Source organism: Budorcas taxicolor, chromosome 1, assembly GCF_023091745.1.
Source record: "Budorcas taxicolor isolate Tak-1 chromosome 1, Takin1.1, whole genome shotgun sequence".
Taxonomy (NCBI): Eukaryota; Metazoa; Chordata; class Mammalia; order Artiodactyla; family Bovidae; genus Budorcas; species Budorcas taxicolor.
In genome coordinates this window covers 131,205,476-131,268,504 of record NC_068910.1, presented here as the reverse complement: position 1 = coordinate 131,268,504, position 63,029 = coordinate 131,205,476, and the positions used below count along the sequence as shown (strand labels likewise).

General features: G+C 42.6%; 1 protein-coding gene across 1 annotated transcript; it reads right to left on the bottom strand.

Annotated features, from left to right (window-relative positions):
* Positions 1 to 3,357: 3,357 nt before the first annotated feature.
* On the bottom strand, positions 3,358 to 31,849 carry CASR (calcium sensing receptor). The gene is made up of 6 exons (XM_052648194.1): positions 31,662 to 31,849; positions 28,913 to 29,219; positions 23,894 to 24,778; positions 10,819 to 11,049; positions 6,800 to 6,923; positions 3,358 to 4,880 (listed from the first exon to the last, which is right to left on the bottom strand). The coding sequence occupies exons 1-6, from the start codon at positions 31,847 to 31,849 to the stop codon at positions 3,358 to 3,360; spliced, it is 3,258 nt and encodes a 1,085-aa protein (XP_052504154.1).
* Positions 31,850 to 63,029: the final 31,180 nt, after the last annotated feature.

Sequence of the window (63,029 nt, the reverse complement as noted above, 5' to 3'; positions counted from 1 at the left end):
TGTCTTTTCATCTAGACTGACAATTGTAATTTCCACAAGTCTTTTATTTTTATTTTTACTTTATTTTGCTTTACAATACTGTATTGGTTTTGCCATACATTGACATGAATCAGCCACGGGTGTACATGAGTTCCCAATCCTGAACCCCCCTCCCACCTCCCACCCCATATCATCTCTCTGGATCATCCCCGTGCACCAGCCCCAAGCATCCTGTATCCTGTATCGAACATAGACTGGCGATTCGTTTCTTACCTGATAGTATACATGTTTCAATGCCATTCTCCCAAATCATCCCACCCTCTCCCTCTCCCACAGAGTCTAAAAGTCCGCTCTACACATCTGTGTCTCTTTTGCTGTCTCACATAGAGGGTTATCATTACCATCTTTCTAAATTCCATATATATGCGTTAGTATACTGTATTGGTGTTTTTTTTTTCTGGCTTACTTCACTCTGTATAATCGGCTCCAGTTTCATCCACCTCATTAGAACTGATTCAAATATATTCTTTTTAATGGCTGAGTAATACTCCATTGTGTATATGTACCACAGCTTTCTTATCCATTCATCTGCTGATGGACATCTAGGTTGTTTCCATGTCCTGGCTATTATAAACAGTGCTGTGATGAACATTGGGGTACATGTGTCTCTTTCAATTCTGGTTTCCTCGGTGTGTATGCCCAGCAGTGGGATTGCTGGGTCATAAGGCAGTCCTATTTACAATTTTTAAAGGAATCTCCACACTGTTCTCCATAGTGGCTGTACTAGTTTGCATTCCCACCAACAGTGTAAGAGGGTTCCCTTTTCTCCACACCCTCTCCAGCATTTATTGCTTGTAGACTTTTGGATCACAGCCATTTTGACTGGTGTGAAGTGGTACCTCATTGTGGTTTTGATTTGCATTTCTCTGCTAATGAGTGATGTTGAGCATCTTTTCATGTGTTTGTTAGCCATCTGCATGTCTTCTTTGGAAAAATGTCTATTTAGTTCTTTGGCCCATTTTTTGATTGGGTCATTTATTTTTCTGGAATTGAGCTGCATAAGTTGCTTGTATATTTTTGAGATTAGTTGTTTGTCAGTTGCTTCATTTGCTATTATTTTCTGCCATTCCGAAGGCTGTCTTTTCACCTTGCTTATAGTTTCCTTTGTTGTGCAGAAGCTTTTAATTTTAATTAGATCCCATTTGTTTATTTTTGCTTTTATTTCCAGTATTCTAGGAGGTGGATCATAGAGGATCCTGCTGTGATGTATGTCGGAGAGTGTTTTGCCTACAAGTCTTTTTTTTTTTTTAACTTTCAAGTTTAATTTTTTAAATCTTTTGGCCTCATTGTGTGGCATGTGGGATCTTAGTACCTTGACCAGGTATCAAACCTGCGTCCCCTGCATTGGCAGCATGGAGTCTTTACCATCGGCTTACCAGGGAAGTCCCTTCCACATTTCATTTTCATTTTAAAAATCAAGGAAAGGTGGCCCTTTTGGAAGAAAATGGTCAGAAAGTCATCAAGAACTGCAGACTTGTGGTGTCACACAGGTTTGACTGGCTTAAAAGCAGCATTAGGAGAGATCTGAGAGTCAGCTGCCAGACTGGGATGGCCTTCCCTTGGTGCTGGACATCTTGGTTCTGACACCACAGAGGTGGGGGGAGCATGGGACCCTTGGGGGACTGATGTTTGGCTTTACCATGAGCTATGGTGTTCAGGACCCCTTGGACTGGGCCATAGATTTCTTGGGCTTATTATGGAGAAAGTTAGTGTGATCATTGGTTTGTTGTTAGAGTGTGAATGGTTAAATAAATGTGTTGTTTCTATTTTAAACAAGTGAAAAAAATTACAATATCAGTAATAATATTAACTAATATTTATTGCGTGTTTACTATGGGCTAGGCACCATGCTAAAATACTTTACATACATTTATTTCATTTAACCCACATAAGAGCTCTGAGGGAAAAGAATGATTATTACCTCCATTTTAGACACAGAGAAGCTGGGGCTGAGTGAGGTCAAGGTTCCCTGCCTATGGTCACCCAACTTGTGAGTGACAAGCCCAGCATTTGACCCCAGGCCTCTCTAGCTCCGGAACCTGACTGTTCAGCAGTATGCCGTTCAACATTCAATCTTGTAAAAAAAAAAACAAAAAAACAAACATTCAATCTTGTAACTACCCTTGGGCAGACTCCTACTGCTGGAGGGAATCTAAGTACGGCATTGGGGGGTGCCAAGAGTAATATCCCATGAGAGCTCTCTTGGAACCACATGTTCTTACCCCAGAAACTGGTCAGAGACTGGGAGCTTATTCTTCACAGGGGAAGGCATGGATCTGACTTCAGGAACCATTTGGGGTGGAGAAAGAGGGAGCTTCTGGATCCCTGGGCCCTGAAAAGGTTCATTTAGGGCTTAGCTCATTGGGGTGTGGGTGGTGGGGCAGGCAAAGAAAATGAAACTCAATAATACTGCCTTATATCAACCAGACTGGGACATTTTTTCCAGTTTATATGGTCCATGGACTATTAAAACAAAAGCATTTTCTTAAGGATAAAGCTACATATGACAATATTAATTACAGATACAGCTCATTGGATTCATGCAGTCTCTTCCCAGCAGTCTGAGGTGATTCCTGAGATCTTGGAATCTAAACATGGCATCACCATCGCACTCTGGACAAAATGAGACGTACTGTTAGAGGATGGATGCTAACCTTCTCCACGTCACACAACAGCAGCAGCAAGTAGGAAACCACATATTTAACAGTTTTCATAAATAGGAGGGGACAAATTCATCTTACAGCCCTGGACGTTTTGAGTTCTTCCCACTGTCAAGGTGTTGGGCAGCGCTGGCGACATTCTATCTTTCACACTCAACCCTAGTGGTGGCCAATATGAGGTCCTGTCACTCTGCACAGGTTTGTCTCTGGACCAGGCTGTCTGCAAAGTTCAGGGCAGGCGTTTCAACATTAAAAACAAAAATCAAACCAAAACAACAGCAACAAAAACAACAAATAAGACCCTAGGGGGAATAGGTGGGTATCTTAAAGCCGTGGTTTTATCTCTGGACTGTTGGATGGGATAGAACAGAAGAGGAGAATGGAAGCAGGGATAGGAAAGACGAACCTGACTATAGGGATCTCAGCACTGTGATACACCTAACCACAGAAGCACACCGCTCTCCTCTTTTTAATTTTAAGGGGGACATTATTTCATTCACTGTCGTTTATAGCAGTGCAACTAAGTTCCAAGCATTTGGTGGGTCTTATCCCTCCTTCCTGGAGGAAGGGAGGCAGGGGGCAGTTCCTCATCCCTGTGGAGAAGGTCATCCCGGGAAAACTGCCTGGATTCTCCCTGAGCTGGCTTTCTCCTTCCCTTTTAAGAACGCAGCATGTTTTCTGTAACAGTGCTGCCTCCACCGCTGATGACAAAGCTCCGGGAATTAGACACTACAAGTGCCGGGGACATCTCTTCGGGGTCCTCCATCTCTAGCTGGTGGTCCTCACCCACAGGGCGCTGCAGGCCTGTCTCCTGGGCGGTCCCTTCCGAGTCCGTCTCTCCGCACTGCAGCGGGAGCAACGCCTGGTGTTTGGTCAGGGCGTCATTGTTTTTCTGGGCCTCCAGGGAGGTCTGGTGCGTGGAATTCCTGTGAGCCACGGCGCTCTTCTGAGGCTCGTCAAAGCTCAGCGAGAAGGTGACGGTGCCGCTGCCGAAGATGACCTTCTGCTTGCATCGGGGCGGCTGCTGCGACTGTGGCTGCGGCTGTGGGGTCGAGGGTGGCCGCGGCTGCGGCTGCTGCGCGCTCTGCGGGCTCAGGGCCAGCGGCTGTGGCTGCTTCTGCCTCTCCGGCTGCTGCTGCGGGAAGGGGTCCTCGCTGTTGCTCTTGCTGCTGATGGAGGAGGAGGGGGTGGATCCCGTGGAGCCCCCCAGGCTGCTGGACCGCTGGCGGGAGACGTTGCTGCGGCGCAGCGTGGCTCGGGCGGCCACCTTGAAGGCGTGTGCCGCGGTGCTGCAGCGCACCTCCTCGATGGTGTTCCGGGACGGCTTGAAGAGGATGATATAGACCTTGTTGAAGAAGATGCAGGCCAGCAAGCCAAAGCTGGCCGCCAGGATGGCGATCACCTCCACCGCAGAGACGAACTTGCCGTAAGTGCTGGCGTAGGCGGGGATGAAGGAGATCCAGACGATGAAGAAGATGAGCATGCTGAAGGTGATGAACTTGGCCTCGTTGAAGTTCTCTGGCAGCTTCCGGGACTTGAAGGCGAAGAAGAAGCAGATGGCGGCCAGCAAGCAGGTGTAGCCGATGAGGAAGCCCAGCGCCATGAGCGAGCCCTCGTGGCAGGTGATGAAGATGATCTCGTCCTCCAGCTCGTGGTTGCGGTAGCTGGAGGGGGGCGCCGTATTGAGCCAAATGGCACAGATGACAATCTGCATGAAGGTGCAGAGGAAGACCAGCAGGAACTGCAGGTTGAGCCCCCACCACTTGCGGTGGAAGCTGGTCGGAATCTTGGCCTCAAACACCAGGAGGACCCGATTGGTCTTCACCAGGATGCACGAGATGCAGAGCACGAAGCTGATGCCAAAGGCCGGCTGGCGCAGGCGGCAGGTCCAGTCCTGGGGCTCCCCGATGAAGAACAGGGAGCTGGAGAAGCAGCAGAGCAGGGAGAAGAGGAGGAGGTAGGAGAGCTCCCGGTTGGTGGCCTTGACGATGGGCGTGTTGCGGAACCTGATGAAGACGCCCAGCACGAAGGCTGTGAGGAAGATGCCCAGCACAGCGAAGAGCGTGAGTGCGATCCCGAAGGGCTCGGTCCAGGACAGAAACTCGATCTCCTTGGCGATGCAGGAAGTGTGGTTCTCATTGGACCAGAAGTCATCAGGGCACTTGTCACAGGCACTTGCGTCTGTAAAATGTCGCCACGAAGGGGTCAGGACTGCGTGGCAGAGACTGAAATTTCTGAGTGTGAATGTGGTGATGAGGGAACTTTAAATTTGCTTTATTGATGAAATGTGATTTTTACATTATCAGATAATGTACTGAACCCTGACGTGCTTAATAATATACTTGATTTCATGTTTCTTTGATGGTTCTATTTTTTTCTTTTGTGCTGTACTCAGTCACGTGTGCTGTGATCAGTCATATGTGCTGTGTGTTCAGTCATATGTGTGTTCAGTCATACGTGCTGTGCTCAGGTCCCTTCAGTTGTGTCCAGCTCTTTTCGACCCTATGGACTGTAGGCCACCAGGCTCATCTATCCATGGGATTCTCCAGGCAAGAAAACTGGAGTGGGTTGCCATGCCCTCCTCCAGTTTGTATATATGGGGGCTACTTTTTGAAAACTGTTTAAATTTTATGTTGCAGTGTAGCTGATTAACAACGTTGTGATAGTTTCAGGTGTATAGCGAAGGGATTCAGTTTATACACATACGTGTATCTATTCTTTTTCAAGTTCTTTTCCCATTTAGGTTGTGGCATAATATTGAACTGACTTCCCTGTGTTCTACAGTAGATCATTGCTCATCCATTTTACATACAGCAGTGTGTACATGTCAATCCCAAACTCTAGGAGGGCTACTTGCTTCCTTTAACACTACTTGCTGATGTACAAACAATCATCCAGCAAGCACAGAATGATCAGTCTTGCCAGACAGGTGGCTGCCCTGCACACTGGGGGTCTGGCGCTGTCCACCAATTTTCACAGTGATTCACACTCAGTCTGACTTATTTTGGACATAAGGATGGGCTTTGTAGACACGCCAGATCAGCCTCTTAGATCATGGCAAAGTACTCCATGATTCTGACCTGTGCCTTCCTCATTCCAAATCAATGGCTTTCTAGTGAGAGGGGCTGCAGACTCATTTGACCAACAAGTGTTTATTAAGCCTCTGCTGTGTCTCAGTCAGCGTGCAGTTTTGGGGAGTGAAAGGAGCATGGGCTTTGCAGTCAGAGATCTGGATGGGAATCTTGGCCCTGCCATTTATTAGCTGTGTGACTTTGGTCAGGCTCCTTAACCATTCTGAGCCTCAGTTTCCTCATCGGTGAAATGGAACCAATAACTCCATCATGGTAGTGAGGATGAAATGAGTTAATAATAATGAGAAAAAAATTATATTTAGTATTTATAGAGTGCTTCCAATATGCCAATCAAATATTTCTCTATAACTTATCATGTGTTTTACCAGTTTTATCTAATTTAATCCCCCAAACTCTGTAAGATAGGTTTATTATTATTCTTACTTTATAGATGAAGAAACTGAGGCATAGGAGAAACATAAAATAGTAAGTCCAGTGCCAGGCACTCTGTAGACAATCTATCTTGACCTATTAACTCTGGAGCCTGGGACACACATCTCTGGTTCCTAAGAGGTCATTCTGTTGTTCAGCTCTATTAGCCCAGCTTTGAATTTGATGTTACACTATTGCCTACAGCATCTTCTTGCTGCTGACATCCAGTCTCTCATTTTAAATGGTGATTCCCTGATATGCTCTCTGGCACTGCTGCTGCCTTAATCAGGGAACAGACACAACTTTGTCTATTCAGGATCACTGAGCTCTAAGAAAAGAAAAACAAAATTGGAGTGCAGTATCGAAGAGAAAGATGTGCAACAGATGTGTTTGTAAACTTTTATGGTATTACAGAGATATCTAATATTCCGACTCTATCCCCCTCAGTGTGCAGCCCAGTGTGATGCTCAGACGCACCTTGTTAAATGAGAAACCGTGCTAAGCACTGTCTCAGCCCAGCCCTTCCAGGGACTTTGCTGAGCCCAGGGCCCCACAGTGAAGGGAGCTCTGCATGTCCACCAGGGGTTGCTCCTTTACCTGTCTCGTCACTGTACTCCCCATCAGGACATTCCACACACTCAAAGCAGCAGGTGGGCTCCCCCTCAATGATTCCTTTCCTGGTCCCTGCCAGGCAGTCTCGGCTGCAGTTGGAGAAAGGCACCTGAGGGCGGAGATCACAACAGAGGGGCTGCAGCTGGGGGATCAGTCTTCCAGCTCCTCTGACATGTGTCAGAGGGAGGAGCTGGGCACTAGCACCAGCTAGTGGCAGACTCGGGCCCAATCCAGGCTGAGGAAGGACCAGCCGTCTGTGTTCCTATTATCTCTGAGGGGACAAATGCCTATGGGAAAGTGCATGCACACACACACACACACACACACAAACACATCTCAGTGGAATTTAAGGAAGATTAATTGTTATGAGTCTACGCAGTAACAAAATCCTCCTTAAATAGCCTTCCCTTCCATCCTCTACAAGTCCCAGAATAATATACTCCTCTTTCCACTTACTTCCTCCCCACCACACAGTCATACCTGAGATGACCATCATCCTTGTTCACCACAAGCAAGTAATACTAAACTTTCAAGGAACAGAGCAATCTTATCTTATACAAACTCTAGCAGAGATCAGGAAAATATATATATTCTTAAAGGAGCACCTTCCAACTAATTTTTGTAAGCCCAGTATAATAACCTTGATTCTAAAACAAGACAAGGACAGTATGAAGACCCATCTCACTTATTAAGTTGTCTTCAGAAGTAGAGCTGAGTTGAGGATTTGTGTCCAAGTAATTTATAAGGAAAGTTCCCCCAAGGGAATCAGGAAGAGCATGGAGGAAGTAGGACACAGGAGGGAGGAGAAGAAGCAAGGCTATGATCCTGAGCAAAGTCCCTCCGACTTCTGCCTGATTCCCCGGGGGAGCTCTGGATTGCAGGTTAGGCCCCAACGCTGTCCTGACCTGAAAAAAAGGGCTAGAGCTTTCATACTTGCACAGCACTCAGAGCAGAAGGGAAATGTAAATTCCTAGGCTCTTCTGAGGTTCTCCTTTGCCTCTCTGAGCCTGTAGGCAAAATGGGTTCCATTAGCCTGCAGGCAGTCTCTGAAAAAGAATATGAAGTTCTGATTATTGGAAGTAAAAATGTATAGAAGTTATTGGAAATAAAAATGTATAGAAATCCTGGAGATACATGCAAAGGGTAAGGACTCTGAAAGGATCTGGAAAGAGTTCAACTACTTTCTACTGCTTGGAAACAGATGAAAGTACTAAAATAACAGACAAACTCAAAGGGCATGAAAAACAAAATACACCATGATCATGCTGAGTTCCTGCCAGGAATGTAAGCAAATTTAATATTAGAAATTCTGTGTCACTCACTGTAATTATAAATTAACACAGAAAACATGATCATCAATGGATGAAAAAATATTTGATGAAATTTAACACAAACTAGTGATAAAAAACTTAATGATGTTTGACAGAAAACAAAATTCTGTAAAGCAATGATCCTTCAATTACAAAATAAGTAAATTTTTTAAAAAATTAGAAAAAAACTTAATGAGAATAGGAAGAAATATCTTTACCTTGAAAAAACATCCCCAAATTGTTAGCATAAACATCAATCCATATGACACAATATTATTTAATTTAAAATAAATAAGGGTGCTTATTTAAAACAAGGGTGCTCAGTATCACCACTATTATTATATATTATACCAGGGTTCCTAGTTAGTGGAACAAGAAAAATATGGGCAAACATATTGGGAAGGGGTAAAAAAACTGTTACTTTTAATAATAATGCAGATAACACGCTTGTCCACATTAGAAATAATTGGAGAGTAGCCCCAGGCATTAGTTTTTCTTAAAAAACAAAAAAAAAAAAAACAAAAAAAAACTTCACCTTTTGATGTATGCTATTGGTTGATTTCTAGCTTCTTAAATGATTGTTTTTGACAATTTTGCCCAATCTACCATTGCTTTACCATTCAGAAATCCTGCTTCCATCTCAATCTTTGATCATGCCAGGTAACTGAGTACTTATTAGGTATTTACTACCTAACAGTCTATGTGTATCAGAGATAATAAATACATCATAAGAATGCAAAAAGCATACATTTCTTGAATTAGGGAGCAAGTCTTCATTTTTGTAGCCCCAGTTACAAAGCCTTGAATAACCCTTGATACATGGTAGGGTTCATACTATTTTCAAAACATCTCTTTAAGAAGATTATCCCCCTTCCTCCACTACTTGCTTGAACTGGAGACATTTTACAAAGTTAAACACATGGAAAGCAGTAAAATAATTATCATTATTTCCAGCAAAAAAGAAATAACTGGCTTGACAAGGAATTTTAAAACACTTCAACAGATGATCAGCAATAGTTTCTAACGAAAGAGGAATAGAAGTGGCAACACCAGATCTGATGATCCCTGAGACTCTCAGGACCCTGGTTTGAAGGAAGGAAAGGATAAGCTACATCTATGGACACTAATGTTTGCTATTATTATGTGCTTGTAAATTCACTGCAAACTCTACTGGATCACGATATGTATTTCATCCATTGCTGGTCCAACTTTGTTGACATTTATTTAGGATGTGACCACATCTGTGTTTATAGATTGGCCTATAATTGCTTTTTCTTGTACTGTTATTGCCTGTTTTTGAAATTAAGATTATATTAGCCTTTTAAAATGAGTTTAGTAGCTTTCCTTCTTGGCTTCTGTTACGCTGTGAGTGGCAAAAACCTCAAAATAACAAAATAACAATGGTTCAATATACACCAATTAGAGACAACTGTGTGTATCAATGGAGGTACAATATAACCTGGATGAGTCCACAACAGCAGGGAACAGATAATAAATAACATAGCTGATCAATTTAGACTGTAGTCAATTGATACTTGTGATAATTTAGACAAGAGTATAATTAGTGGACAGAGGAACATACCCTCTGGAATCCCCAAAGCTCTATTTGAAAAAGGGTCATGACATGTTTATAAGTGAGAATTCATTCTCTGAGGTAGAAACTAAAAAGACTTGCATACTGTGGATGAGATTTGCTATCTATAGGAGAACTTCTTAAAGGTAACTTATCCTTTAAATTGAGAAACCCATCAACCTAAGAAGCATTTGGTAGAAAGATGAAGTTGAATTTTTGGTCATGTCATAAAAGTGGTCCAAGATACTCAAAAGTGATAATAGAAAGTGTTAGTCCCTCAGTTGTGTCTGAATCTTTGTGACCCCATATGCTGTAGCTCGCCAGCCTCCTCTGTCCATGGGATTTTCCAGGCAAGAATACTGGAGTAGGCTGCCATGTCCTACTCCAATAATAGAAAGGCAAATGCAAAGAGGAATGTAGCAGTTCTCACCCAGGCTTTTTGGAAGAGTTTGAGAGGATGCCTCGTCTAGGGTTTGTTCCTACAGAGGATCTGGGTCCTTGGAACATACTATATTCTAGGACACAACTATCATAGAATGGTGATTTTTTCAGCCTATCACGTATCTTTTCCTTAAGTGCATATTCACTGGGAGTAACGAGCCTCTGGTTATTAATCAGGCTTCTAGATGAAGTGATACCTCATGGAAGGAGGCCATGATCGCAGTCACAAGCATCCTCCTATTTGCTACAGGTCTCCCATAGGAGGAGAATAAATTGTCCTTTTGATTTATAGGCCAGTCCTAAGCTATTTTGGATAACAGGGAGCTACCACTGTGTGAATTGTCCATGCCCTGTCTTGAGTGATGCTTGTATTTGCTTAAATATTTTGCTCTGGTTGGGGAAAGTTTTAGCCAAAGAAACTATTATTAGCCATGGAGTCAGATTTGTAAAGAATAAAATTGTTTCAATACAGTAAGCATGGGGCTCTGGTTCTGAGAATTCTCTTTTGGACAATAAACACTCGTGGATTTCACAGGGAATCCTGACAATTCAGTTAGTGAATTGATGGAAGTGGACTCGTGATTCTGGAAGTCCAGTGGCAAAGCCCAAGGCCCTCCCAAAGCCCAGCACAGTTTCTTCCCATGGTGGAGGCATCTAGTATCCTGATGGACAGCACATACCTCCCTTGAGAATCCACTCCACAGAATTTTTTCATCATTGATGAAGAGTCTCTCTCCTTTCTTGGCATAGACATTGTAATATCCAACTTCCTTAAACACTATGGAGCCGTCCTCTGGGGAGAGGTGCCAGTTGATGATGGAATAGTTCCCTGCCAGGTCTCCACATTCATCGAAAGTAACTTGCTCCCCCATATTGCTGGTAAAATTTAGGTGCCGCAGGTGTTTTAGGACCTAAAGAACAGAGATGAATATTCTTAACACAAGCCACAGGGCTGCCGCATATGGTTATGTAGGTTGCACGCTGCACAAGGACAGTAAGCTATCTTGTTCAAACAAAGTGGAAGGGCCATGACTTGAGGAAGAGGGACCTTTTTAAAATTTATACTAAGGTACTTATATGTGTTAATGGCAGCCTTGGTAAGCCATGAGCTTTATTTGGTATGCAAATTGTGTCAGATGGTTCAAAAAGTCGTTTGGGTTTTTTCATAAGATGTAACGGAAAAACCCCAATGAATTTTTTGGTCAACCCAACAACTGGGGTAGGAAACATTTTCTAGAAGTCAGAAAAGGAAAAGGAATACCATTGAACTGGCCAAGTCAAGGCTTTTACAGGCGCACCATCATCTGGTGATGCCCAGGAGGGAATGGGTTGTAAGCCAGAGCCATCCCTGGTGTCTTCTGAGACGGCCTTTGGAAAGAGTAAGTACTCTTACACCCTGCACCATCTTTCTCTCAGCTACTGCTTCTGTGGAAGTGCCCTGCTGCCAAAGTTCACAGAGAGAAGGTGGAAGGAAGAAAGAAGGCTATGAGCAGAGCCTTGGCCATCACTGTTGTAATCATGGCCAGTCCTTTACTTTTTACAGGGTGTTATGAGTCACAAAGCCCTTGTACAAAAAAGTAATGATAATAATCACCAAACCTTACTAGTCCTTTTATTACCTTTGAGGCACAATACTGCATGCTTTATATTTGTTATCTAATCTTCACAACAAATAGTACTATTAACTCTCATTTTGGGACTTCCCCAGTGGCTCAGCGGTAAAGAATCTGCCTGCAAGGCAGGAGACATTGGTTCGATCCCTGGGTGGGGAATATCCCCTGGAGGAGGAAATGGCAACCCATGCCAGTATTCTTGCCTGGGAAATCCCAGGGACAGAGGAGCCTGGGGGGCGGGGGGGAGGACTACAGTCCATAGGGTTGCAATGAGTCAGACATGACTGAGCGTGCATGCACTCCCATTTTATTGATGGAGAAACTGAGGAAACAGGAAGTAGCTAGTCCCGAGTACACAGCTAGGAAGCGCTGCTAAGCCTGCACTTGTATTGGCTCTGCTCCACCGCAGCATGGTTAGGCTCCTGCCTCTGCTTCTTGTGCACCCCTGACTTGGGTCAAGAGGAAGCAGTGGGCACTCAGCAGCTTGTCTTTCACATGGGAACTGCCCAGGGCCAGGAGGTCACTGAGGCACCGAGAGAGAGTGAAACACACACACAGTCCAGACGGTGAGAGTAGGGGTGCTCACTTACACTGTACCTCGTGACTACAGGGCTTTCTCACTCTCTGGCTCTAGTGAGTGCGTTTCCTCACCAGCAGGATGAGAGGGCTGGGCCCTAGAGACTGCAGGAATCTCCAAGTTCTAGTTTGAACATCTCTCTGTTCTATGCTGTGGTGGCCCTAGGAATACATTTAGAAGTACCTCTCCCCTTTAGCATAACTTTTAAGGTACCTGAAAAACCAGCATCTAATCTGACACCGAGAAAAGTTTGGGCCCTATTATCTGCGTGTGTGACAACGGAAGGGCAGCTTTCATCTCCTACTCCACTCTAGAGATGACACAGCTTTTTAAAAAAAAAAAAAAAAACATTTATATCTGTATTTGACTGTATTTTAAAGCCAACATTTATTGTAAGGAAAATTAAATAAAGAAAAGGAGCCACCTGAACTTGCTCATAAACAGCCCCCGGGTGAGTGTGGGGACAGAGAATGTGGCTGGCCACATGTGCACAGAGACACAGCACCTGGGCGCCTCAGTCACCTGCTGTGCGTGTGGTGACCCCTTTAGTGCTCTCATTGCTGCTCTGGCGGAAGTTGGCTGCTCTGATTTTTGTCCCAGGCTTGTGGGGGATGGGGATCCCTCACTCCCTACTGCCTGGTTCATTTGCTCTGCAACCAGAGATGCTGAGTTATCCTCAAATAATAAATAATTAAATAAAGATGGAGAATGAATCCTACGAAGGATGTTCTCCCAAACCTTCCTCAATGATCACGAATCTTACATTTTCCCTTCATTTTTACTGAGCCCTTAAAGCAGTCCTTAGAGAGGTGGTGCCTCAGACGTGCGCCTTTCCTATATTAGATATCTCCAACTCTCCTCCCTTGGTCCCCCTTGCTCTCAGGATGACTTGTACACAGTGAGGGTACATCCTTTTGTTTCTACCCAGATGTCCCGACACATCTCCTTCTCTCCAAGGAACACGCATTCCTTCTGCTCTATAAGACCAACCCCTCATGCAACACTCAGAACCTCATTCTTCCCACCTACTCTGGAACTTTTCTGACATGACCAGCTCACCCTTCTCCATTCTATAACCATGCCTCTCCTACTTCCTAGTGGGGATCATCCATGGTTTAGATAAAACATGCTTCAAACTTCTCTAGGTACCTTCCAAAGCCTTCCATACTTCCATACTTTCGTTCCATGTATCTACCACTACCTGTCAGTGCAAATGTTTTATCCTCGTCATATCCTTTCCGCATGTCATGCTAACTCTGTCTTTGCCCTGATCTGCATAAAAGGTAAGAAGAGTGAAGAGAGAGGGGACTACTTCTTATTTACACTTCCTTTCTGCCAGGCATTGTACTAATGCTTTGCACACATCATCTCATCTGACCCTCATAACACATCTATGGATAGGGACTATTACTATCTTCATTTTATAGATGAGGAAACTGAGGCATGGAGAGGTCAAGAAACTCATTGAAGTCATAAGCTAAAAAGTTCTCCAGCTGTGATTTAAACTTGTGCTTTTCTGCCACACCCTCTTGACACCAATATGAATTGTTGAGAGCATCAATGGCAAGTATTTGTCAGAAATGTTTCCTCATTACATGTATTTTTAAAAAACATCATTCTCGTTTGAAGAATACTTTAAAAGGCATATGCAACAGTAAAGACAGGTTATTTAGCATACATTTTCTTTCGCCTATGCAAGTTTCAATTCCTTGGTTCTTATTCTCCAGACAATAAGCTCCTCCTCTACTTTTCTCAGTCTACAGCTCCTCTGCAAGAAACTCTCTGGGCAACAGTGGGTGAATTGGAAGGGGAACTGGAATAAGATCATTTCACAATTAAATGATCATCTTCCATATTAATCAGACTGGACAGAAAAGTGACTCAAAGATCATCACTGTCTATAATTATTCTGTATTGCTGTTGGCATAGGCTAGTGATTTCTAGCATATCCTACCTTAAAAGAAAAGGGAACCAATCACTATCATTTAAAAAATTTTGATTAAAAAACTCATTGTAGGGGCTTCCCTGGTGGTCCAATGGCTAAGACTCTGTGCTCCCAATGCAGAGGGCCTGGGTTTGGTCCCTGGTCAGGGAACTAGATCCCATACGCTGCAACTAGAGAGTCTGCATGCCACGACTAAAAGATCCCACATGCTGCAACTAAGACCTGGTGCAGCCACATAAATAAACAATAAATAAAATAAATATTAAAAACTAAGTTATATGTCAATTAAAAACCCATTGTAAATTCAAGGTCATATTTTTATACTGTTAAAATCAATCAACAAACAAATATTTATAGAATATCTACTGTGTGATTTGAATTGGGCTGTGGTAGTACAGGATGTAGTAATAAAGTCCTCAAGGAGTTTACATATGGATTAGTGTTTTAAGATATAAGACATATTGGATGATAGAGCCAACGGTGCAAGATAAAATACACTTAATGACTAACTTATGGGAATCAACTCTGAGCACAGAGGAATTCAGGGGAGATGGACATTAAAAGGGGCTTAATGCAGGCTTGAGGCATGGTAGAAATGTGGAGTGGTAAAGAACAAAGGAAAGGAAGGTGTTAAAGACAAGGGCACAACATGGGCAAACAAAGTATTATGGGGGCAGTGAAGAGACCAACTTCTCAAAATTTGTATAAGTGTTAGACAACAAGAGGAAATACAGTTGACAGGCAAACAGCAGTCAAGGCAAAGAAACTAGATTTCATATCAAGAGGCATAGGATCAGGTAATAGCAAGTGTTGATAGGAATGAAGAGAAATTAGAATCTTCCATACACTACTGGTGGGGATGTAAAATGAAGCAGCTACTTTTGAAAATAGTCTGGCACTTTCTCAAAAAGTTAAGCATAGAGTTTCCATACAACCCAGCAATTCCACTCTTATGTATATACCCAAGAAAAATGAAAACATAAGTCCACACAATAACCATACATGAACGTTCATAACAGTAACATTCATAATAACTAAAAAGTGGAAACAGCCTAATGCTGATCAATTAGAAGAATGGATAAATAAAATACAAGTGGATACTATTCAGCCATAAAAATAAAGTACTGATAGATGCTACAACATGGATGAATCTTGAAAACATGCTAAGTGAAAGAAGCCAGTTGCAAAAGACAACATATTTTGTGACTTCATTTATATGAATGTCCAGAAATGTCCAAATATACAGATATAGAAAGTACATTTGTGGTAATTTAAGAATGGGGGGAATGAGGTAAGAGGGAGTGATAGCTAAAAGGTATGCTGCTACTGCTGCTGCTGCTAAGTCCCTTCAGTCGTGTCCAACTCTGTGTGACGGCAGCCTACCAGGCTCCACCGTCCCTGGGATTCTCCAGGCAAGAACACTGGAGTGGGTTGCCATTTCCTTCTCCAATGCGTGAAAGTGAAAGTGAAAGTGAAAGTGAAGTTGCTCCGTCATGTCCGACTCCTAGCAATCCCATGGACTGCAGCCCACCAGGCTCCTCCGTCCATGGGATTTTCCAGGCAAGAGTACTGGAGTGGGGTACCATTGCCTTCTCCAAAAGGTATGAGGTTTATTTTTTTTCACTTTTTATTTTATATCGGAGTATAGTTGATTAACAACATTGTGATAGTTTAAGGTGTACAGCAAAGTGATTCAGATACACAAAGGGAATGGAATATGAGATTTCTTTTTGATACAGTGAAATGTTCTAAAATTGATTGCAGTTATGTCTGCACAACTCAGTGAATATACTAAAAACTGCTGACTCGTACATTTTAATAGGTGAATTGTATGGTGTATGAATTATATCTCAATAAAAGCTGTTTCAAAAAAGAAAGCGAGGAAAGAGATTTAAAATATACAAATATGACTTCGCTGGTGGAGCTGACATTCAGCAGCAGGTCTAGAGACCTTCATACCAAGATGACCTCCAGGATACTTGGTGCTGAGAGTTTACTAAGGATACCTGGTAACTCTAGCCTCAGACGGGACAAGAGATAAAGATAGGTAGAGGTAAGAATTAGTAGCACAAACATCTTATCCAGAGAAGAAAGCACCCTGGGACCTTTGTGGCTAGAAATTTATTTTGTTGTTGTCGTTGTTTGGTTGCTAAGTTGTGCCCAGCTCTTTGCAACCCCATGGACTATAGCCTGCCAGGTTCCTTTGTCCATGGAATTTTCCAGGCAAGAATACTAGAGTGGGTGGCCATTTCCTACTCCAAAGAATCTTCCCGATCCCAGCATAATAGAATAGATATTAAATCAATACTGGTAGGTCTGTCAAATGGTGCTCCAAATGAAGTTTTCACTGACCTGAGGATAGATGAGAAAAATGAGGCCAATGTGATATTAGAGAGTAAATAGGCAGGAGGACCATAAAAGTTAGTTTTTTTATGAGACTTTTACGGTTGGAACTTAAACCTATATATTAAAAAGCAAAATATTTAAAATTATACTGTGGGATTAAGGGCCAACACAATTTCTCCTTTTGAGGTATAAATGTAACCTAAGTTCTTGTTTCTGATTTAAAAAGATAAACAAACCTTCTGAAAGTGAAAGTGAGGTCACTCAGTCATGTCCAATTCTTTTCGACCCATGGACTGTAGCCTACCACATTCCTCTTTTGTGGTCTTTTTAGAAAGTTGCAGTTAAATATTATATTTTGCATGTTATGTTCTTGGTTATAGGCAAATTTAATTCTCAGTAACCGTTAAAAAATGGAGTAAACTGACTATAAAACCCCTACCACTTTCTTGAGGAAAAAGAAAGTTGGAATCACCATAGTGTAACAATGTTGGAGTGATAGCTGGGAGTTGCCTGAAGAGAAGGGTAAGTCCCAAACCACAGCTGTTCCATAAAAGAATGATGAAGGGAGCAACCAACACCTAAAATGCAGGAAGGAAGTCTCTTAATATAGTGAGTGCCAGAATTATTCACTTAGCTGCAATAAAGTAATTCAAAGTAATTACACAATGTATGATCCTTTCTTTTTTAATAAAAAGGCCAAATATATTAAAAAATAGTTCATTATGCATAGGCAGTGTCTTAGCACTGCATGCATATTGACTAATGTCATCTCATAGCAAACTCATAAGTTTCAGACAGAGGCTTCTATTTCTCAGGTGAGGAAAATGAGGCACAGGCACATTAAGTGACTACTCAAGGCCATACAGCTGTTCGGTAGCAAATGGGATTTAAATCCAGTTAGTCTGGTGCTATGGGATCGCACAGAGTCAGACACGACTGAAGCGACTCAGCATGCATGCCTGCATTGGAGAAAGAAATGGCAACCCACTCCAGTATTCTTACCTGGAGAATCCCAGGGACAGAGGAGCCTGGTGGGCTGCCGTCTATGGGGTCGCACAGAGTTGGACATGACTGAAGTGAGTTAGCAGCAGTAGCAGTCTGGTGCTAGAGTCCGAACTCTCCAACATTACAATATATACTACCTATATAAATGTGCTGTGCTAAGCCGCTCAGTTGTGTCTGACTCTTTGCGACACCATGGACTGTAGCTCACAAGGCTCCTCTGTCCATGGAATTCTCCAGGCAAGATTACTGGAGTAGGTTGCCATGCCCTCCTCACCTATAGAGGTATAGGAGTCAGATTTATCGCCTAGCTATTAGGTTGTCTATCTCTAGCTACAATAGTTTGACTAATGTGAAATTTAGGTTGAGAAGATGGACGTATTTTAAAATGGGATGGTAGAGACATGTATAATGCTTGTGGCAACACAAGAGGCAGTAACTGGAAGTGTTCCAAACTGAACGTGATTCAAATCTCCGTGCATGACCTGCCCTCCCTTGGAGACTTTCTGTTGTTGTCCCCTATTTAATCAGCTTTACTGACATATAGTTCACATAGGATAAAATGCACCCATTGTAAGTGTAGAGTTCTGAGTCTTGGTGAATATGTATGCCTGTGTAACTACCACTACTGTCACCACAAAAGGCTTTCCTGATGTTCCTTTCAAGTCAGTCCTCACCTCATTTGCAGCCCCGGGTCACTGCTGATTTTTTTTTTTCCTATCATTAGAGATAGAATATCATATAAATTGCACAATACAGTGTGTACTCTCTTTTTTTCAATATGGATTTTTTTCATGATATTTTTGTTATTCATCTGTGCTGTTATATTTGCCTTTGCATTTGACATTTCCTTCAAGGAACAGATCCTTTCCCTACATCATACTGTGCTGTGCTTAGTTGCTCAGTCGTGTCTGACTCTTTGCGACGCTATGGATGGTAGCCTGCCAGGCTCCCCTGTCCATGAGGATTCTCCAGGCAAGAATACTGGAGTGGGTTGCCATGCCCTCCTCCAGGGGATCTTCCCGACCCAGGGACTGAAACAGGGTCTTCTGCATTGCAGGCGTATTCTTTACCGTCTCAGCCACCAGGGAAGCCCCCCATACATCTTATCCATCCTAAAAGGTCCACTCAGATGATATCGTTTACTTTCTCCTCACTTCAGATATTCTGACCTGCACAGTACTGTAGTGTTTCATCCTCATAGCAGGTATATAAGTAAGATAACATAAGTGTTGCATTTTTTGTAGTCAAAATTTGCGCCTTGTCCATTAATAATCAATTATCAGTTTACTAAGTCATGTCTTCAAGTCATCTCTTTAGGCATCTTAGTATTTCTTCTGGTATATTGACTTGCAAGTTAGGTACTCAAGCACCTGATTTTCTGGATCATATCAGCAGAGGCGCAGATGGAAACCATTTCACCCTTAAAAGCAATGATAGGGAATCTTTAAAGTGATAATCACTGACCCACAAAAAGGCGACATAAGTTAAAAAATAATTTAGATATTTCCCCCAGAGAAAACACTCTTCTTTTAGAATTTTATTTCATTTTTTAGTTTTTATTTTCTCTTTGGCCAAGCCACGCAGCTGGTGGGATTTTAGTTCTCTGACCAAGGACTGAACCCTAGCCCTCAGCAGTGAAAGTGTGGAGTCCTGACCACGGAACTCTTGGGGAATCCCCGCACCGACACACTTATTTTTTGAGAATTTTAAAAGAAGGAACTAATAGTTTCCTTAAAAAACAAAATACAAATTTTACTTGAGGTTATAATTCTCTGTGATATGCTTCTAAATTATTTCATCTGGGGAGAAATATGAGAAAGAGGACTTCCCTGATGGCTTAGCAGGTAAAGAATCTGCCTGCAATGCAGGAGACACAGGAGATGTACGTTCAATCCTTGGATTGGAAGAAAAAGAAAAAAAAACCTGAAAGAAAGACTTAAACATAGAAGATAATATACAGACAGAGACTGACAAGAGTCAAGAAGAAAAGTAAACACCAAGAAAGGCATTCTAGAAGAGGGACCATGCATCACTTATTATGTATTATTATGTATCATCTATTGTGTGTATTATCATGTATTATCTAGTATGTGGTAATATTTCCATCTTGTGGCCTTTTGGGGTATTTCCTCTAAAGGATTTTAAAGTCAAATTATTGCTCATTATAAGCATAAATGGGAATCACCTCTTGGTATGTACTCTAAGGGTCAATTGAATTAAGCCAAAGACTAGAAACTAGAATTTCCAGCATGAACATAACTTCTTAGCACAGAGGGAAAATGGGATGGACTGCATGAAGCACCCCGTTCACAAAAATGGGGGACAGCTCATGAAGAGTCTATTGCTTCACGGCCACTTTCTGTGCCGAGTGTAAGGAAATCCAGGACCAACTCCTGTCTCTAACCTCAGTCATGTTTTCTTATTTCCCCTCTACTGCCTCTGGCTCTCACCTCAGTTCATCCCCTCCCTCCCAGACCCCAATGGTACTGGCAATTCCTAGGAAGATTAATTCCATTTGACTTCTGTTATCACCACTGTTCTTTCATCACACATACTTTTTTTGGGGCTGTGTTACTCGGCTTATGGGATCTTATTTTCCCAACCAGGAATTGAATCTGGGCCCCCGCAGCAAAAGCATCCACTCCTAACCACTGGACCACCAGGGAATTCCCATGCATGCCTATTTTTTGACAAGTAAGTGGCTGGTATAAGGTGGGAGAAAGCAGGAAGCATGCCTTGTGCACAATCATCCTGAAAGGAAGCACGTGGATCCTTAACTATTTATTTACATGATGTTCCATTCAAATTTGATTATTAAATCAAATTTAATATGCTCATTCAATCAGAGTTTAGATTGTCCTGGGCATGTGACCCAAGCTCATCCAATCAGAGTCTAGAATAGCCTGGCCAGAGTCATTGATTCAAGGCTGGGTTGTTGGGTTGAATAATTGTCTACAAAGGACTCTATGTTGTGTTGTCAGGTCAAATCAACTAGATTGCTATTCATTCATTCATTTTTTTCTACACATATTCAGGTGTCAGAGGTTCTGGACCCAGTGCTGAACAATATAGACATAATTCCTGCTTTTATGAAGCTCAGAGAACAGCAGAGGAGTCAGAGGGAAGAGAAAGCTGAGGAATGGTGAGAGGAGGCCTTGAGGGTGTCTGTGGGGGTCAGGAGGGAATTGTATGCTGTGTGCTCTTAAGTTACCTGTTAGTGTTACTTTAAAGGCATACGACTTGACTGATAAATTTTATGGGGAGAAAAGATCAACAAAAGAAGAAAATTGTGATTGACTTGATTTAACCAGAAGTTTTGTTGATAAGAATCTATTTTGGTCAACTGAGGAGCTGTAGAAGATTAAATTGGGTCTATATAAATGGCAAAAGTGAAGAAGAAAGAATGGTCAGAAAGTGTGTGTGTGTGTGTGTGTGTGTGTGTGTGTGTGGTGGTGGTGAGGGGTATAATTAGAAAAGACTTCCAGAAGAAAGAGAATTTTGAAAAAAGGTTAAAAGTTCATGGTGGACAATGACAGAGGAGACAAAAATTGACAGCTCTTCAGGTACAAGTACTATGCCAAAAATGAGTTAAGTGCTTTGTGGGGAGGTACGAGGCAGATTGGCTTAGAAGAGAACTGAGAGAAGGTGGGGGTGGAATTCCGGGATTAGACTGTATGGATTGTACAGGTGATAAGTTTCCATGTAGGTGTTAATAATGAGAGTGAATAATTGTTGGTCCATCTCCTGATAGACCGAGACATGGCGAAGATCTTAAATTGCAGAATGCCCACCCAACCACCTGGGTTCCTGAGGCTTAAAGGAGACTTTACAGCAAGCACACAGGACACTCTGGCCAATGCCCACATGTTGCTCCTCCCCAGAGCGCTGACCCTATTTTCCTGTCTCCTCTCCTGGATGAATTGTAACAGACCTTGTGTGAGCCAGAAGGACATACGCTTATCTGTCCTAGGGTCAGCTGAGGCGTCTGTATAGTGGCTGCTCTTTATTTTGGCCACTTAGCTTTTCTTTCCTCCTCCTTTTGCTAACAGTATTCTGATTGCCCTTTGGGGATCCAACTCCATTCCTAACTTCATGGATGGACTTGTGATCTCACGCTATCTAATCAATGTGGTTTCTGGGACTTTTCCAAGAAATCCTGGGAAGGAAGGATAACCTAGCAGTAAGGATTTTATGATCCTGAACCTGCTGCAGAGGTGGAAAACTGCTAACCCCAAGGGATAAGGAACAAAGAGATGAAGAGAGAGTCTAGTTTTACTTGGAGTCTTTCTGAGATTTTCGGTATTGTGAGATATTAATAACGTTTATGCTTTTGTTTAAGCCAATTGGTCTGAATTTTCCACTTCATGAAACTGAAAGTCCTACTCTTGACTATAGCTTAATTCTTTTTTTCCCCCTCATATGTCTGTTTCAGCCTTGAACATCCAGATTTGATTCCTTGTCTGGGAAAAGCGTCATTTAAGGGCAGACCTGTCGAACTACCTGCTAGAAGCATCTTTTCCCTTCAATCCCACCCTGGGACTTTTCTTCAGGTTTTTTTTTTTTTTTTTTACCCATAGGCTTCTCAGGAAGGAAAGGAAGAAGGAGAGGGAGACATGAAAGGGAAGAGAGAAAGATACTGCTGCTGCTGCTGCTGCTAAGTCACGTCAGTCATGTCGGACTCTGTGCGACCCCATAGACGGCAGCCCACCAGGCTCCTCTGTCCATGGGATTCTCCAGGCAAAAGCACTGGAGCGGGGTGCCATTGCCTTCTCCAGAGAAAGACGCTAGTACTTACTAAAAGACTGTCTATTCTTCTTTCTTGAAACTCTACTCCTTTGTATCATGGTTTCTGAAGTCTTTTTGATCTTTGACCTTCATTAGAGCTCCTTTTTCTTTGTTAGGCAGTGTGTAGGGAGCAATGTGTGGAAGGAAACTTTCAGTCCCTCATAACATTTAGCCAACAGTGATGTCTGAGTGAGACTTTTCATACACAAGAAGGGCTGAGAACCTGTAGGTCCTCCTGGCTCATTCTACCAGCCTAGACAGTCACTCCTTATTCTATGAGAGTTGCTAAAGTGACTGACTTTTCCCAAGGGTTTGAGGTGGTTGGGTTCTGTATGTAAAGCTATTTTCATTATCAATTTTTACCCAGTTTATTGATTAATTTGAGGCATGTTGGAAATCCTACTTAAAACGATCACCACCTGTTCAGAGTTTGAAAATTTACTAGTTGCTTTCACATAGATCATCTCATTTCCTTTTCCAAAAAACTTGGGTGGAAAGTAGGCTGGGTATTACGGTCATTTTACAGATGGAGAGACTGACTTAGAGTGGTGTCTTTCCTGAGATGATGCAGACAGTGAAAGGGGGAACCATAGCTGAAGCTGGATGCTGAGTCATTCAACCCATATTCAGGGGTGCCACACTCTCCCCTCACTACCCTCTCATCATGAACTCTGATAGTTCAGCCCATCAGAGGAAGATACAAAGAGAGCGTAAAACACAGTCTGACTGAAAAATCAAAGTACATATGCAAGACATGAATGGCTTCATGGGATATGACAGGGCAGACTTTGATCTTCGGAAGCTCTTGGTTATGTCTCTCCTGTGTATAATTCAAAAATACAAAACAAGTCTAAAGAGTAGGGGTTCCACTGAAGTTTGGATTATTTTTTATGAGAACTACTTCAGGGCTTCTTTTTGAAATATCCAGCATCTTTTTAAGAAGAGGTTTTTTTTTTTTTTCTGTGCCCTTGATTTACTTGGGTCCTAAGCTTAGCTGACTTTCTTGGGGTCCAACACATTATATTGTGAGTAATACAAAGGCAAAAGAGGTGGCTAAACATAGTGACATTAATTTTATGGTTTTATGCCCCTTAGCATATGGGATATAATAAGTACTCAAGAAATATTTGTTGCCTACAAGGGAACAATATCTTTAATTTAAGCACTATAAAGGCACTCTACCCAGTACTAAATCTGTCCTGGGATATTTAAAGATATTTAGGGACCATACTTCAGGTATTTTGAATCATTACCCTAACAAATAGCTGAGCTCAAGGCTTGAAACAGAGAATCAAATTAAATTACTATCAGTTTTACAGAAGTCAGTTGCCCAGATGTTTGAAAAGGCAATTTGACTCCAAGGCTACATCTAGTGACCTCATTTAGGTATTGACTTTTTGAGGTAACCACTTTAATCTGTCTTGCTTGGATCAGTCCAGCTCTGCTCATTACACAGTGAACTGCTATCTAAGGGAAGGAGGTACCTGCCAAGCTTCAACCTTCTTGATATCTGCGCAGGAACCGTTGGTGAAGAGCCCTCTCCCAGGTATGCAGGTGTATATATCTTGTAGGGCATGAGCAATAGAGTAGACGGCTAAGTAGACATTGTAGGATATCCGTAAATGTGTATAATCCATGTAAGGCGTCTCGACACTGCTGATGTTCTCCTCCCCTGTACACAGAGGTCGGAAGGCAGTGGAACTATTGCTTATCCTGGCACCTCCTTCTTCGTGACCTCTCAGGAAGGTGTCCACAGGTAAGGGTCCTTTAGCACCTTCTTGCAGGTGGCAGTTAAATGTTTCTTCCCAAAACTCCTTGGCAAAACCGTTGTGGACAGACTTCCTGGGGTGGACTTTCTGCAGGAATTCCCGGAAGCCTGGGATCTGCCCAGCCTTCAGACCAAAGCCAATGGTGCCTCCGACCACATGGAAATACTCGGGCATAGCAATCAGGGAAGAGCTGGCCCAGGCCTCGCTGGCCAGCCAGATCCTGCCTGTGATGTTGCGCCGGACGATCTCTTTGATGAGGGGTTCCAGGTCCGGGCCGCTGGAGAAGACGACGATGACTTTGGCAGTGGAATTCTGGATCACCCCCACCACCTGCTGGATCTCCTCCTCATCAGAGTACTGGGAGATGAGCTCGCTGAAGTCGATACAGATGTCCCTCTCCTCAGCTTCCTCTCGAAACTTCTCGATCCCTGGCCGGCCATAGTCATCGTCAGCTGCAATTGTGCCCACCCAGTTCCAGCGGAAGTACTCGATGATGTCAGCCATGGCCGTGGCCTGGTGTTCATCATTGGGTATGGTGCGGAGGAAGGACTTGAACTGATTCTTGTTGCTGAGGAGTCTGCTGGAGGAGGCATAGCTGACCTGGAGAGAATACAGATTGAATGAGTGAGGGAAGTACCAGGTGGACCTCAAGGCTGTGTGGAGGAGAATCTTTGAGCATTCATTGATCTAATACATCAGACATGCTGGCCATGCTGGCCACTGCAGACAGGATAAAAGCGTGAGGACAACCAGAATCTGCTCCTCTCCAGTGTGAGCACTCAAGCACCTGCCAGTCTATCAAAGAGCATTCCAATTCCTAGTAGGTGATCCTTCACATTGCTCCCTTCAAAACGGGTCTGGGATTTCCCAGGTAGTCTAGTGGTTGGGGATCCACCTGCCAATGCAGGGGACATGGGTTCGATCCTCGGCTAGAGAAGATTCCACGTGCCCTGTCTGGGGCAACTAAGCCCCTGAGCCACAACTACTGAACCAGGGCTCTAGATTTCTTGAAGATGCAACTACTGAAGCCTGTGCACCCAAAAGCAAGTGTTCTGCAACAAGAGAAGCCACCATAATGAGAAAACCACACACCACAACTAGAGAGCCTGTGTGGAGGAACAAAAACCCACCATAGACAAAAAAAAGAAAAAAAAGGATCTGGCTATAAAGTCAACTCAACCATAGGATCTGCTTATCCTGTATGCGCTGTTCCATAATTTCTCCTAACTTTCTCTGTGCTTCTTCATTGGTTACAATAGCTCCATGCACATATCTTCTGCCTGTGGGGTCCACACTCTCATTTGAATATTTTAGCTTCCCCTTTACTATAATGAACACTTTGTCTGTGACTCACTTCTGGAAGGAGTCAGGTTCCCTTTGGATTATGAACCTAAGGCTCTTTAGAGGAGCTCCAGGGGTTCCCCTTTCTTATTCTGCCTAGTTTCTTTCTTCTAGTCTCCAGCTATTCCCTCTCTTTCTTCCCCTATCTTCCCACCTACTCTACCCCCACAGTACTTTAGACAGAAGTACCCACAATTGCAGTCATTTCTAAGAACTGCTTATCATTTAGGCTCAATTAGCCATTTAGGTTTATTAGGCTCAATTCCCCTTCATCACAATACCAATGAGGCGCATGATCAAATATAGTCAGACAAACATCCTTTCCTGTCCTGGCTTCTCAGTGAGCTCAGCCACCACTGACAGCCCTTTCCTCTGCAGTCTCGGGTGGTGGTCGAGGCTGCTTGACAGACTTAAAATTTAATTAATTTATTTGGCTGTACTGGCACACAGGATCTTCAATCTTTAGTTTTGGCATGTGGAATCTAGTTCCTTGATCAGGGATCAAACCCAAGCCCCCTGCATTGGGAGCTTGGACTCTTAGCCACTGGACCACCAGGGAGGTCCCTTGACAGGCTTTTGATGTGGGTCTCCAAAACTTGGAGAGGCTGAAAAACACCCTGGAGAAGCTGTCTTGATGTATTTCCACTTTCCAGGACATAGCCAGTTCTATATTTGAGCAGGGGACTGGGTCACCAATAATTGAAAGCCAAAATCTTTGGTGGTAAAAGATCTTTGCCTAAAGGGGTATCCAAATACCATGTAGAGCATTCATTAGTGCAGAGCTTCCAATTTCTTTTCACCTTATGGCGAACACAGAAGGTGGGGTGAATGGAGGAGACTGACTAGTTCTGACCACCCTAGACCCCACCCACCATCCCAGACCCAGAGAGGATTAGTGTCTTAGCTCATCTGCAGCACCCTTGGGTGTTCTGGCTCACCAGTTAGGAAGTTCCAAGTTACTGGACCATTTTTTTCTGAAGGACAAAGCATTTTTACACTAAATAGAACTTCTCAGAAATGAGGGAATGGTAAGGGCTTTGATTTTGGGAATTATAATGTGAAAGTGACACCTTTTTCTTTCACTGAAACAACCTCCTTCTTGTTCTATTATGAGATCTCATCAGGCAGGTAGTTAGATTAATTGCTGAGATGTTATTGTTTTTAGAGAGTTCCGTTTGCAGACTCAAGTGACAGAAAAGTCTATTCAGGCCTTTTGTAAATTTATTCATTATTGTTCACTTCTTGATCTTTTGAAAAATGGGCCAAAAGGGTTTAAAGATTTGAAAATTACAAACAAACATATCCTTCATGGATATGTTTCTTTTAAAGAATGCATTTATAGTATTTGTCTACTTTTAGAAAGGCAAACTATAAAAGTGGGATAAATACCAATTCATTACCCACTCCTCCCCCAAAAAAGCCCCTTAAAAACACACAAAACTTTTTTGTTGTAAGAGGGAAGAGTTTCATGAATGATTCAGAAAACTTCTAACCACAACTTTTTCCAGCCAGCTCACTTGTTCCAGCCACTTGGTGGCGTGAGTGGCATAAGAAATACAGTTGGGGCCTCTGTTATGCCACTCCACTCCAGTACACTTGCCTGGAAAATCCCATGGACGGAGGAGCCTGGTAGGCTGCAGTCCATGGGGTTGCTAAGAGTCGAGTACGACTGAGCGACTTCGCTTTCACTTTTCACTTTCATGCATTGGAGAAGGAAATGGCAACCCACTCCAGTGTTCTTGCCTGGAGAAAACCAGGGACAGAGGAGCCTAGTGGGCTGCTGTCTACGGGGTCACACACAGTCAGACATGACTGAAGCGACTTAGCAGCAGCAGCAGTCCTCACCTTGCAGGGCAGTTGTTCCCAGCTCTGCTGTGCATTAAACTCCTCTAGAGAGCTTTCAGAACTTCTGATGCCCAGGCTGCATCTCACATTAATTAAACAAGGATCTCTGGTGGGTGAGTCCTAGTCATCAGTATGTTTAAACCTCTTGAAGTGATTCCAACATGCAGCCATGATGGAGAACTGGGGCCACAGATATACTTACATTGGTTTGACTGATAATCATTATGGTTTCCTCAACACTTTTAAAATTCAAGTTCAACTTAACTTGATCTTTCATCCAAACCACAATGAATTAAAACCCTCCCCTTCATGTTCTTTATTTACCTGATGGCAGTTACATCTTACATCTGTTGACCATGACAACTTGCTTTAATTGTGTTTTAAAATAGTACTGCACAATATGCTAAATATAAAGATGCATATTTGCATCTTGTCCAACACATTTACTGTTGTGGGCTTTGTTAGATCATTTTGGCACAAAGATTACAGAGCCAGGGCTTCCCCATGGGAAACACCTTTAATTCCCTGAAGTAAGGATTTGGGAAATGATGACAAGACTTTCTCAGTTGCCACATATATAAAAAGGGATAATGGCTATCACCAAGGAAATGGAAACCTTCCAGCCTAGAAATGTGAATTAGCAAAGGTACTGTTGCAAATTTTAAATACTAGATGTTGAAGAAGATAATTTAAAGTATGATTTATGATTACATTTAAAAATTGATATCAGAGATGCAACACAGTTGGGCTGATTCTCCCATCCACGGACATTTAGGTTGTTTCCAATTTTTCACTATTAAAAAATGATGTCACAGACCTATAAATATTAACACGAAAAAAGGTTTGCTCTATAGACTTAATGGGAAAAAAATCAGTCACAAAATGGCATTTAGAGTTTGCTGTCTTTTTTTGGTGAAAAAAACATGCAACTTTGAACAAATATTTATTAAAGCACTTATTTTAGTGAATTGTTAGTATTTGAAAATGCAGACATCTATTTCCCTATCTAGGCTGAGCTCTTGCACAGTAGACACTGCTTATTCATATACATTCTACAAGTACTTGTTGAATGAAACAGGATATTTTCCAGTTCTAGAATGCGCAAGATAATGATTAAGTTCTGGTGAGAAAATATGCTCTACTTTCCTCTGAGCTAAACTTTCAGCCAGAGGAGAGAGAGACAGAGACTTTTCAGGAAATAGGATTTATGGCGGATATTTTGGGTTTGAAAGGTGGGATTACAGCATTTGGTCTTACATCCTTTTAGGAAGGGCAGAAGAGTGGCCATAAGCACTAAAGTTAAAGAAAAAAGTTTTATGTTTGAAAGAATTTTGGAAGAATTGTAAAGGTCTAGTAGACGTTGATGACTTTGGGGTCTCAGAAATCCCCAATGGTCATAATATAGATAATTAAAAGATCTTTGGTGCCAAAGTAAAGCCAGAGAAAGGAAAATATAACAGCAAACTGTATCAACACTGGGTGTGGCATCCTCCAAGCCTGCTGCTCCTGATTCCTGCCCTCATCGCCCCATCTAACCAGCATGGGTACCTGGGGGATGTAGAAGAGCCCCAGCAGGTTGGCCACTGCTGTGGAGATGCCTGAGCCAGTAGCTCCCACCACTGCGATGGTAGAGGGGATGTGCTCTGAGCAGTTGCAGAACTCATCAAGGTTCAAAGAGTCGATTTTATTCTGCGCCACAAAACTCAGGGTGGCCTCCAAGGCTTTAGAGACGGTGTTACAAGTGTCGAATATCCTGTATCCCAGGGTCATGTTGGGAAGAAGGGCTGGACTGCTGTTTATTTCCTCTATGGCAAATATCATAGCTTGTAACCAGCGAAATCCTCGGAAATTATACCTGGAAGAAAGAAGAAATGGAAGAAAGCAAGAGGCTTTCTGGTCAACTTTTTTAGAGTACAGACCGGGCAAAGCTGGGTTTGAACCTGGCTCTGTAACTCTAATTTCATGACATTGCCTTTTCTGAGACTCAAAGTCCTCTCTGTAAAACAGGGATAACACCTACCTCAGAGGGAGGCTGTGAATATGAGATAACTACACAAAATTCTCAGTGTGGTGCCTCACACAAAGTTAGGGATCAATAATAACAAGGATTGTGGTAATAGAATGAATCACTTTTTATGCACCATCCAGTAAAGAATTTGAAGTAGCTGATATGAAGTATTTTAATAACAGTGCTACAGAGATTTTAAAAAAAAGGATCAGGGAAAACATAAATAGATTAGGATTTTAACACTTAGGAACCTAAACCTAGTTTCAGATTTGCAGTCACAAATTTAAACAATGACATTTCTGGAGGCTGAAGGGGAAAGAGAAATGAGTGATCTCATCTTTATAAACAAACAAGCAAACAAACAAATATTATGCATAGGAAGCTGTTCACAAACAGTGGTCACTTCTGGGTGGTAGGATGATGAGTTTTAACATTGTGTGCTTTTTCTGGTCTCTTTCATACTTTGTATTTTTTAAAATGAGCATGCATTGCTTTTCAAAGAACATTATTTTAAATAAAAATCAGGCAAATGAACGAAGAGAAATAGGGTCTGTGACATAGCTTTTGCCCTCCCAGGACACAGCACATAGTGAGAACTTGGTAAGTGTTCTAGATCTGTATCAGTGCCCAGAGAAGAAAACCTAACAATTTTGCAGGTTCTCTCTTTGTATTGTGGGTTTCATGACTTGAACTCAGTGGCAGGGGGAAAGAAATATAAGTTGTTATACTTCACTGTATCAGTTAGCTTCCCAAAGTTCCTGGTCTAACTTTTAATGTGACATTTTCTCTTAGTAATATTTGTTCATATTTCCTTCATTTGTTTATTTTTAAACCTGAAAAGTTATGAAGACATATTATAGAATTTTTCATTACACAAAACATCTATACTGCTAAACTGATTTTCCTATCTTTGTGTGTGAGTGTGTGTGTGTCTGTGCACGTGTGTGCTCTGTTGCTCAGTAATGTGTGATTCTTTGTTGCCCCATGGACGATAGCCTGCCATGCTCCTCTGTCCATGGAATCTTCCAGGCAAGAATACTGGAGTGGGTTGCCATTTCCTTCTCCAATCTTTCTTTAATACAATTAATATATACATATTACTTCAGGGAAAGCTCTTATGTGATCTCAGCTATGTATGTGGTGCCTGCACAACTCTGTCCTGTAGGGTACAACAAAGAGGATATATGTCCTCATGGATTATGTGAAGGCTATAAGCAGCATCGTCAAAACTCTGCACTTAGCTTTTCTGCGCTCATTAAAAAATGTGAGAATGTTATCTAATTTGTGAACCCTCATTAGAACATGAGCAGAAAACCAGTTTTGCTGGAACAATTATATTTTTCGTTTTCATTTTCTATCTATCAGAAAGACAAAGGAGAAGTGCTGGATCCCATCTGGAAGTTGTAAGTTTCAAGAGAAAGTACTCTTCTCTCTCAGAAGACCGGTCAAGGCTTGAGGTGCAGTAATGGTCTCTGATGTTCAGATTAAGGGTGGTGATATACAGCCTACTGTCCTCTGCAGAAGTCAGACACTATTTGAAGGAACTGTGCCCAGTGTTAGATGCCAGAAGAGGAGTCATGATAAATTAGGGAACATTAGACAGAGGGCATCCAGAGTGGTGAGGGTCTGAAAATCATGCCATGAAATAATTATTTAGAAAACCGAGACTATTAGGTCTGGAAAAGAAATGATTCAAGAGGGCATGTTAGCTGTCTTCTAGTGGCTGAAGATAGAGTCCATGCGGGAGTTAGATGGATTCTGTGTTAGCAGGAGGATTTCAGCTTTCTATAAGACTTTCTGATAGGAGTGGTTCCAAATGCTATGGGCTGCATTTTGAAGATGCCTGGGTCATGCCAGTCACTAAAGCTTCTTTCAACTTTAAAATCCTTAAAAAAATCAGAGTGAGTCAGCCAACACTCAATTATGACCACTGGGGGCACTTAAGGTCAATGGGAGGTTTTACTACTCAGGTTTGCAAAAACCTACAATAAATTTCTTTCTAGGTACTTAATCTTCCATTAAGCAACACTGCCTCCAGGTGAACAATGATGACTCAGTTACCCAGTGACCGAGCACAGGCTCCAGCAGCCAATGGGTTTTTCTATTTAATATCTTTGACATTTGATTTTTAGAAAAATTTCTTTTAAAAAAATGAGGGGAGGGGATAATAAGCATCAGCATGATGACTAGTCACCATTTTTGAAAAGAGAACCAACTTTGAAAAAATTATTTTGGGTTTGGTACAGCTTTTCTCTAACCACCCAGAGGAGAAGCAACTTCTGACTTTACCTGATACATTCCACGGACTCCGGCCTCGACTTTAGATCCTGATCTTTCGCTGCAACCCCAAAATGAATAGGAAAGAGCCCCCCGAGGATAATGTCCCCTTTCTTCTGGGCTCGCTGGTCGGGCCCATAGGCAGAAGTGCACCAGGTAGAAAAAGCCAAGAGGATCCAGCAGCAGCTATAAAGTGCCATAGTTCTGCTTTCTCTCCAGGGAGAGGGACACGAGCGCTGGTGGTCTGGGGCCCCCTGAGGACTTTCCCCCTTGGTGCGACTCACTCCCTGCAGTGGGGGCACATGTCTACAGAATTAATAGAATGGAACCGTGGTGTTTGAATTTCCATTTCTGCCTTCTCCATTGCAGATTAGTGAGGTGGGTGGCTCTTGAGTCTTCAGAAGTCACATCATGCAGAGACCGTGTGTAGTACTTTCTAAAAAAAAGAGAGGAAAAATGAATTCAACTAAGCCCATGTTAGGATGACTGCAACAGAAATGGCTCAGTATTTCCATTTAGAGAGGCAGGTGGGGAGGGCATGGCTTAGAGGCTCATGTTTATGGCAATTCTTGTAAGATACAGAAAACTTCACTTGCCCATATTCAGAGCAGAACCATGTTTAAAGAGGCCACTGATAAACTAAAGCTCCACTGATGTTGCCACTGAATTTTAATCTATTCATTCTTCCCTATGAATAATGCTTAGAACTGGCCTAGTGGTAGCTATTCCTTGTATCATAATACTGTTATTGCTCTTTTATTCAGAATACATGTTTTTATGGAAAATACAGATTGGGTCACATTTAAGTTTAAATCTGACTGTAAGTCAAACAAAAATGTCAGAGAAGGCCACTTATTTTTATTTATTATGGTAGCCTCCCATTTTGGGGCCTCTTCATTCCAGATCTATGGTTTCAGTTTGTAAAATGATACTCCATAAACCTTCGAAGAGCAGTTCTTGTAAAGGATGCGATAAATCAAGGGTCTGATTATGTTCTACCAGACTCTACAGCTGGATCTAGGGAATGGTCCTTCTGCCTTAGCACCATTATCCTAGGAGGAGCTCTCTGCTTCTTACTTTACACTCTGTCTCACCCTTTCTGTGGGTCAACTCCCAATCACCAACTACATGTTGATTGCACAGCCTCTCCTGAGGCTCAGGCCAGGCTCAGGCCCAAGCACTGTAACTGTCAACTGGGCATCTCCACCCCAATGTCCCACAGGTGCTTCCAACTTGACAGACTCTAAACTCATCTCAATCCTCTGTTTTCTGGCTCAACAAATGACATGTTATCCACAAAGACACTACCTCTTCCCTCTTCTCATGACTATCCTTCACATTCAAATAGTTACTAAGTTCTATAGACTCTACTTCTTAAATGTCATTGGAATGCACCCACCATTTCCCATTCCTAAGGCCATCTTAAGTCCACCAGCATTTCTTATCTGGATTTGTGCAGTTATTTCCTAACTGGTCTTCCTGTCTCTGGTTTTGTCCCTTTGCAATCCACCTTTGCAAGTCTTTGGATGCTATGGAACAAGTGGTTTGGAGCACAGGCTCTGGAGTTTGAATCATAGTTCTAACCATCTGACTCTGGAAAAGTTACTTAACCTCTGAACTCAATAAAATAATGCATGGAGAGCCATCAGCACAGTGTAACTAGTTAACTCACAGGAAACGCCAGCTGTAATGAATACCTTCCCAGTCTCACTCTTGCTAGTCTTCCCTTTGAACTTCACACTGCAGCCTCACTGAACTTCCATTACATCCTCAAGTACAGGCCTTTTTAAAAATCCTTAGACCTCACATATGCCATTCCCCTACCATGATCCCTCTGGCCTAAACTTTGCCTGGAAAACATCTCCTTGTCTTTCAGCTTTCAGACATCCATAACTGAACTCCTGTGGGCCAGACACAGCCTTGTACCAAGATGTTTGTCCAGCTTGGGAGTGGAGCACAGGTTGGATTTCTAGCCACACTAACCCCTCAGTTGTGCAGCGAGCAACTTAGAGGACTCTTCAAGGACTCTCAGATTAGGTAGGTCCACCTGTTAGAGTTTTTTATATCTTGTATCTTGGAGTTCCAGTCTTGGAAGACTGATCACACTTTATTATAATTAGATGCATAACTGATTTTATACTCCAAGCTCTTAACCATGGTCATATGCATCCCTAGCCCCTTAGGAGCCCACCTGCTTCTCCAGTAGTCACACTAGCAGAGGGTGCTGAGCCCTCATTGGAAGGAGCACCCCAGCAGATACTCAACATTCACAGAACTGTCTCCAATAATGTCTGAACATCCATGACCATCCTAGTTCTATGTCTCCAGTCCTGCTCTCAGACTTTGGGCTTCATTTCTTGTCCTTGGTCATATATTCATTCATACATTTAATCAGTACATGTGCTAAGGACTGGAAATATAAAGGTGCCACACACAAGGATGTTCTCTACCCTCAGGAGCTCCCCAACCAGTGGGCAGAATCTACCTCAAAATTCAGAGGTAAACTACACACACACACACACACACACACACACACACAATAGTAACTTTGTTTCTAGTGATTACATTCAACTTTGCTCACCAGCAGTTAGCACAACATCTGAAATAGGAATTGCTGAGTATTTGTTTGTTGAATGAATGCATATACAGGATAGTACTTTGGAGGAAGACAGAAACTAGCATCATGTCAGGTCCTTTAAACATCCAGTGTATTTTGAACCTTACAGTGGTAAAGAGGGCAATACCAATTCCACTTTCTAGATGGGGAAATGGATTACTCATGTGAGAAATTCTGGTGCTTGAATTAAGAATGACTCAAGAACTCAGAATTTTAAGAAATCCTGTGTGGTGTACTTAATGAGGAAAGGGGACATTATAACTTGCTAGGGGAAGTCTCTGAGACCTGTTAGATTTTTCCTGTGAAAGATTAACTACCTGGAGAAGTTTATTAACTTCATTAGTACATTCAACAGAAAATTTATGGCAAGTAATAGATAAAGTAGAGATTTTGGGTCAATTTGCAGCAGTTAATTCCACGAGTCTAATGTGGTTTCCAAACTACCCTTTTTAGTCTAATTACTGGGGTCTAATTGCTTTCAAAGGTGAGAATCATTTTATATCCTTCTTCCCCCTTACCTCCCACATCCAAATATATTGTTCCATTGACTCTACCATCTCTTTCCACTCCATTTTTCCTTCTCGATTCTTGTTGCCACTGCTTTAGCCAGACTACCATTGCCCCACCACCCCCAACTTCTTTGTTGCAAAAGTTTTCTTATCTTTCCACCTCATTCCTCCTAATCCCTACATATTGACGATCACAGAAGTATCAAGTGTGATCCTAGCACAGTGGATTAACTATTGGGTTCATCATTGTGACTTTAGCTTGTAATAATTAGCAGGCAAAAGTTCTGAATAATCACTAACATTTCAGTTGTAGGATCTATGGTAGGGACTTTGAATTGTATCCCTCATATTATACTCCATTTATGGCACAGACATTACTTTGCCAACAAAGGTCCGTCTAGTCAAGGCTATGGTTTTTCCAGTGGTTATGTACGGATGTGAGAGTTGGACTGTGAAGAAAGCTGAGTGCCGAAAAATTGATGCTTTTGAACTGCGGTGTTGGAGAAGACTCTTGAGAGTCCCTTGGACTGCAAGGAGATCAAACCAGTCCATCCTAAAGGAGATCAGACCTGGGTGTTCTTTGGAAGGACTGATGCTAAAGCTGAAACTCCAATACTTTGGCCACTTCATGCGAAGAGTTGACGCATTGGAAAAGACTCTGATGCTGGGAGGGATTGGGGGCAGGAGAAGGGGATGACAGAGGATGAGATGGCTGGATGGCATCACTGACTTGATGGACATGAGTTTGAGTGAACTCGGTGAGTTGGTGATGGACAGGGAGGCCTGGTGTGCTGCAATTCATGGGGTAGCAAAGAATCGGACACGACTGAGTGACTGAACTGAACTGAAAATAGTTTTTACCTGATAAGGTTGTTCAGAACAAAGACTACTTTCTCCATAATTATGTGTGGTCATATGACTACATTATAATTATGTGTGGCCATATGACTACGCTTTAGCCAATGGGATGTAAGCTGAAGTACCCTATGGCAGCTTCTAGGAAACCATGCTTAAGAAAGAGTTGGTGTTTGTTCTTTGTTATTTCATCTCCCCCTTCCTCTGTTCTGCTGCATGGAGGTGGATGTGACAGCTGGAGCCTATCTTGAACCATGAACCATATCCCAGGGAATGATGGTGTCATGACCTGAGGATTTCATGGAGCAGAATCTCAGGCTGTTCCTGAACTTTTACATGACAGAAAAAGAAACCTTCTAGCTGGTTAAGCCACTGTCATATATATATATATATATACACACACACACATATATATATACACACACATATATTACATATACATATACATATATATATATACACATATATATATGCAGCTATGTTAACAGTTGGTTTCCCTTGGTGGCTCAGTAGTAAAAGAATCTGCCTGCAAATGCAAGAGATACAGGACAGCCCAGTTTGATCCCTGGCTTGGGAAGATCCCCTGGAGTAGGAAATGGCAACCCACTCCAGTATTCTGGCCTGGAAAATCCCATGGACAAGGAACCTGGTGGGCTACAGCCCACAGAGTTGCAAAGAGTTGGACATGACTGAGTGACTAAGCAGCACATGCATGATATTAACAGTATCTTATCCAAGAGTCACAAATAAACTCATTTGTTCTCCTCACTATAAGTTCATTTCACTTAAATCCTATATAATCATGTTTACCTCCTGCAAAAAGTATCTCAAACATAAGCTGAAGCTAGTATTTCTTCTTTATCTCAATGGCAGATAGAAGAAGAAGAAATGACTCAGACTAGCTGGTTTTAATTTAGAAGGTCCTTGAAGTCATGAGTGTTTCAGTACTGACAGGTGATTGATCATTGAGTTCCTCATCCAAGAGACTTGGGATGGGTCAGAGCAGACTGGTCTATGGTTCCACAAGTTCATGAGCTTCTAAATTCGTGCAATTACTTATTCACTCAAAAAACATTGATTGAGCTCCTCTATTTGCTCGACACTAGGGAGTGCAAGGTATTGAGGCAAGAAAGTTGAGACTGTTGTCTTCAAGGCGCTCATGGTTTAAAAGGAGACAGGATGGTGTATTATAATTACAGTGATACAAATGCTAAGAAGAAGAATGAATTAAGCACTGAGAAAGTACAAAGGGAGGAGTGACATTCTTTCTGGTGACTGCCATGAGACAAAATTAATTCATAGTGGGACCTGGAAGCTTCAAGGGGGTGGGGCCTGTCTCTCTTCCCCATTGTAAACTGGCACCAAGCACAGTGCCTAGAACTTAGTAGATGCTCCACAGATATTTGCCGAATGAATAAATGAAGTATAACCAGTTAAAACTAGGGACTGGTTGGGCATCGCACGGAGTCGGACACGACTGAGGTGACTTAGCAGCAGCAGCAGCAGCAGGGCAATTCTAGGATGGAACAGGGAAGAGGTCAACCCACAAGACTGAAAGTTCCCAAGGGAAGGAGCTTCATGATCACAGTTGCATCCCCAGCATGGAACCAGGAACCTGGTATGGAATGGGTGCCCAAAAAATACCTGTTGAACTTGCATTTGTCCAAAAAGATGGATGGCTCATCCAAATTCCAGAGTCAAGGACAAATTAACACAGGACAGCGAGGCAAGGTTAGGGGGTCAGCACAGAAACATTTCAAGTTTCATAAAAGAAATCTTGGCTCTTGCCCCATGGCTTTAACATTTTGAGAAATTTGTTACCCTAGAGGAGAACGGTTTTGCCCACCTTTCAATGAGAGAAAACAGAGGCACTGACCTTCTGAACATAAAATCACTTAGTAAATGAGAAGCACAACAAGCTCAGAAACTACAATTTCTCAACTCCCAGCCTGCAGAAATAAGAATTCTAGGTTGCCTAGAAGAAAGGTGTTTATGAAACCCAATTGATTTCCAATAGAGATCACTTATCATTTTTCTTCCTGGGGCAAGTACACGGATTTGTCTCTGGTTTATTGTACTGTTAACTTTGCCCTCTTTTGTCATTCTGATTTTGAAGAATACTAACAGTAAGCTCTGAAGCCACCACTGCAGAAAGATGAAACATGTATGTTTTAATGAGGGTGAACAGGAGGGAAAAACCTGAGAAAATTCAACTGTTAATCACAAAACCCCGTGGAGCTGGTTCTGGTTACAGGCTTTTTACCTCTTGCTGAGGACACATCTGCAATGTGGGTTATTATAAGCGCCTGATACACATTTGCCAAAGCATTAGAGACCTCTTATCTGTGATCACCAATGTGACTGACCTCAGTTCTGTGTTAGACTTCACTCTTTCTATATGAAAGCAGGGGGCACCTTGTTTTACCATGAGGGCCCTCTTTCAGCACCACGGGAGCACAGACTGCCGGGTCACACTCGGCTGCCTCTCTCCAGCTCTGCTCGCCACCTCCCGCCAGCTGCACAGGTTCTTACCCTCCATCTCCCTGACGACAGGTGTGACTTTTGAAGAGTCCATGCCTCATTTAGCTCTGGTAATGGCTTAATTGAGTCGGAAAATGCAAGGACAGGAGCGTGATAAAAAACCAGCTGAGTTGGGTTCCTGTTAGTCATTGGAAAAAGCTACAAGGGAAGGGACGAGAAAGGAAGGATGGACTTGAGTGGGGAGGAGCAGCTTGGGGTGCTGAGCAAAGTCTGGGAGAGAGCTCAGACAAAGCAAATAAAGAAGATGAATAGGAGAGGAAATGGCCATTCATTAATGTTGTACTATGAGCTCCTTCACAGAGGGTCTGGAACCTGGAGGGGTTCCGTGAATGACTAAATGACTATGTGTGTGGAGGGCCCAGGGCATGATACACTGTCTTAGAAGTTTACAAAACTATTGCAAAAAGAGACAGAAGAAGAAAAAATAGAATGAGAGTTGAGGGGGGGTGAAAATTCCAAGTTAAAAAATGACAAGAAATGCTCATTTCTCTGGTTGAGAATCTTGTGAGTTGAAAATAAGTGGACACTGGCTTTGGGCTTTGATTTTGCCTGTTCTGTTCCATGGCAGAACGGAATGGGTTCCTGGGGGTGGGAGACACAAGTTACGAAATTCCTTGTCCTGAAATGTTTCCTTTAAGAAAGCTCTGCTGATACATGTGTGGACACCCTCAGACTTAATAAAATGGTTCAGGTGAAAAGTAAAGACGTACAAGTCATGTTTTTATAGAGAAAAATGCCAGAGCTTCAAGTCCTATGTGAAAGAACTATTTCTGTTGAGTAATGTCTCAGTATTGCCTTTCAAAATCTCAGGGAACCCTGACAACCCAGGGTGGCATTTTTCAGCTTCATTCCCCAAGATGACCTGCCACTCCAAGGTATTCTGCAGGTAAAATAAGGTTGTGTACTTTATGCCACAAGGGCACATTCACCTCCCAAAAGCCCTGATAAGTCTTGCAGTAAAGAAAGCTGCTTCACTTTAACCCACTCATTCCCAGATTTATTTCAGCCTGGGACACTTTTCTCCCTTCAGGACACTTGTTACAATGCTGTGAAGTACAGGCTGGGGAAGTGCTGACGTAGGTGAAAGCATACCTGAGATTTACCTGAGATTTCCCAGTCTCTCTGGATGCATTTTGGGGAGGTATGTCTGCCTCTCCCTGGACCTAGCATTTTTTGTAACCCCAGCTATGAAATTCCAAAAGGTAATATCGGGGAGAAGGAAGGATTGAAGTGGGAGAGGTGAGCACTGGCGCATATTAGTCGTTTTCCAGTTTTGAGCGTATATGCCTTCTCTCTCCTCCGGAGTATTTCTGCTGAACTCAATAAACTTGCACACCAAGCCCTTCTCTCTCCTACTTGCAGCTCTTTTGGGCTCAAAACTGTGTCCCCCTACAAGGACCATGGGAACATGCAGTGGTGTGCTGGCAAACCAGCTCTTTGAAGGCCAAGTGAAAAACAAAAACAAACCCCCAAATGCCCTGATTGGTAGTGTTTACTGAACATTCCCACCATGGCTGAATCCAAGCTACCAATGGCTCAACAAACAACTTGCATAAATCCTGGTTATTTAACCATGGGCTCTTGTGAAGCACTAGAATCTACTGCAGCATACCACTGGAACACATCTCTAAGTAAATGGAATCCTAGTCTTTGGCAAAACTGCCCAAATTACTTTATAGACATTATGAATCTTTTATCTCCTGTTTCCCTCTCTGCTCCAATTGTTAGGAAGCTGCAAGCCAAATCTGTGGCCCCATTCTAGAAACTAGAAGCGTGCATTTTTGTGTTCTAATATTACTTATGGTATTACTTTTTATAATTTCTTACTGCTCTTGTTTCACTCCAATTTCCTCACCATGTTAAATCTTTCATTTTTATAAACGGTGATGGGAATATAAACACACAAACAAATGCATGAATCTGCTGTTTTGTTGCAGGCAATAACTGTCCCCAGGTGAAACTCCCTGTGTAAGTAGGAAGAAGGGGCCTGGGAAAGTCATTATTTCCTCACTGAGTGAGTAGATTTAAACAGACTGGGACACCAGGACATTAGTTTAAAATAAACTACAGAATTTTAGAGGTAGAAGGGACCTGGGAAGTTTATCTAGTTTATACTGAAGCCTTCTGACTCACTGAAGTTTGGATTGTGGTGGTCAGTTTTATCAGGTGTAGGAACTGAAACTCAGAACTCATTGAAAAAACTCATTGTAAGGGTTAGTAATGAAAAGGAAGTAATTTTCTTTCTTTTTTCTGATTTGTCAGTGTACCCTAGTATATCTTAGTATTATTTTAGGTCTTTGAAAGATTAAACTTACTTTCAATTACAGCCTGAAATCTATTGTGGGAATTCTCATAGTTTTAATTGGACCTCAGGTGCACAAAATTGGATTAATCCATGGTTGGTGACACAGCCTCATCACTGGCCCTTGCCTGGTCCTTTTATAGTTCTTTATTATTTTGATTTTTTTTTCTGTTCTTATATCTTTCCCATATTTTCATCAGAGTTTTGGTCCTTTCTCCTCAAAATTTAAGAGTTCTTTATATATTACAGATTAGCCCTGTATCTGTGATATATGTTGCAAACATTTTCTAATTTGGCAGCTCTTTTTTGATTTTATCTTCCCATGCAACTTAAAAAAACACTTTCATGTAGCCAAATTTATGAATTATATCTTTTACTGCCATTGGATTTTGAGTCAGTTAGAAAGCTTTTCCTTACATTGAGTTTATAGAGAAATTCACCATATTTTTTCTAGTTTATTAAATTATTTTCAATCAATTTCTTTTTTACATTTAGTTTTTAAAGAGTGTGGAGCTAATTTTAGTATATGGTGTGAGGGATGGATCTTTCTTTTTTCCTGCTGTATCCTTGTCCATCTCTTATTTATTCGTTTACTTCTGGCTGCACTGTGCTGTCATTGCTGTGCAGGCTTTTCTCTAGTTGTGTTAAACTGGGGCTACTCTCCAGCTGCAGTGCGGCGGCTCCTCATTGCAGTGGCCTCTCCTGTAGGGAGCACTAGCTATAGGGCGCACGGGCTCAGTACTTGCGGCTCCAGGGCTCTAGAGCACGGCTCTATAACTGTGGTGCACGGGATTAGTTGCTTCGTGGCCTGTAGGATCTTCCTGGACCAGGGATTGAACCAGTGCCTCCTGCACTGGCAGGCAGATTCTTAACCTCTGAGCCATCAGGGAAGCCCTATGGTTTAGATTTAATTTTATGTTTTTTCCAAGTGGCTGCCTCCTTGTGCCAGCAATAGTTATTAGAAAGCCCATCTTCGCTTCCATGATTTAAGATACCACATTTATTATCTCCATATTTATTCAGATACACTTCAGGTCTTTCTATTCTATTCTACTGGTCTATAGGTCTATTTGGGGAGTAGTATGCTATTTTCGTTATGGGAACATATAGTATGGTTTCACCTAGTACAGTTTGATACCTGGTAGACTGGCCCACCTTTGTAGCTTGTATTTCTTACTGTGTCCTAGCTATTACTGCATGTTGGTTTTTCCTTAAGAACTTTAGCATCAACTTGTCAGCTCCACAAATAACAGCTTGTAGCTATTTTTGCTGGGATTGTTTTCACCTTTATGATGATAATTGTCCTATCTAAGAACAGAAATGCCTCACCTTTTGTTCAGGTCTAATTTTCCAGTGTTTCATCTTTTAGGTTTTGCACATTTTTGTCGTTTATTCCTTTTGTCAAGTTTATCACCTTTGTTATTATAAATGGGTCTTCCTTTACAATTAATGTCCTTAAGCTGGTCATTGTTTGTGTCTGTGAAAGCTATTGTGTTTCATATGTCAATTATATATCAGATACATTGCTGAGTTATGTTACCATTTAAATTAGCTTTGCTATTCACTGATTCTCTGGCATCTCCTAGAGATATTCTTTCTTCTTTCTTTCAACCAATTTTTTTTTTTTTTTATGGCCACGCATGTGGAATCTTAATTCTTGTAGCAGGGATTGAACCTGCACCCTCTGCAGTGGAAGCGCAGTGTCTTAACCACTGGACTACCAGGGAAGACCCTATTATTTCTTTTTTTATTGAGATATAATTAACACATAACATTATATTAGTTCCAGATGTGTAACATAATGATTCATTTGACATTTATATATATTGTGGAATGATCACACAATAAGTTTCATTAACATCATCACCATTCATAGTCACAAGCTTTTTTCTCCTTGTAATGAAACTGTTAAGATCTACTTCATTAGCAACTTTCAAATATACAAAACAGTATAATTAACTATAGTTCCCATGTTGTACATTACATTCCCATGACTTATTTATAACTGGAAGATTGTACCTTTTGATCAATTTCTTTTATTTCTTTATTGACCCACTTTTATTTCTTTACTTCTGAGTTATTTTTAATAATGAATAAAATCTATCATCCAAAACGAAGAGCATCAGTAGAAACCTATGTTCCCCTCTTGTATACTGTTCTGCCTCCCTCCCACCAAAGAAACCATCACCCTAAACAAGGCATTCATCATTTCTTTGCTTTCCTCCCCACCCTCATCCCCCAGAACACCTGCTTAAAGACTTTTAAAATCACAATAAAGCCTGGGAAGATGCACATCAAAATGATGAGTGATTAGATCTCAGTGATGAGATCTGTATTTTTCCTTGGTTTTTTTTTTTTGGTTTTGAAAAAAAAGTATTACTTTTAAATCAGAGGAAGGCATTACTGTAAAATTTTACTTAAAAGGATGGCAATACAAAACAAAAACATTTACCAAAAATGAAAAACATTGCAAAAAAGAGATTTTATTAAGATTTCACTATCTAGTTTTAGTATATATGGGCTTCCTGGGTAGCTCAGCTGGTAAAGAATCTGCCTGCAGTGCAGGAGACCCTGTTTCAACTCCTGGGTTGGGAGGATCCCCTGGAGGAGGGCATGGCAATCCACTCAAGTGTTCTTGCCTGGAGAATTCCCATGGACAGAGGAGCCTGGCGCACTACAGTCCATAGGGTCACACAGAGTCAGACGTGAGGGAGTGACTAAGCATGCACACGCTTAGTATATATACCCTGAAATATATTTTGAAAATATGCCTATGGATACCTTTACTTCTTCATATCCTCCATACTTTTTTTTCTTATTTTTAATTGTCATTTTTACCTCATCTCACTTCTCTCTCTCTCTCTCAAAATAAACTTTTAATTTATATCTAAGACATCAGATATGTACAAATCATAAGAGAACTGGCACAATGTAAACATGTAGGCAGCATTCAGATCCAGAAAAGAACCAGAATCCCGGAAGTCTCACTCATGACTCCTCCTAGTAATTACCCTTCATCCAAGGTAATCAGCAGCCTGACCCCAGAGAAGGGCATAGCTACCCACTCCGGTATTCTTGCCTGGAGAATTCCATGGACAAAGGAGCCTGGTGGGCTACAAGTTCATAGGGTTGCAAAGGGTTGGACACAACTGAGTGACTAACACTTTCACACTTCACAACCAATAGCCTGACCTCTTACAATTACAAACCAGTGTTTCATATTTTTGAACTTTGTATAAATGGAATTATATAATATATATTTTTTATGGCTGCCTTTTGTCCAACATTGTTTTTGCAAGATTCATCTGCATTGTTATATGTAACCACAGTTTGTTTTTCTCACTGTTATATAGAATCTGGAGTTTTAATGAATAGTGCTGCTGGTGAATATTATTGAATATGCCTTTTGGTGAAATATGTTGAGTATATACCTAGAAGTACAAAAGTGGGGTCACAGAGTTTGTGTATGTTTAGCTCCAGTAGGTAATGCAAAAAGTTTTTTAAATGGTTGTATCCCATCACTTCATGGGAAATAGATGGAGAAACAGTGGAAACAGTGTCAGACTTTATTTCTTGGGGCTCCAAAATCACTGCAGATGGTGACTGCAGCCATGGAATTAAAAGACACTTACTCCTTGGAAGAAAAGTTATGACCAACCTAGACAGCACATTCAAAAGCAGAGCCATTACTTTGCCAACAAAGGTCCATCTAGTCAAGGCTATGGTTTTTCCAGTGGTCATGTATGGATGTGAAAGTTGGACTGTGAAGAAAGCTGAGTGCTGAAGAATTCATGCTTTTGAACTGTGGTGTTGGAGAAGACTCTTGTGAGTCCCTTGGACTGCAAGGAGATCCAACCAGTCCATTCTGAAGGAGATCAGCCCTGGGATTTCTTTGGAAGGACTGATGCTAAAGCTGAAACTCCAATACTTTGGCCACCTCATACAAAGAGTATGGAAAAGATCCTGATGCTGGGAGGGATTGGGGGCAAGAGGAGAAGGGGACGACAGAGGATGAGATGGCTGGATGGCATCACTGACTCTATGGACGTGAGTCTGAGTGAACTCTGGGAGTTGGTGATGGACAGGGAGGCCTGGCATGCTGCGATTCACGGGGTCGCAAAGAGTCGGACACGACTGAGCGACTGAACTGAACTGAACTGAACCAGTTTATCTTCCCATCAGCAGCATATGAAAATTTCCACTGATCCATATCCTTGCCCACCCTTGGAATTGCCAGTCTTTTATATTGTGGTCATCTCTTGCTTTCCTTTTATATAGTGATATTGTGTCCATCTGTATTCCTAAAAAGTATTAAAATTGTTTTTAGTTTTGAACTTTATACAAGTGTATCATGCTGTAATCTTCTGAGACTTACTTTTTTGGCTTAACATTATATCAATAAGATTTGCTTCTATGACTATGTTTTACTACAGTTCATCATTTGACTGCTGTATAGTAGGCCACTATGTGAATATATCATACTTATGCACTTTTCCACTGATGGGCATTTGGACTGATGCAGTAAATGGCAATCCTTTCCTTCAAGTTTGCTCTGGAACTGTGCAAGAATCATGCAAGAGCTTAAGAAATTTTAAAGAAACTTGAAATGGATAACTGCTATTAGCTTCTTGCACATTTGCAAGGCCAAAATGACATACCCCCAGTGTTCTATCATCCTGCTTTCAAGAAGATGTTCTTCTCAAAGTTAATGAAAATTACATACATTTAAAAAATTAGGGCTGTTTCCTCTTGCTTATTTTACCACTGCAATGAAAGACCAGAGGTAGAAAACTCTCAATCATTTAAAGGTAGAATAGAATGGCTTAAATTTTTTCCAGGCTTAGCAACCCAAATTTCTTTCAAATGTTTCTGCAAGGGTTACCTTAAATATTTTCTAAAGAGATAGTACACCCATATCCCATGGACTTTCTCTAACTCTTTTTTGGTCATTTTTTAGAGTATGCTAACAAAACTTGGTACCATGGTTGAGACTGACCTCAGGTTGGGGTGTACCACATCCCAGTCCTTCCATGACAGATCTCAGGATAAGTTTGCTGCCTTTTGCCCATAACTCCACACTCTAGTTGACTCACATCCACATTCTGTCATTTAGGTCCTCCTCATTTTTCTAATATACATTTGATTGAACAGTCCTATCCAAATTTACATTTGTATGTTTTAAATCCCCAAATACATCACAGTGCAACCATTCAAACTGAATATTATGTTATAATTGAAGAACTATTGCATCCTGTTAAGTTCATTTTGGATTTTGTTCCTATTTTTTAAGGACCATGTCTCCCTGTCAGGAAATGCCAGGAAAATTTTAAGGACTTATTAACTGGCCTCTCTAACTCTGCACAGAAGAATCATGAGCCATTATTTTAAAAAACAAATCCTGCAACATACCACCTTCCATCGCCCCTATGAGAAGATGCTCCATGGTTAATGACACCTGTTGTTCTTCTGGAGAAAGCGTGTCTCAAAGTGATAAACCTTCCCCAAATAAATCACATCTATGTTTCTATAAGCCTGACTTTGAAGCTGGAATATGCGATGCATCCTCACACATGGTGGAATCCCATTCAGTTGATTCTCTGTAATGTGGTACCCCTCAGGGAGAACTGTGACTATATAAAAAGCTTCATATCTATCAGGCTAGGTGCAGGGCAACATGAGGTCTTTGGATCAGCAGCAGCAGCAGCAGCATCACCTGGGAACTTGTTAGAAATGAAAGTTCCTGGTCCTACCCCAATCTACTAAATTAGAAGTTCTGTGGGTGGGACCCAGCAACCTGTGTTTTAACAAGCTCTCTTGATGAATCTACTGTATACTTGAATTTGAAAAACACTGCATTAGCTCAGGTGAATAGTCTATTTGTGGCCTTAGAAAATCTGTTTCCTAAAATATGATTTTCAGAATGAAACTTTTGCCCCCACCATACTATACTCGCTTCCCCCACTCCTGTCCACCCCCACCAGCATAACCTAGGAAAACAAAAATGCACAGGAACAACGACAGTCTCCTGTTAATTCATTCTTCAGTTTCCTTGAAATTTTTCTCATGCAATAATTGCTAACATTTTATGACACTAGTATTCCAGGAAACATAATTCAGAAATCATTGCTCTCTTGCTAGGGTAACTTTCTGAAATGCATGCATAAGCAGGACACATGTTCTGTGAACTAGAGAATGGCCACTTACCACAGAATGGCCACTTCTTGCCCTTTCTCCCAAGAAACGGAGGGGTTTCCATTCTATCTGGTTTCCATTCTCCTCTACTTTTCTCTGCAGAATCTTGAGAGCTCTATTTTTAAACCTAAATCTTTCATTATTAACCATTTTAAAATTTGCAAAATTTGAGGTACATACTCCTCACAGCCAGTACCTTAACCCCAGAAGCCCAGGAAGGTGCAGGACCCTGTTCACACAGGGCCATTAGAAGTCACGTTCACAAATACTCCTTGTTTATCATCATTGGTCTCTTCTGCTCTCTCTGAGAGTCCTTCCAAGGGCTCAGAAAGGCCTCTTTTCCCCAGGAACTGGAACAGTCCTGAACAATCTGAATCCTTGGCCATCTAGTATCCTCTCAGTGCTCTCTGCCGGCCCCTGAGCCAGTGAGGGGCTCCCGAAGAGCTGGTCAGGGTAAGAAGCAGCCACCAGAGGCTTTACAAAGAGCTCCCCCATCTCAAAAAAGGAACTTGTTCCTTTTTTGAAATAAAATTCTATTCTCTTACTTTTGCTTTCTTCTCTCTCTTTTTTTCTTTCCTTTGTCTTTTGGAAGTTTTAAACTTTTTAAAAAGTCTTATCTTTCTGATGAAAAATAAAGCTCTTTTACAAGTTACAGGTATGGTTATTATTCAGCTGTGCTCATGTGTCAATTACAGTAGACCAAGGGTCAGCACACGAAGCCGGTGGGCCAAATCTGGCCCACCTGTTTTTGTAGATAGTTTTCTTTAAATACAGGCATGTATATACTTGCATATTATCTGTGGTTGCTTTGGAGCTAAAAGGGCTGATCTGAGTAGTGATGGTTTGGTCCATCCAGAGACTATTTGGTCCACAAAGCCTGAAATGTTAACAGTTTGGTCCTTTACAGAGAAAGTCTGTTGACCCCTGGATTATACAGAACATGGAGAAAACTCTACTTTTGCCATGACTGTATGTTGACAGCTTTGGAAACAGTTATGTGCCTGGTGTGAGCAATGATTTCTGCAGGTTAAAAGGAGCTGACTCCACTAGCCTTCTCAGAGGAATGAGTCCAACAGTCTGTCCTGTGGCCAGAGAAACAGGTCACTTCTTCCCCCTGGTTGCCGTCTGACTCAGGAGGCATCAGGGGTGGTATCTGTTTACCATCTGTTTGTATGAACAGAGTAGAGTGGGTTGTCCAGTGGGACTCTCCCCACAGTGAAAACACTTTAGGTAAGGATGGGAAGTCCACGCTGAGAAGCTGAATCACCACCAGCAGCAATTTCTGCCCCCATCAACACTGCCAGATGAGTCAGTTCTCTGGGAGCCAGCTATCTTCCTGTGAAGATGACTCTGAGGGAGGGTATGACTGCTGTGGTTTGGTTGGGAAACAGAAGTACCACCACCTCCCGTGTAGCCCATGCTCCATCTGGTGGGGGATGGGTGGGGGTGCTGCAGGCCTGAAAGAGAAAGCCCAGGGCTTCCAGTGAGGGAAGAAATGTCCACTCTGGAGATAGTATTAATTCTGCTCCTTCATCGTTGTTACTGTTTAGTTGCTAAGTCATGTCCAGCTCTTTTGTGACCCCATGGATTGTAGCTTCGCAGGCTCCTCTGTCCATGGAATTCTCCAGGCAAGAATACTAGAGTGGGCTGCCTTCTCCTTCCCTAGGGGATCTTCCCTTTCCTGACCCAGGGATCGAACACAGGTCTCCTGCATTGGTAGGTGGATTCTTTACCACTGAACCGCCAGGGAAGACCCTTCCTCATTGTTGGATGGGAGCAAATTCCCTGGTAATGTTGTTCTCTTGCGTTTTCCTTCCTCGCTCTCTTCTCCTCCCCTACTTCAAGGCCCCACTTCCCAATATCCTGCCTGAGGCCCAGAACTGGGTACCTGGGCTGAGATTAGAGAACATCAGAAGCAGAAAGGGCTGATGTAACACCCTTTGGCCAAGGAACACCAGGAAGGGGCTGGAACTAGGGTGAGGCAGCGAGGGTGCAAAGTGTAAAAGGCGCTGCTTGCTACGGTGGTGCTGGTCCCACCCTGCTCGAGGAAGACCCCTGCAACTGGACAAGGGGGTTCGTTACTCACCGCAGAGATGTAGACTGTTAGCAAGAACTTAACGGGGTTGGGGCTTGTGCGTGGTGATTTGGGGATGGGTTTAAGGAAGCAGAGCTTGCTTGCTGTCAGGAAGCAGGGGTCCTTCTATGACTGTGTATCTTGGCAAATTTTGTCTAGAAGGGGGAAAGACTAGAGTGAAGCTGAAGCTCACTCTAAAGAGGCAGCAGTCATCTGAGCCAGGATAGGGAGACGTTTGGTCATTTCTGAGGTCTGGACAGTATTCTTTTTTTTTTTTTTTTTTCATGTCCAAATGTGACTGTGGAGTGGAAACAATGTTAACGTTTCTGTTTTTTTTGTCCATGTTCAGATGTGATCACAGAGTGGCCTTCTTTTTGTCCTTATCCATCACAGTCACAGAATGGCCATGTTGGATGGTATTATTCTATGAAGTGGTTTATGTGCAACAGGAGAACACCAGGGCCTCACTGACAGCGCCACCCTGCTCCTGGCTAGCAGCAGCTGTTTTTCTCTTTTTTACAGATCACTTCACTTTTTTCAATGTGACAAAGTCACTGGAGAGTAGAAACAGAGAGAACTTTAGAAACCAACTGGTTCAAAGTCCTCATGTTTAAGCTCAGGAAATGAAAGCTCAGAGATGTCACCTGCCTTACTAATGTCACACAGCCAGTTAGTGTCACACTTGGCACTGGGATCCATGTTTCTTGACTCTGGAAGCACTGAATACACAGGCCCTACCTCCTAAGCAGCCTCATCCGTAGGTGCAGGGAGAGCCTACCCTGCTCTCCCTGTTTCTGTGCTCCAGCCTGCCCAGCCCTTAAGTTCCTCCAACTTTATCACCTTAGGCCCTACTCACTAGCTGTTTCCTCTGCTTGGAATGCTCTTCCTCCCCTCTGATCTGTATCTCTTGCTTAATCCATTCCTTCTTGTCTTTACAGATTGGCCCGAACACCACTTCTCAAGAAGGGGCCTCCTGATTCCCCAGGCCTCACTCTTCTGTGCTCCATGCATCATTCTAACACTTCCCTGCCAGAGTCCTTCTGAGTCTCCAAGCAATCAGGGGTCTGGTCTATCAGGTTCCTTGCTCAGGACACAGAAGATGCTCACTAATGAATGGACACTTTACCCCAGGCCTGCTGGAGGCTCTGCTACTAGAACTCTTTTTGTAGTAGAGTTTAAAAAAAGGATTCTGAAGTCTTTTCCTGGGGCTTCTATACAAACAGTACAGTCTTGTTGCCAGTAAAGAATACAACAGGCTGAAGTAAAAATGCTGAGGTGTTGCAAGGAGGTGGAGGGTGAATTTGATGATCTTATTCCAATGTCGTCTTTCCTGCGATTGCTATCTGGACATGCGGGTGTGCTTGAAAGGACTCCTTGTGCAGCCAGGAGCCCTTCACACCCCTGAACCAGAGAAAGGTCCTGGAGTCTGCTGCTGTAACTGCATCATTGTCCAAAGTGTCAGAAGAGAATATGGAGTAGACTGGCATGGAAAAGGGTAGAAAGTTAAGATAGTTCAGAGAGCTCTGACACATACATATTCTTTTTTGCAGGGGAGAGAGGGTATATGAATCTAACTGAGATTCAGCTGATGAAAACTATGGCTGCTCATCCCAGAAACATGCACATAATTCTAAATATGTCAGGAGTTTCATGTACCTTAAAACCAAGGTGAGGTGACTTGCCCACAGAGGTAGAGCTCGAATGGAAGGCTTGTTTCCTCATTCCTCATGGAGCATCCTTTCCCTTACACCAAAACATTTATTCTATTATGAGCAGCAACAGGGCATAACCTTTGAAGGTCCAGGTTCAGGATGAACCTGGAAGTCAAATCTCTGCTTCAACAATTACAGTTGGTGACTTGGGGCAAATTGTTTAATTTCTGTGACTTTGTTTCCTCATCTGTATAACAATACTGGAATAACAATAGCAGGGTTGCTGTAATGGTAATATTAAAATAACACTTGTGAGAATCTGGCAGAGAACCTATCACATAGTAAATGCTCAAGAAACCTTGGTTCCTGTATGATGAAGATAGTGACTCCCCACTTGAATTGAGCAGAACTGTCAGTTTGTCAAGGCTTCCCTGGTGGCTCAGTGGTAAAGAATCCACCTGCAATTCAGGAGCTGCAGGAGAGCTGGGTTCAGTCCCTGGGTAGGGAAGATGCCCTGGAGGAGGGCATGGCAACCCACTCCAGTATTCTTGCCTGGACAATCCCCATGGGTAGAGGAGCCTGGCAGGCTGCACTCCATGGGATCGCAAAGGACACGACTGCAGTGACTTAGCCCGCACGCACATCAGCTTGTCATTTCCCTCTGGTCCTAGAAGTCACCTGGTTTAGTTCACCTGCAGCATGGCTACCTTCAAACAGCAAGTGTACGATGATGAGACAGGACTGCTTCCGAAAGCCAGGCAAGCCACCCAACAGCTTGATTAGAGAAATGGAACTGTCCCAGATGCAGTTAGCATCTTGTCCACAGGGTGGATGAGATTAGCTGTGTGACACACTCTTGACATGAGACCATGGCCAAAACATTTGCTGACATCTCTAAGGTGACACAGGGCAGATGGTAACACTCAGGAAGCTGCAGAAAATCTGAACTGACGGCAAGCAAAAGAAGCAAGGAAAGTCTGCTATAGATTTTATAAGGAGGTTCCAAACGTGCAAAGCCATCAATTTGACAGGTGAATGCAACAACTTGGAAGCCTGCTAGTGAAGAAACCAAGACAAAGCCCTTGGGCTAAAGGAACCTGGTGGAGGAGACAGTGGTCTAGAAGGGGTCTGGAGACCCTGGGTCTAGTCTCGGTTTCGCCCTTGCCCCCGGGGACCAGCTGCTGCCCGCACCCTGGGCGTTGGTCTGTTCATCTGTATGCTGGCTGAATTGAGCCCTGGGTACTGAGAATCGGTCTACACAGGCGGAGCCTCAGTAGAGGCTGGGCTTAGAATGGCCACTCTTCCTGTCCCCTCCCCTCGTTCGTGACAGGGTCCCTCTTCTCCTTCCCACCACCGCCCACCACCTGGGGACTCAGCCACCGTCCGGTGGCCAACGCCGGGCGGTGAGAGAACGCTCCACCGGACGCGGGCTTGCTCGTTTTTTCGCCGTCAGCAGCCCGCCCGCCGCCCCTGCGCCGCCCTCGGCCTTTCAGCCTGCGCGTCGGCGCCCGCATCCGCGGCGGGGCCGGCTGTGCTGGAGCAGAAAGATTGAAGATCGATTTTCAGCCCCATCCCGGCCGTGGCGTCAGCAGGGAAGAGAGGCTGTTTTGACTTGTGATGCGGTGGGGCTGGAGGAGAGGCCCTCCGGCCTGGCCCCGCGGAGAGGGGATGCTGTCTTTGAGCCTTCCTGGCCCAGGCTGGCCACTCCTCCAAAGGGCCGCCCCTACGCGCTCCTATGGGCCCCTCCAAAGGGCCGCCCCTAAGGGCTTGGAGGATCCCGGCCAAGGGTCCTTTTCCTCCAGGGGTTATTGATAACGTAAGACCAGTGACACTATAAGCAGAACGAATATGTAATTAGAATCCAGTCATACCTGGGCCAGAAGGCATCTTAGAATACGTTTGGCTTAAATCTCTCATTGTAAGTACAAAACTTTTTTAGTGTGCACTTTTTACAAGAGAAAGTATGACAACAGAAATGAAATAATTCATATTTTAAGTCAAGACAAGAAAAATTTAAACAAAAAAAATTTTCCCTGCCAGTTTTTGCCTCCTCCCTGCTCTCTGTTGTGCATTATGCCTTAACTAGACTTCCCCAATGGCAGAAATACCCTCTTAGCAATAAAAATTAAGTTTTCTTCTGCTATCAGCCCTGTAGCTCCCCAGACAGTAATGTTTTTTTCTCAATCCTGTAAGGATGACCTTACAGGTCACAATGTAAGGTCGCAATGTTCTACCACTTGCCCTACATGTGCAGACATCTTTGATGAACTTTATGTACAAATGCCAATCTATTATTTCCCTTGAAGATATCAACTAGTAGAGACTGGTCAGCTGATCTGGGAAGATACTGGGCACCATGTAATGGAAGCTTAAATACTTACTTATGGTCTTTCTTAGCTTAAATACTTACTTATGATCCTATTAATGTTACTAGCTATGTTACTTGTATTCTGCCCATTTTATATGGTTATTATTTCTTGCATTACCAAATGTGTGACTGAGCCTCCAATAAGATTAACAATGATTCGGTGACTTGAAACAATTGACCAAATATATAATCCTATAAGATCAATGATTGTAATCGTGTAACCCTAGATACAGAAAGAAGCAATAAGAGAGAACCATTTTTCTTGGACCACAAAAGACTAGTAAGACTGGTGATTCAGAGGCTTTTGACTGCTGTTAAAAAGTAGGCAAGTCCAGCAACAGCACATGGAGTGGCCTATCAATAAAGTCCTCACCTGACCTGGGGGCGAGCATTCCTAACACCATGGGATGAACTGGTCACAAAATGCAACCCAAACCTTGGCTGAAGTTAAACTGAAGGGAAAGAAAGGAAGTGTAAGTGTTAGTCGCTTCAGTCATGTCTGACTCTTTGCAATGCCATGGACTGTAGCCCACCAGGTTCCTCTGTCCATGGGATTCTCCAGGCAAGGATACTGGAGTGGGTAGCCATTCCCTTCTCCAGGGAATCTTCCCAACCCAGGGATCAAACCCATGTCTCCTGCATTGCAGGCAGATTCTTTATCATCTGAGCCACCAGGGAAGCCCATGAAGGGGAGGGGATGGCAACATAAAGAATGTTGCCCACAACCTAGTACTCCATGAATCCAGTCATTTGCCTCTGCAGGGCTGCTGGCGTACAGTACACCCTGAAAGGAATTCAGGATGAAGTTCAGGATGAAGCACTCTATGCTCTGGGAAAACTGACAGAACTGGCCCTCAGATACATATTTTCAGGAGAAATTTTTTATGAACCTGGTCTGGCATCTTCTCATGCTTAGGAAAGCACTAATACAGTTAACTAAGATGTCTGTTCCTCATGACTAGCAGCAACCTTCGACCAAGATGTGTGCTTGACTGCATGTACCTCTTTCACTGAAATCACATACTTACTTCAAATCACAAAATACCCCGTTACTTCTTCAGAACAGTTCTCTGAGCTCTCTGAGAGACTGTCTTCCTGGTTATAATCCTCAGTTTGACTTGAATAAAATGTGCTATTTCTTTCTTAGATTGACTATTGGTTAATTTATTTTTGTTGACAGCAAGATCCATCCCACTGCAACATTTACATATTATGTCCAAATGATACAGAATTTTACATTTAGAAAGGATATTAGAGGTCTTCCAGCTCACTCCCTCATTTCAGTTATTGTGACTTAGTGGCAGAGAAGAGCATCATCTTAATAGAAATGCAAATAAACCCACACACTCCGGAAGAAAGTAAAAAATTTTGTTTCTAGTGTGTGTCCTGATTTTCAGGGTGAGAGGGAAAAGTGTGTATGTGTGTCTGTGTGTTTGTGTGTGTGTGTGTGTGTTAGGCATTCAGTCATGTCCAACTCTTTGAAACCCTATGGACTGTAGCCTTCCAGGCTCCTCTGTCCATGGGATTCTCCAGGCAAGAATACTGGAGTGGGTTGCCATTTCTTCTCCAGGGGATCTTCCTGACCCAGGGATTGAACCTGGGTCTCCCACATTGCAGGCAGTTTCTTTATCGTCTGAGCCACCAGGGAAGTCCCAGGGAAAAGTACAGAGGCTGGCAAAAAGTGTTTAGCACACTTAAAATGTATTTAAAATTTAAGACTGTTTACAATAAAATATGCACTTAGTATAGAATATCTTTATAGTGTTGTGGGATCATTAAATTTTAACCTCCAAGTGTTTGTCTATCTTGTACGGACCTGATTGCACACAGGCAAGGCTGTGTGAATAAACTGTGGTCACCCTAAGAATCTGAGGATTAGGTCATTCGTAACAAAATGCTAATATGTGACTGAGAATCGCAGAGAGGATAAATCAGAAGGTATCTGAGGGATGTATTTGAAAGGAGTGGTGTGTTAGGGGGTGGAAGGTGTGGACAGGGGGCACAGCAGGGGTGGCACAGTGTGGTTCTGTTTTTAGGGGACAACTTTTACATTACAGAATTGTTCTTCTAGCACACGTAAAAGTGTCGGACCTCGATAAATAGACACAGCTCTGGTTCTGTTCTAATCAGCCCCTTCCTCCTAAGTCACCAATCCTTAAGTCCCTTGGGTTTTCAGGGTCTTGATTCCAGCAAGAGACAGATACAAAGATGGATCTATTTATGGAGAGTGCAAGAGGTGTGATCTCAATGCGAGGAGCTCAGATTGCTTCCTTTTCTTTGCATCTGGCAACACTATTTCTAAATAATGGAACTCCATTACCAACAACCCACTCCAGTGCTCTTGCCTGGAGAATCCCAGGGATGGCAGAGCCTGGTGGGCTGCCGTCTATGGGGTCGCACAGAGTTGGACATGACTGAGGTGACTTAGCAGCAGCAGCATGACCAACAAGTGAGGACTGGCATGCAAAGACAGTAGAGTATCACAACAGAAGACTGTGCAGTCCTAAAAGCCACACAAGAAAACTACCTAAAGACGTGGAACAACACTCATGATATGTTGTTAAATAAAAAAAAATTTACAGAACAGTATCAGTTCAGTTCAGTTGCTAAGTTGTGTCCGACTCTTTGTGACCCCATGAATCGCAGCACACCAGGCCTCCCTGTCCATTACCAACTGTGGAGTTCACTCAAACTCACATCCATTGAGCTGGTGATGCCATCCAGCCATCTAACCTCTGTCATCCCCTTTTCCTCCTGCCCCCAATCCCTCCCAGCATCAGAGTCTTTTCCAATGAGTCAACTCTTCACATGAGGTGGCCAAAGTACTGGAGTTTCAGCTTTAGCATCAGTCCTTCCAAAGAACACCCAGGGCTGATCTCCTTTAGAATGGATGGGTTGGATCTCCTTGCAGTCCAAGGGACTCTCAAGAGTTTTCTCCAACACCACAGTTCAAAAGCATCAATTCTTCGGCACTCAGTTTTCTTCACAGTCCAACTCTCACATCCATATATGACCATTGGACAAACCATAGCCTTGACTAGATGGACCTTTCTTGGCAAAGCAATGTCTCTGCTTTTGAATTTGCTATCTAGGTTGGTCATAACTTTCCTTCCAAGGAGTAAGATCTTTTAATTTCATGGCTGCAGTCACCATCTGCATTGATTTGGGAGCCCCCAAAATAAAGTCTGACACTGTTTCCACTGTTTCCCCATCTATTTCCCGTGAAGTGATGGGACCAGATGCCATGATCTTCATTTTCTGAATGTTGAGCTTTAAGCCAACTTTTTCATTCTCCTCTTTCACTTTTATCAAGAGGCTTTTTAGTTCTTCTTCACTTTCTGCCATAAGGGTGGTGTCATCTGCATATTTGAGGTTATTGATATTTCTCCCGGCAATCTTGATTCCAGCGTGTGCTTCTTCCAGCCCAGCGTTTCTCATGATGTACTCTGCATAGAAGTTAAATAAGCAGGGTGACAATACACAGCCTTGACATACTGCTTTTCCTATTTGGAACCCATCTGTTGTTCCATGTCCAGTTCTAACTGTTGCTTCCTGACCTGCATAGAGGTTTCTCAACAGGCAGGTCGGGTGGTCTGGTATTCCCATCTCTTTCAGAATTTTCCACAGTTTATTGTGATACACATAGTCAAAGGCTTTGGCATAGTCAATAAAGCAGAAATCGATGTTTTTCTGGAACTTTCTTGCTTTTTCCATGATCCAGCAGATGTTGAAAATTTCACCTCTGGAACCTCTGCCTTTTCTAAAACCAGCTTGAACATCTGCAAGTTCACGGTTCGCGTATTGCTGAAGGCTGGCTTGGAGAATTTTGAGCATTACTTGACTAACGTGTGAGATGAGTGCAATTGTGTGGTAGTTTGAGCATTCTTCGGCATTGCCTTTCTTTGGGATTGGAATGAAAACTGACCTTTTCCAGTCCTGTGGCCACTACTGAGTTTTCCAAATTTGCTGGCATATTGAGTGCAGCACTTTCACAGTATCATCTTTCAGGATTTGAAATAGCTCAACTGGAATTCCATCACCTCCACTAGCTTTGTTCGTAGTGATGCTTTCTAAGGCCCACTTGACTTCACATTCCAGGATGTCTGGCTCTAGGTGAGTGATAACACCATCATGATTATTTTGGTCATGAAGATCTTTTTTGTACAGTTCTTCTGTGTATTCTTGTCACCTCTTCTTAATATCTTCTGCTTCAGTTAGGTCCATACCATTTCTGTCCTTTATCAAGCCCATCTTTGCATGAAATGTTCCCTTGGTATCTCTAGTTTTCTTGAAGAGATCTCTAGTCTTTCCCATTCTGTTGTTTTCCTCTATTTCTTTGTATTGATCGCTGAGGAAGCCTTTCTTGTCTCTTCTTGCTGTTCTTTGGAACTCTGCATTCAGATGCTTATATCTTTCCTTTTCTCCTTTGCTTTTCACTTCTCTTCTTTTCACAGCTATTTGTAAGGCCTCCCCAGACAGCCATTTTGCTTTTTTGCATTTCTTTTCCATGGGGATGGTCTTGATCCCAGTCTCCTGTACAATGTCTGTCCATAGCTCATCAGGCACTCTATCTATCAGATCTAGGGCCTTAAATCTATTTCTCACTTCCACTGTATAATCATAAGGGATTTGATTTAGGTCATACCTGAATGGTCTCGTGGTTTTCCTTACTTTCTTCAATTTAAGTCTGAATTTGGCAATAAGGAGCTCATGATCTGAGCCACAGTCAGCTTCCAGTCTTGTTTTTGCTGACTGTGTAGAGCTTCTCCATCTGACAGAATGTCGTCCGCTGGAGAAGGGAATGGCAAACCACTTCAGTATTCTTGCCTTGAGAACCCCATGAACAGTATGGAAAGGCAAAATGATAGGATACTGAAAGAGGAACTCCCCAAGTCGGTAGGGCCCAATATGCTACTGGAGATCAGTGGAGAAATAACTGTAAAAAGAATGAAGGGATAGAGCCAAAGCAAAAACAATACCCAGTTGTGGATGTGACTGGTGATAGAAGAAAGGTCCAATGCTGTAAAGAGCAATATTGCATAGGAACCTGGAATGTTAGGTCCATGAATCAAGGCAAATTGGAAGTGGTCAAACAGGAGATGGCAAGAGTGAACATCGACACTCTAGGAATCAGTGAACTAAAATGGACTTCAATGGGTGAACTGAACTCAGATGACCATTATATCTACTACTGTGGGCAGGAATCCCTTAGAAGAAATGGAGTAGCCATGATGGTCAACAAAAGAGTCCAAAATGCAGTACTTGGATGCAATCTCAAAAACGATAGAATGATCTCTGTTCGTTTCCAAGGCAAACCATTCAATATCACAGTAATCCAAGCCTATGCCCCAACCAGTAACGCTGAAGAAGCTGAAGTTGAATGGTTCTATGAAGACCTACAAGACCTTTTAGAACTAACACCCAAAAAAGATGTCCTTTTCATTATAGGGGACAGGAATGGAAAAGTAGGAAGTCAAGAAACACCTGGAGTACCAGGCAAATTTGGCCTTGGAGTACAGAATGAAGCAGGGCAAAGGCTAATAGGGTTTTGCCAAGAGAACACACTGGTCATAGCAAACACCTTCTTCCAACAACACAAGAGAAGACTCTACACATGGACATTATCAGATGGTCAACAGAACAGTATATACAGTGAAATTAATTTGTTGTGAAAATATGAATAGACAAAGGAAGGAAATTAGAGAATTATTAACATCCTTGTCAGCTAAATAAGGAAGAGATTATTAGCGACAGTTCTACAATGCTGAAAACAAACAACAGGAAAAATAAAATTACTTGAGATTCATGGGGATTAAGCAATTTATTTGCCCAATATTATATAACTGGCAATTGACAAAGCCTTAGCTGGAACTGGATTTCACATTCCTGATTCAATATTCTTCCACTGCACCATTCTAATCCACTCCTTCTCAGATCGTTGGTGTCCCTCTTAAGTATATACATTTCAGGAAGGGCATGTTCCTTTCATGTAGCCATATTGACATGGCGACAGGGTCATTTAGGTGCCATCCTCCTGGCTTCCTGAATCTCTCATGGGCAAGTGGTGTTGGCAAGCTGCCAGGCACTTTATGCACACACTCTCTGCACCTCGCTTCTCAGAGCTGGTGGGGACCTTGAGAACTGCTTAGCAAATGAGAAAACCAAAGGTCAAAATAAAGTGAATAGTGTTTACCCCTAGCTGGAATGGGCACTCCCAAGGGCCTCTTCGAGTCCCCATTACCTCACTTTGTAGAATCTACCCTGAAATAACGCTGTTGTCTTTTGAGGCTATCCCAGAAGAACAACCCCACCTTAAACTTGGAAGAAAGAGGCCAGGCAATTCTCCTTTTTTTGATAGAATTCTCAGTTGATGTGCCTGGGTTAGGACCTCACGTAATTGTAGCCCACTAGGCTTCTCTGTCTATGGGATTATCCTGGCAAGAATACTGGAGTGGGCTGGCATTTTCTTCTCCAGGGTATCTTCCTGACCCGAGACTGAACTTGAGTTGAACCTGCATTGGCAGGCAGATTCTTACCACTTGAGCAACCCATGAAGCCCCTTGGGTCAGAGAGAAGGGGTTTAATAGATGTGGATGCAGATATTTTGAGTGAAGAATGTGCTAGCTTACTGGATCTCAAAATGTTTGGAAGCTAAATGGACAAACAAGAGAGAGGTAAGTAAAAGGTATTTGCCAAAGCTGTTCATTAAATCCTCTTAACAATCTCCACAAATGTTTTCCTCACTCATAAGACAAATTTTGTGAGACTCAGAGAGGTGGAGCAACTTGGCCAAGTCACACTGTAACAAACGATGGAGAAAGAATTTAAACCTAGAGTGAATTGTTCCCAGAAGACTTCACCAGTATACTGGAGATTTTTGCTGTTTTTATTGTTGCTCTGGCCACTTGATGCAAAGAGCCAACTCATTGGAAAAGACCCTTATGCTGGGAAAGATTGAGGGCAGGAGGAGAAGAGGGCAATAGAGGATGGGATGATTGGATAGCATCACTGACTCAATGGACACAAATCTGAGCAAACTCCAGGAGACAGTGAAGGATGGGGAGCTGGCATGCTGCAGTCTATGGGGCCACAAACAGTGGGACACGACTTAGCCACTGAACAACAAAAACAATTGTTACATCTTTCTAGCTGTAACAAATCAGTAAAGATTCTATGTCTTTAACAAAAGACTTGACTTTGGGTGACTTAATAAAAACTGCAGAATTAGAGTCTCTGCCATACCAACTGGATTCATTCCTCATTTTTGTCAAATGAAAGATTAATAAATTCTAAGCTTCCTCCAATCCACGCTACTCTGTGCAGTGGGAGTAATCTTGGAATACAGGAATTTGGTCATTTCATGTTCTTGTTTAAGTCACTTCAATGGCTTCCTTTGCTATGAAGGTCAAGACCACAGTTGTTATCATGGTCTACAGGGCCCTGCCTGTTTCAGTCCCTGCCAGCTCCCAACCTCATTTTCTGCTCCACAGCCCATCACTCATTCCTCCAGCCATGACTATGTCCTGTTCTTCCAGCCTCTGGGCCTTTGCTTCTGTCATTCCTTCCCCTGGGAATCTGCTTCTCCTTATCCTTGGCTATGTTTGTCCTGCTCATTATTTGGATCTCAGCACGTCTATCATTTACTTAAGGAAAATTCCCCTGAATCCTCCCTACCTGCTCCCCATCTACCCACACAAGATTAGGTCCCCTCAGCTACTTGATCTCATAGAATTATATTTTCCCATCATTGCATTTAAGTTCTAACAGAATATTCATTTCTGTAATTGTTTACTGTTTGTCTCCTTCGCTAGACAGTAAGCTCCATTGGGATGAGGGCTGTTTGGTTCTCTGTTGTATCTCCAGTGGACACATAATGCCTTACATATAGTAAACGCTCAATAAATATATGACGAATGAACACCAATAAGGACTTCCCTGGTGATGAAACGGTTAGGAATCTTCCAGCCAATGCAGGGGACATGAGCTCTATACCTGGTCTCAGAAGATTCCACGTGCCACAGGGCCGGCCACTAAGCCTGTGCACCAAAGCTACTGAATCTGTGCTCTAGAACCAGGAAGTTGAAATTACTGAGTCCATATGCTGAAACTACTGAAGCTCACGCACTCTGGGGCCTGTGCTCTGTAACAAGAGCAGTCACTGCAATGAGAAGCCCGCACGCTGCAACTAGAGAGCAGCCCCTGATCTCTACAACTAGGGAAACCTTTGAGCAGCAATGAAGACCCAGCACAGCCAAAAATAAATACATACATAAAATAAAAAAGAATTAAAAGTAGAATACAAATAAAAAAGCAGACATTCCAAATGGTCAAATTATATCCATAAATTACATTTGAGTAATAGTAGATCATTACTGCTGAGGTACTCTTTCATGTATCAAAGTTACTGATGACGTATACAGTGACACCTTTCTTAGAGAGTCAATAGAGTCCAATCTTTTGTTAATACCAAAAGTAATAGCTAGCATTTACTGAGCACTCCTGATGTGCCAGACTGTACCAATACCTAAAAGTTAGCCCAACTCAACCCAGTACTCTTGCCTGGCAAATCCCATGGATGGAGGAGCCTGGTAGGCTGCAGTCCATGGGGTCACTAGGAGTCGGACATGACTGAGCAACTTCACTTTCACTTTTCACTTTCCTGCATTGGAGAAGGCAATAGCAACCCACTCCAGTGTTCTTGCCTAGAGAATCCCAGGGATGGGGGAGCCTGGTGGGCTGCTGTCTCTGGGGTTGCACAGAGTCGGACATGACTGAAGCGACTTAGCAACAGCAGCAACCACCTATTAGGATGGTACATTTATTACTCCCATTTTTATAGATGAGAAAATTGGTAGTTTTAAATCTTCCGTTTTTAAATGCATCATGGGAATTCAGATTCCCTTGTTCTGAGCAAAGTGATTTGATGAGTTTCAAATGTCCAAAGAACTTTCAGGTAAATAGTAAATTGACCAGATCCTTTTAAAATTCCAAGATAGACACTCCAGACTGAGATCACTCACACCTTTACCTTCACCGCCTGCCCTCACTGGCTGCTGAAAGCTAGAAATTCCAGGGGTAATGAGTCAAACAGTGTCCCACTGGCCTTCTTTGATTTTCCTTGTCCATGCTCAGGTATTGGAAAGTCAAGTAAAATGAGCATAAGGCCAAGGGCAAAGCAGCCTTGAAGGGATAATAAACCTGCAACCTGAGGAGAGCGGAAGGGAAGAGAATGGACCTACCCACTTATGCTTTGATGATGTGATCACAGAGTGACAGTGTTTGTAGGAAGTGTGCCTATCAAAAAACAAGATTAATTTGACAAACATACTTAAGTAATAGTGCCTTATATTTGTACAGGGCTTGCCAGTTTGTAAAATAGCTGTCACATCCATGACTTAATTTGATTCTCATAACAGCTCATGAAAAGTGGACATTATGAACATCTCATTAAAGATGAGCAAACAGAGGCTCCACAAGGGTAAGGACCTTGACTGAGGTCACACCCTCAAGTCAGGGCACAAGCCTGGCTCGGTTCCAGAGTTTATGGTTCCCTAGGCTTCTGCCACTCTGTGCACACGGCCTTCAGAGACAGCCCTCAAAGGGCAGCTCTTGTTGATGCTCAGAACAATTCTGATATGGGTGTCCCTCTTGGAGCCAATTTCTGAGCTGTCCAAGAAAACCAATTACACCTGACTTGGCAATAAAATCTTGTTACTTAGCTTAATCATTACCTTCACCAGACTTAGCTGGTTCCTGGCAACTTGGACCTATTTCTGAAAATCAAATCCTCTTTCAAAGGTGGAAATTTTGCCAAAACTCATATTCAAAGAATGGCAAATACAGAGAAATACCTGGAATCATGTTTACCAAATAATTACTGATAAACTTTTAGGTATTTATAAGCAACCTTTTAATTTTTGTTTCTTTTTCTGTATTACTTGAAATCACTATAATAAACCATATTTCATTTTAATGAGAAAAATAGAAAGGAATTTCTTAAATGAAGAAAAATGACAAGCAAATATGCCAAAATATTAACAGCAGCTAATTCTGAGTTGTAGATATAGTTGGTTGTCATTTGTGTATGTTTTCCTTAACCCAATTCCCCAAAAATCTTTTGAGCAACAGAAGCATCATGGAATAAGTGGAAAGCCTTTCAAAAGTCTTTTCTTAAAAGGACACTCATATGGCTGTGCACCCAACAGCATGTTGGTAGAAAATCAGTAAGTTATTTTATACTTCATTCGTAGTCCAACCGTCAGCTACACCC

Excerpts from the sequence above, each read along its gene's own strand:
- CASR (XM_052648194.1), bottom strand. The coding sequence starts at position 31,849 with ATGGCACTTTATAGCTGCTGCTGGATCCTCTTGGCTTTTTCTACCTGG. Across the intron at positions 24,779-28,912 it reads GGCTCTTCTACATCCCCCAG|GTCAGCTATGCCTCCTCCAG; the intron begins GTACCCATGCTG and ends TATTCTCTCCAG. Across the intron at positions 11,050-23,893 it reads AGAAGGTTGAAGCTTGGCAG|GTCCTAAAACACCTGCGGCA; the intron begins GTACCTCCTTCC and ends TCTGTTCTTTAG.